The 72089-nt window shown below is 38.9% G+C and overlaps 1 pseudogene; it reads left to right on the forward strand.

Annotated features, from left to right (window-relative positions):
• Nucleotides 1-26047: 26047 nt before the first annotated feature.
• LOC138840848 (U6 spliceosomal RNA) lies at nt 26048-26144 on the forward strand (annotated as a pseudogene).
• Nucleotides 26145-72089: the final 45945 nt, after the last annotated feature.

The following is a 72089-nucleotide window of genomic DNA, read 5'->3' on the forward strand; positions in this document are numbered from 1 at the left end:
GGGGACAGTTTCAGAGCCTAAAGCCAGTATGGAGGACCAAGCCACTGACCCCTCAGAAACTTCATGCCATCCAGGAGCTGTGTGGTCACTGACAATATAGGGAACCAGCCTCAGGTAGAACCTAGGGCTCAGAGTGGGTCACCAGGTTTCAATTATGCCCAGCCTCATTGAGTTTATTTTCTGGTCAGATAAAAAGAAAGTTTTCAAGGGCTAGGGAGGTATTGGAGTGAGAGAGTTTCAAGGGAGGGGGATCAAAGTATAAGTAGGAATTTGAAGAGGGAGAATGATCCTGGGTCACATGTGTCAGGCCTTTGGAGCCATGACCTCGCCTGACAACATAGACTACCAGCCTTTGATCCAGCCACACTGCTATTAAAAGTCCTGGCACCTTGGGTTCATCATTGACAACCTGACTGCCTTTCACTGCAGGATGCCTGTGCAGTACACCCTTAGGGACTAGGACTTTCCAGGGCTCAATCTGACGATACCACTCCCGGTGTTCATTCCTTCACCAAAGACTGAGGTAAGCATGCCACTGACACAGGACAGCCTGGGAATGAGGGCAGGAAGTGTGTCTCTTAGCTGGCTCACTCTTTAGTATAGATGGCAGATCTAGGATTCAGAGAGGGCAGGCTGAAGTTGGGGCAGAGCTGGGTAGAGGCTGGTGGAAAAATCAGAGGCACTGTGGTCTGAGCAGGGTTGTTTCTTTGATAATACTCACAACATAGGAAAATTTCTGGGATAGAGCAGCCCTTTTCACCTCCCAAAGAGGGAACTAGATCCCCCCAGTCTCCGTCCCTTGACCAGGAATCCCTTTGGTTCCCATATCATGTGGTGGATAACTAGATCTTACCTCACTGCCTAGTTTTCAGGCAGGACAGCGAGAGATCCTGAGTGATAAGGTCAGGGGATCTTCAGTATGAGGTTGTACTTGAATGTCCCAACTTGTTTCATGGTCAGTCCCATCTAAGACTGCCATGGTGTAGGACATAGAATCTAGAGAATCAGAGCTGGATGGGGTCTGTTCTGCGAGTCCTGAGTATTATGTGTTAGCTTTGAGCTCCCATGTGCCCACTTGCTTCCCTTTCTTGGGTGGGTCTATGCTAGAAAAAGCTTGAAACTAAGGCATGGATCTTATCTTCTTGGCTCCAAGATAGCACTCTACCATTTGAATCATAGCTCCACTTCCAGCTTTTTTGGGTGTTTAATTGGAGATAAAGAGTTCTCACGGGCCTTGCTGCTAAGTGGCATCCAACTGCAGTCCTCAGATTTCATTCTCCTGGGGGAAGAGGATGACAGGAATGGAAGTTTGTTTGGCTGGGTGCCAGTAGCTCATGGCTGTTATCCTAGGTACTCAGGAAGTGAGATCTGAGGATCACGGGTCAAAGCTAGCCAGATCAGGAAAGACCCTGAGACTCTTATCTAAAAGGAATTGGCAGAAAACCAGAAGTTGTGCTGTGGCTCAAGCAATTGAGTGCTTGCGCTTGCCTTAAGCTGAAATGCTCAGGGACAGCAACCAGGCCCAGAGTTCAAGCCCCACAATATAAAAAAGAAAGAAAGTAAGACATCTTTGCCTGCAAATGATGGTGGAAGTGTGGGGGTGTGGGGAGGGTGCTGTGTTTGGGAGACCAGGTGCTGGACTCACTGTAAAGATATTTGTAAGAACTCCCCAAGTTTGCCCCAGTTTGAAGCCACAGCTTCAAGAGGACGTGTCCTGTGGCAGGCAGGGAGTGGGCGAAGGGGTGCAGATGTGATTGTTTTGTCTTTATTTTCTCCATTGAAGGATAGATTTGGATGCTGGGTATCAAAATCTGAAGTGAAGGGTTGCAAAAAGTTTGTGGACTGACGAGATGGGTTTCCTCTGTGTATATGAAGGTGGCTGAAACCAGAAGCCACCCATGGCTCACAACTCCCATCCTAGCTACTCAGAAGGCTGAGATGTGAGGACCGTGGTTACAAGTCAGCTTGGGCAGAATAGTCTGTGAGACTTGATGATAGACCACTAGAGAACAGGAAGTGTTGCTTTGGCTCAAGTGGGAGAGTGCTCACCTTCAGCTGAATTGCTGAGGGACAGCACCTTGGCCCAGAGTTCAAACACCTTGACCAACAACAAAAAAGAGGTGACTAAGTTTTCCACATAGCAGTGTGCATGATAGGAAATGTCATACTGGTCTATGAGACATTCCAGATACATGTGCGGCTCAATGTTTTGTCTACAGTGGGCCTGATGTTGGTACTGCCACCTTCTAGTGGGTGGGATCTGATCCTAATTGAGGGAGTTCATGTTACTGTTCTCAGGGACTGTAGAATCCTTGGGCTATCTTGTGTGTGTTTGTGTGTGTGTGTGTGTCTGTCTGTCTGTCTGACTGTGTCTGTGATTGTGTGTGTTTGGAGGTAGAAGAACTGGGCCTTGAACTCAAGGCTTAGGTGCTGTCCCTGAGATATCTTGCTCAAAGCTAGAGCTCTGACACTTGAGCCACAGATCCACTTGTGGTTATTTGGTGGTTCAGTGTAGATAGGAGCTTCACAAACTTTCCTGAGTGGCTGGCTTTGAACAGTGGTCCTCAGAACTCAGCCTCCTGAATAACTAGGATGACAGACAGGAGCCACCCATGATGGCTGTGTGTGTGTGTGTGTGTGTGTGTGTGTGTGTGTGTGTGTGTGTGTGTGTGTGTGTGTGTGTGTGTGTAGAAGTTGGTTGTTACAAGGAGTGCTGGACCCTTTGGTAACTTCTAACCGCTGTCTTTAGGGGGGTGCATGGACTTTGTGGCTGAGGTCTGGGGGCTTGGAAGGGTGAGATGTTTGAAGGGGACTCAGCACCTTTAAATTATAAAAACAAGGGAACTTTGTGATCTGGAACTGTCTACTCTCTTGGGCCTGGTTGGTGGCAGAGGGAGCACGGGAGGACCTGGGGGTGGGGCCCTTACGGGTTGGCTCCCCAGGGGGACAGAGAGCATGGTTAGCACTTATTAAGGCTGTGAGCCCTGTTAGTATGGACCTTATTGGCATGGGTCAGACTCTGGGTCATCTCATCATGACGTCTGATGGGCAAGGCCAACCCTACTTTAAATCTTGACCTGTGATCTTCAGATCTCAGCATCCTGAGTAGGTAGCAGTATAGACATGAGCGTCTAGCACCAGGTCTCAGATTTTTTTGGTATATTAAGGTTTGAACTCAAGAGCTTAGGTTTTCCAATCAGGTCTTGTTCCATGGGAGCCAAGCCTTTCTGTCTTGGGCATTTCTGAGATAGAGACTCCATATATGTTCAGGCTTGGCTGGATCATGGTACTCCTGTGACAGGCAGGTGTCACCATGCCTGTCCTCTGTAGTTGGGATGGTAGATATGTAGCGCCATGCTCATTCATCGGTTTAGATTACTGTCCCAAACTCTTAGTCCACAGCAGCCGATTTTTGACCACAGTTGAAGCTCTGCGTTCAGCCTGGAACCATTGGTCCTCAGTCTCCTCACAGGACAGTTGTGAGGAAACAAGGGATCAATACAAGGGGAAATCTAGGGCAGGGCCAGGCATAGAGACAACGGTCATCAGATAAGTTTCTTGGCAATTCTGTGAGCATATAACAAGAAGATACCTGGAAAGGACTCAGAAGGGGCCTGCTATTTATTAGGCTAAAGGTATGGGATTATGAAACAAAACATGGCTCTCTTTCATCCTTACCCTATCCTCATGAGGAAGGGGATCCTTCACTGTTCAGCTTTGCAGCTGGGACAAATGAGGCACGGAAAAGCTGGGTGACCTACTCATGACCCCCAGGAAGCTTGGCCTGACTTCTTGCCCATGCTCCCTAGGACAATGGGTGCTATTCAGTCCATTTCATGTGGTGGGAAGTCCACTTATTGTCAGTCGTGGGGCTTGAACTCTGGGCCTGGGCACTGTCCACAAGCTGCTCAGATCAAGCTTAGGGCTCTACCACTTGAGCCATAACACCACTTCTGGTTTTCTGGTGGTTCTTTGGAGATAAGCATCTTACAGACATTCCTGCCTCGGCTGGCTATGAACCATGATCCTCATATCTCGATGTGTAGTTTCCATTGTAGGCCTGTGCCAACGGCAGCCTGATTAAGTGTAATTCTCTCCCCTCTCTCTCTCTCTCTCTCTCTCTCTCTCTCTCTCTCTCTCTCTCTCTCTCTCTCTCTCTCTCTCTCTCTCTGTCTCTGTCTCTCTCTCAGTAACTTGTTGAATTTGTCCTGGAGGAGTTGGCTCAGTGTTCCCATGTGGCTGGGACCCAAGGTGACCCTCTCATTCTGGAGGTAGGCTGTGTGTCAGGATCATTCCCAATTGGACTGTGGAACTAGCTCCCTTAGGTAAGCCCCTCTGTGCCCGGGGTAGACTGTGATGGTTACTCATTGTCAGTCTGTCTGGTGAGTCTTTCCCCACTACCCTCTGCTAAGACAGTTAAAGCAAAGTGGATGAGGAGGCATCGCATTGTCCAAATGCACAGCACTATCCTGAGCCTCTGATCCTCACTGTCACCTATCTGGCCAGACCCTGATTATAAGAAACTGAATTCACTCTGTCTACTTCATGTTGCTGCAGTGTGTCATTTCAGGGAGTAGAGTCAGTGTGCAGAGGAAAGACCCCAGGTCTGACACCTCCTGGGGGACATTTGTTCTATGACAGCGTGAAGTCATTGCTGTGGATATGGAGGAAGCCGGCATCAGACTGAGCCAGAACAATGCTCAAAGGTAGGTAGGCGGTTGAAGAATCAAACCCACACAGTTCTGCTTCCAACTCACAAAAAGGAGGATGCAGTGCAGGTAACCCAGCACTGGATCTAGGGGACTATGAATGGATGGTGGCAGTCAGGTACTGTGGAGCACATGGGCAGCAAGGATGGCGCTGAGAGGCGGTTGTGTGGGCAGAGCCTAATTTACTGTACAGCACATGGGCAGCCAAGATGGCGCTGGGAGAGAGTAGAGTGGGCAGAGCCCAATTGACCTGCCGATCAGTGCCTAACCAGCCCGTGAAGGATCAGGTGAATGATAGGGTGTGACCTTGACAGTGATTGGTTCCTCTTCCTCCCTTACCATGCCACCAGCCCTTTATGTCTTTAAAAGGGGCTGCTCTCTGTTAATAAACGAGTTTTTTACCTGCTGGATTTGGCTCCCCGCTGTGTCTGATTGTCTCCTGGGCTGAGGGAGGCTGGGGAACAGGTGAGTGCCGCACTTACCTTTCCTTTCCTCGGACCCCGTCCGTCCGTCTTTTGTTCGGACAAAGACCCAACAAGGTGCCAGTGGCTGTCGCCTGTCATCCGGCCTATTCCGGAGGCTGAGTTCTGATGGTTGTGACTCAGAGCCAGCCCAGGCAGGAAGGTCTGCGAGATTCTTATCTCCCATAAACGACCTCCTTCACCCCACCCTGAAAAAAGCCAGTTTTGGTGCTGTGGATCAAGTTATAGAGCCTCAGCCTTGAGTAAAAGAAGCTCAGGGATGAAACCGAGTCCCTGAATCCAAGACCTGGGACTCACAAAAAAAAATGAATAGTGGACATTTGTTTTCTTACTACCAAAAAGGAAGGATACATTTTTTCTCTGGTACTTGTAGCCAAAGGTAAGGGGCTTCCCTTGATGTTCCTCTAAATCTCTCCTTCTCTCTACTATCTCTCCTGGCTTCAGTTGCAGGATAGAATTCAGATCATCCCACTTGATGTGACCTTAAGTACCCTCCCCTACCCACCTTTCTTGGGGTGGGGATCCTGGAGGTACTCACCTCTGGGTGAAAGAAGCACCAGAAAGATGGGGGTAGGTATCCCTGAAACTCATACACACACACACACACACACACACACACACACACACACACACACACTCACTCACCTAGGCCAACTCTGACTAGCCTTTTCCAAAGATATTTTATCTCCTTGGGTTAACTGACCTAGGAGAGGAACATGATCCTCTATAAATGACTATTTTAACTAGGGCTTGTTAGTTGACATGAGATAAACAGAAGCTCAAAGGAAAGGTTCTGGAGCCTGTCTGGCTCAGGCTCACACTTGACATCCTGGCTCCTCAGTAGGCAGAGATCTGAGAATCAAAGATCGAAGCCAGCCATAAGCTGGCAAGGTTATAAGACTTCTATGCATGGTACCACCAAAAATCCAGACGTGGAGCTGTGGTTCAAGTGGTAGAGTAGCAGCCTTGAACATGAAAACTCAGAGAGACAGCTCCCAGATCCTCAGTTCAAACCCACACAAGACTAAGATCTGGAACCAACCCAGATGCCCCTCAGTAGATGAATGGATCAAGAAAATGTGGTATATATACACAATGGAATTCTATGCCTCCATCAGAAAGAATGACATTGCCCCATTTGTTAGGAAATGGAAAAAATTATATTAAGTGAAGTAAGCCAGGCCCAAAGAAACATAGGTCCCATGATTTCCCTTATTTGCAATATCTAGTATATGTATGAGTCAAGCAGAAAAGGTCAGATAATGTGATGTCAGGAAAATGAACCCTTAGATATGTAATTTAATGTTTTATTTCTTTCATGCATGTGTTTCTAACGCATTTATAAGATTATCTCTTTGTTGCTTTGTATGTCCCTCCCCCACAGTATAACCCCTGCTTTCACTATATTTGATGTCAGTATAACTTGTGGAGGAGATGGGGAAAAACCAGTTTTTTAAGGATACAGGCGGACATGTTGCAACAATGAGAAGTACAAGTTGTCATGTCCAAAACGAGCTTTACAACGTCGGTGCAGGGGGGGGAGGGGGGCAGGAGAAGGATTGGGATTGGGGGGGAGGGAGGAGGCTGGGAAGTGATGTGAAGGGTAAATAAAGGAGGAGGCTGCAATGCTTGGTAAGAAATGTACGCATTATCCTTCCCATGCAATTGTAACCCCTCTGTACAGTATGTTCACAAATAAAATTAAATTAAATTTTAAAAAAACCCACACAAGAAATGGCCCCATTTGTTGCCCCTAGACTGCCTGGGCCTCAAGTGCCCTCTCACAGAGTGTGATTCCGCACTGATCCCTGGGTAGTGTATCAGAGCCTTCAGAAATTGGGTGGTGAAAGCAAGGCCTTCGCCTTTGTCCGCTCTCAACCTCACCAGCTTGAGGCAGAGCATGACAAAGCCAAAAGCCTGCAGAGTGGAGAAGATCCCCCTCTGCCAAGGTGATTAGAGAGGGCTTTTTAGAGGCAGCACTTGAAAGGAGGTCTTGCTTAAGAAGGAGGATGGGACAGGAAGCACAGAGAGAAAAGATGCCATAGATAAAGGACAACATAGCAGAGCGTGTTCTTTTCCAGACAAGGCTGCTGGTTAGATACTCGGTAAAGATGTGCCAGACTGTCCCGAGTCAGGCCTAAGGGGTCACAGAAGAACAGCCATCCAATATTGGGATTTTGTCTTAGCAGTAGTGGGCTCACCTAGCACACAGGAAACCCTGGGTTCGATTCCTAGGTCCCACATACACAGAAAAAGCCAGAAGTGGTACTGTGGCTCTGGTGGAAGAGTGCTCACATCAAGCAAAAGAAGCTCAGGGACAGCGCCTGGACCCTGAGTTCAAGCCCCAGCTCTGTCAAGGTAAAACTTCACTCCAAGGGACCTGGGTGACAGGTGGATGGTGTGCACTGTAGCACTTAGTAGATCCATTCATGCTTTGTGTCTCCTTCTTTGACAGAGGGGATCTGGACACTCTTTCTGCCCTGGGCACCCCTGGACCCAGTTATCAGCAACTTTCCAACGTCTTCCACTGGGACATGGAGCAGCTGGCCCCAGAAATTCTCAGATACCGGTTGGGTGTGACGGGGGGGGGGTGTGATACAGGGCAGGCCTAAGAAGTCCTAGTAGGTCTGATCTCGCCAGACATCCAGGCCATCCAGAGGAAGTGGATGGGAGCTTAGAAAGGGTTAGTGATGTGATAGGGCCCCTTTTATGCCCATGGTCCTTCCCAGATTCTGAGCCTCCCTTTGCTGTCCCTGAGGGAGGTAGAGGAGAGTCTAGGTGGTAGTGTCTAGAGGAAGACTAGATGGAAATTGTAAAGAATGAGACATCATAGGCCAAGCACTGATGGCTCATGCCTTTCATCCTGGCTGAGATCCAGAGGGTCTTGTTTCCCCGCACAAGGAGGAAATTCTGATGAGATTCTCATCTCCAATCTCCAACTTGAAATGGTGCCATGACTCAAGTGGTAGAGCACTGGCTTTGAGCAAATTCATCATCTAGGACAGTACCCAAGCCCTGAGTTCAAGCCCCTCATCCAAAAAAACAAGAAAGAAAGACACCCCTTGTTTGCCAGAGATGGTGAAGGAGTGGGGTTGCTGTTGTTGGGACACCAGGTTCTGGCCTCAGTGTACAGCCATTTCTAAGAACTCCCCACGTTTGCCCAAGTGTAAAGTTACAGCAGGCTGGGCGTTGTCTTACCAAGAACTCCAGAGGTTGTGGCCTATCTTAGGCAGGGAGTGGGAGAATGGGAGTAGGGTTGGAGGGCAGTGTCGATTATATTCTCTCCAACAAAGGAAGAATGGCTTTGGATACTAGTTTCAAAGTCTGAAAGTGAAGGTTTGCATGTGCTTTATGGCCTGACATTTTGGATTTCCCCTGGTTGTAAGAAGGTGGCTGAAACCGGGCACTGCCAGTGTCTCACAACTGTCATCCTATATACTCAGGAGGCTGAGATCTGAGGATCACAGTTCAAAGCCAGCTTGGGTAGGAAAGTCTGTGAGATGTTAACTCAAGGGAAGCACTAGAAAACTGGAATTGGTGCTATGGCTATAGTGGTAGAACGCACACCTTCAACTGAAGAGCTGAGGGATAGCACGCAGGCACGCAGTTCAAACCCCATGACTGACAACCAAAATGCTGTGGCTGAGTTTTCTTCATCGTGGGGTGTACAGTAGGAAATGCCATGCTGTTTTATGAGCCATTCCAGATGTGTGAGAGGCTCTGAATTTTGTCAACATTTGGCCTGATGATGGTAGTGCCATCTTCTTGGAGTTTGGGATGTTCAGTTTCTCAGGGACTGCTGAGTCCTGGGGCTACCCATGTGTGTGTTTGTGTGTGTGTGTGTGTGTGTGTGTGTGTGTGTGTGTGTGTGTGTGTGTGTGTGTTTCTATGTGTGTGTATTTTTCCCTGATCATTCTCTACCCACTTCCTGGGTGCTTGTCTGCCTCTTCCTAACCTTGGATGGAGCCCTTCCTCAATAGCAACCTTGTCTTTAGTCCCCTATCATGGTCTACAATGAGTCCCAAATTGCCAGAGACCTGCATATTCCATCTTTTCCTTGGGACACAAGTCTGGCTGTCCATATCTTTGTCCTCATCCAGGGGATTTTGGGTCCTCACGGCTGGCTGGCATATGTTCTCTCCTGCCTCTGGGGGCCAGGGTGACTCATGCTCTGTCCTGTCTTTTTCTCAGCTGGGACCCTGGCTGCATTTCCCACTCCCAGCAGGCTGGCAGTGGTGTGGGGGAAGGGTGGTTGCCAGTGGCTCTGGCCAACTCGACCTTGATAGCAGACTGAAGCCTCCCCAAACAAGGATAATATGGGGCTACATGAGAGGTGAGGCCAAGGTGGCTTGGATGTATTGTTCGATGTCTAGGAAATGTCAACATACCTTATTGTAGGCAAATATATCTTCTGGCAACAGCTGGGCCTCTCAGGTACTTCTAGACAATTCTGGATTCCCAGAATACAGAGGCATATAATTTAGATTCCAGGACCAGGGAATTGGGGGATGAGAGACTGGTATAGCCAGTACCTCAATGTTCTGGGGCATTAGTTTTGCCCTGGATGAGCTGAGCTACAATTGGAGGGCAGTCCTGAGTCATAGTCACAGTAAACTCTCAAGCCAGATCAAGTGGTTTCTCCCTAAGTCCTTCTTGGGCTGAGGGGTTTGGGCCATGGCAGTAAGTTCTATGGAACCTGCCCCTCGATCTCAACATGGGGCTACAGGATCAAGTGAAGGACACTAGGGTTGCTCTTTGGTAGTCAGCCCATGATTCCAGACCTTCATCTGCTCCTCTTCCCCAAGCACTGATAAGGAAAGCAGGGCAATGAGCCCTCGGACTCCTAGGATAGTGACTGCTACAAGCAGCAGCCAGTTGGCTGTGCATTCCTGAGCCTACAAAACTTTCATGATCACAACTCAACACCTGCCCAAGGTCTGAGTGATAAATTAGCACTCTTGTGATACTCATGTGATTGGCATTATCTGGTGTGACATCTTACAGCTCCTGCCCCTCCTGGCCCAGAACTGTGGTCTGAGATAGTGATTTACTGCTCTCATCCACATTGCACCCATGACAGATGCCATTCTGATGATCTTCATGCCCCACGGCTGGATACTTCTCTGCTACTGTGTCATGCTCTGTAGGCAATGTCCTCCAAACAGGCTGCTATCAAGACTTGTAGGACACTTAGACATTAGGAGACCCTCAGGAACCCACTGGAAAGAACTCTGCCTAGAGCTACAGAGTAAGGTCTAAGCAAGCCAGGTGTTGTTCATGGGGCTTGAACTTTGGGCCTGGGTGCTGTCCCCCAGCTCTTCACCTTACCACTTGAGCCACAGAGCAACTTCGGGTTTTCTGTAGGTTCCTTGGATATCTGAGTCTCCCAGACTTTCCTGCCTGGGCTGGCTTTGAAACGTGATCCTCACATCTCAGCCTCCTGAGGAGCTAGGAGGACAGGCTGAGCCACCTGTGCCTGGTGATCTGGCCTTACACCACAGTGGACTAGGAGCTCCTGAAAGCTTTTCTTTAATTTTCCTGTGCTAGTATTGGGGTTTGAACTCAGGGTCTTGGCTCTGGTCTCTTTTTTCCTTCAAGGTTACCACTTTACCATTTGTGCCACATCTCTATTTCTGGATTTTGGTAGTTAATCGGCAAGAAGAGTCTCATTAACTTTCCTCTCCAGAGCTGGCATGACCCTCGATCTTTATCTCAGTCTCCTGAGTAGTTAGGATTTACAGGGGTTGAGCCACTGGTGGCATTGGGCTAGAAGCTTTTCTAAAGCAAGAGTTCTTCCCTGCATTTGCCCTGACTCCTCCATGCAAAGGAGGCCTGAGGGTCAGGAGCTGGGAAAACAGGTTTCCAACCACAGGAAATGGCTTTGGGTCCCTGGCGAAAAGCCAAGCTAAGCTTCCCCCTGGGCACCATTCTAGGACCCCATCTTATGCCCTATGACTCAAGTCAACGTTGACCCAGCCTTGAATTTCCTGCCAGACATTTCTGAAGCCATAAAACCTTCATACCACTCACACCACCTGATCTACAGCACATCTCAGGATCTTTGCCCATGCTATACCTTCTGCCTGAGGCTCTCTGTCTTGTACCCACATATTAGAACTACTGTGGAATTTTGGCACTAGCTATATCACTTCCTGGAGCAAATCTTTCCTTCCCTTCTCCATCTTTTTTTTTTTTAATATTGAGTTGCTAGAGATGGAACTTGTGCAGGCTGACTGGCAAATGCTCTATATTGGTGTGTGTGTGTTTGTTTGTGTGTGTGTGTGTGTTTGTGTTTGCGTGTGTGTGTGTGTGTGTGTGTGTGTGTGCCAGTCCTGGGGTTTGAATTCAGGGCCTGGATGCTATCCTATCCTTGAGGTTTTGTGCTCCATGCTAGCACTCTTCTACTTGAACCACAGCTCTACTTCTGGCTTTTGGGGTGTTTAATTGGAGAAAAGTGTCTCATATTGACTTTCCTGCTTGCAGTTGGAATCTTCGGATCTCATCCTCCTGAGTAGATTACAGGGGTGAGCCTCCAGAAGTTCCAGAATAATATATCTCACCAGGCTCAATTTTTTTGCCAGACTTGGGCTTGAACTCAAAGCTCATACTTGGGATGGACATTAAATATGTGAAGACTGGGACAAATGCTTCCATTCAATTATGTATCATGTTTCAACACTTAATAAAACGTTAATTAAAATGGGTCAATGCCCTAAATTATTATGTATAATTTTATAATAGATGTGCAAAATATAATATTATGTGTATAATAATACTAAATACCATAATGAATAAATGAATCAAAGAAAATACAATATAAAATCAATAATAAAATTCATAATATGAAATTAACATGCATATATATGTATATATCATGTATTACACATGTATAGAAATATTTCTTCCATTGCAGGACCTTCATTCAGGCCCTGAGAACACTAGCCTGAATTTCTTTTCCTCAAGGACAGTGAGCTTCGCATTCACCCATGTTGCAAAAGAGTTACCTGGATGGTGAGCTCAAAAACTAGCAAAGGCAGAAATACTGACCCTAGTTCCAAGAGAGTAACTTAATTTTTTTGATGGAAGCAGTTATGTTTATTCAGTTCCATACTGGACATTTAAAAAAAGCAGTGTAGAGTTTTGTACAGCTATTCAAACGTCCTTCCCTTATCTCCAAAGTGCTTCTCTGAAAACCATATTGTTTCTCTTTTTTGTGTATATTTTTTATTGTAAAAATGCTCTACAGAGGGGTTAGAGTTCCAGGAGCAAGGTAATGAGTACATTTCTTATTGAGCATTGTTTATTCCTCCTGTGTTTTTCCCCTACCATCCCTTCCCTCACATCTCCACAATTACCTCCCCCTGCCGAGGTCAGTGACTTAGTTTTTCATTTTTGGTTGGCACGGGGTTTGAACTCAAGTAATGGCAACTCTTCGCTCACATTGCTACAGATTTACCAAGACCCTGAGTTAAAATCGCAGGCTAGAAAAGAAAACTGGCAGAAATTCCAAACCAGAGAGCTTTATTTTTTTAATTTAGTGAAATAATTAATTTATATATAAATTGGTTTTTTTTGACCAAGCATGGGGTTTGAACTATTTAGTGGAAATTCTACTTCAGGTTGGATCTCCCTTTGCTGGTGTGCAGTCTCTGTTTCCATAGCCCATCCTGGGATCCTGGGCCCAAAGGTCTTTCAGGAAGAAAAAATCATTGGAAAACACAAAAAGTGGTGACCTGCAGAGAGCTGGGGTTTTACGATTTTTTTCTTTGGACAGTGACCATCCTGTGTCTGAATGACAAAGCTGCAATATGGACTTGAGCTGCCATTGCTTGTGGCTGGTGGGCTATCAGTGAAGCCATAGTCTAATTTTTCAACATAGGCCCTGGGTTCAAATCGCATTCCTGACATCAATCACAGGAGAATACAAGGGACTCATTCCTATTCCTATTCATAGGAATACTGATTGAAAGAGTATTTTATACATCGATCTACACTAAAATTGGATGCAATAATCCTAGAATGCTGATTGAGCATAATTAATAGTTTATTAAGCATGAAAAGAATAATATTTCTTCAATTGGGGTATAATAAATACCTAAGAGTTGGTAGGAACATAGTAGGTGTTATTCTATCATAGATGACTATGGAACTCTTTACATATATATATATATATATGTATATATGTATATATGTATATTTGTATACCTCTGTATACCTCTGTCTGCCTATCCATGTATCACTGTTTTGGCCAAACCTGGGGGTCGATCTCAGTGTCTGGGGATCACCTGACATCTTCATTGGCTAGAGGCTGCCATGCTCAAACTCACCCAATCATGAATTGGGCCTGCTAGGCACTAAGTTCAGATCCTGGCACTGCCAGGCATGATGGAGAACACATCTTACATCTGGATGGTATGTGACAGGATGTAAACAATGTAATAAATGGTATAGGTGTCATCAGAGTCAATAAAATAAATTCTAAATAAATGAATGAAACAAGAAATAAAATAAATAACCACACCAAACACAATATAGACTGAACATCTGTATGGAAATATAAATCCTATCTTTAAAATATATATAAAGAGGGCTCGGATGGTGGCTCAATGGTAAGGCGCTTGCCTTGCATGGATGAGGTCCTGGGCTCGATTCTTCAGCACCACATAAGCAGAGAAAAAAAGCCAGCAGTGGCGCCGTGGCTCAAGTGATACAGCGCTAGCCTTGAGGTGTAGAGCTGAAGGTCAGTGCCCAGGCCGAGAGTTCAGGCCCATGAATGGACTAAAATATGTATATATATACATAAGGAATATCTTTTCCAGGCCTGAGGCTTGAATTCAGCCCCTCTATGGAGAAGAAATGGCAGCAGATCCTGAGATACTCATTTCTGGACCTGGGATGAGTCATGGAATGTGATTGATCTCATCCTTGAATGAGTAGTTTGTGCATGATGCAAGTAGGAAATGATAGGCACCACTCATGGGGTATCGATTATTTGTAAAGAACAGTTGATGAAGCATGACAATAATCATCACAGTATGAAATGGAGGCATCAGGAAATATCCAAGAATCGGGAGTCACGCAGATTGGATTCCAACACAGGTTACCATCTCTCCTACTCTATTTTAATGTGTACTTATTTCCATATTACCTTCACCTTATGAATGGATGACTGTTGTGCTCCCCGCTGTCCCCTCGGGGGCGGAGGCTCAATCGCAGGTCCTTGGAACGGCCTAGCTCCTTCGTGGCTCAAAGGCTGGTGTGCTCATATGACCCCATTCACCGCTTGGTCCTGCTAGGTCCAGAATTCAGATTCCCCACCCTGCCAAAAAATTCATCTTGATGTCAGAAGTCAATCGTTGCACCTGTTTTCTGTCCTGTGCAAGTCCTGGATCTCAGTTAGGTCGGAGAAAGCATGGGCCACCCTGTGGCCATGGGAATAAGTTGTTATCCATGTCAGCCCAGTTATTCCTGTCATCATATACTCAGGAAAATACACAATACACCCATGAATAACATACAAAATAAAGAGAATAACTACACTCAATGCACGATGCAGTCCACACACGGATGTGAATATACATCCCATGTTTCAATGATCATTGAGGACTATTTTGGCTTCCCTGGGGCTCGATCTCAGTTCCTGGGAAAGGCCCAGTACCTTAGTGGCTCACAGTCTGGTGTCATCACATGGACCCATTGGGCAGTTGGGCCTCCTAGGCCCAAAGTTCGAATCCCAGCACCGCCAAAAATTCACCTGATGTGAGAAGCCATTCGTTGCACCTGTTTTCCTGTACTGTGCAAGTTCTGGGGCTCAGCCAGGAAGGAGAATGTATATGCAACTCTATACTCATGGGAATAGGTTGTCATCCAGTTCACCGCAGTTATATTTGTCATCCTATACTCAAGGAAATACAAAATACATCAATGAATAACACACAAAACAAAGAGAATGACTACACCAAACGCAAGATGCCACCCACCCATGTTTGGAAATATAGATCCTCTATTTAATTATGAATTTATGACTATATTGGCCCCCACCAGGGCTCCATCTCAGGTCCCAGGAATGGCTTAGTTCCTTAGTGGCTCAAAGCCTGGTGAGCTCACCATGACACATTCACCAATTGGGCCTGCTAGGCTTTGAGTTCAAATTCCTGCACTACCAAAAGATTCATTCTGATGTGAGAAGCCTAATGTGGCACAGGTTTTCCTGTCCTGTGAATGTCCTGGGTCTCATTGAGGATGGAGAATGCTATACAGGCAACTCTTAGCCATGGGAATAGGTTGTCATCCATGTCAGCACAGTTATATCTGTCACCCCATATGCAATAAAATACAAAATACATCCTTGAAAAAGACACAAAATAGAAAGAATAACTACACTGAATGCAAGATGCATACCACACCTGCAGTTAAAGAGAAAGCCTATGTTTTAAAAAGGTGGGCTTGTTATTTTGTCCAGTGCTGGGGCTTCAAATCAGGCCCTGCACCAGACCTGACATTCTACTCTTCAAAGATGGTGAGCTTCCCCTTCTCCCACAGTGCAACAGAGTTACCCAGACTTGAGCTAAAATCCCAGCAGTGACAAAAGATTCATCCTGATGTCAGAAGCCAGTCGTTCTGCCTTTTATCCTCTCCTTTGAAAGTCCTTCGTCACAAATATGATGGAGAATATGATAGACAACCCTGTAACTATCAGAACAGGTTATCATCTATGTCAGCACAGTTATACTTGACACCATATTTATTAAAATACACAATACCTCCATGAATTAGAGACAAAAAAAGGAGAATAATTGCACTGAACACAAGATGCTGTCCAAACATGTATGTCAACATATGTTTAAATTATGAATTTATGACTATAGTGGACCACCCTGGGGATAAATGTCAGATTCTGGGAATGGCCATACTCCTTAGTTGCTCACAGGTTCAGATGATCACCTTGACTGATTGGCTGAGTCCTGAGGAAGAGACTTGAGGTGACTTTGGAGTATAGTAGAAAATTGATGCTCCCACCCCACCTGACCCCTCCCCTCCCTTCACGCAGTGCCAGGTTTCAAACCTCAATCAATGTCTAGCTGCCAGCCGGCCTAAATCCCAGACCTGGTCCCTGCCCCTAGTCTTCTGCTCTGGGCCCATGTGTCCGCGATGCTGCCACCATCTCTGCTGCCCCAATTGGAGCAGTTGCGAACAGCTTCTCCCAGCAGCACAGGTGAGTGGCTGCCCCAACACCAACCTACCTTGGGTCAAACACCCCTCTGGAGGCACCATGACCCCTTTGGGTGTTTCCTCTCCCTGGCTCTGATGAGCCACCTTTCTGTCTTGAGCATTTCTGAGATAGAAACTAAATATGATCAGGCTGGGCTGGATCACGGTCCTCCTGTGAAAGATATGCTCCACCAGGCCTGGTCCTCTCTAATTGGGATGATAGACATGTGGTGTCATGCTCAGTCATAGGTGTAGATGGATTATCCCAAACTCAGTCCACAGCAACAGATTCTTGACCACACGTGATGCTCTTTGTAGGGCCTCAATCATTGGACCTGTCTCCTCACAGGACAGTTGTGAGGCAACAAGGGATTTATACAGAGAGATCTCTGTGGAATGGCTAGGCAGAGAGGGAGCGACCTTTAGATAAGGTTTTGGCAATTCTGTGAGCATATGACAGGAAGATACCAGAAAGGGCTCAGGTGGGGCTTGTTATTAATAGTGCAACAGGTGTGGGATTATGAACCGAAACATGGCTCTTTCATTATTACCCTATCCCAATGAGGAAGGGGATATTTCACTTTGTTCAATTTTGCAGCTGGGGAAACCGAGGCACAGAGAAGCCAGGTGACCTACTTATGACCTCAAATTCACAGGAAGCTCGGCCTGACTTCTCTACCATGCTCCCTAGGACAATGGGTGCTGTTCAGTCCACTTCTTGTGGTGAGAAGTCCACTTCTTTTCAGTCGTTTGAAATCTAGGTTTGGGCACTGTTCCCGAGCTCCTCAGCTCAACGCTAGCGCTCTATCCCTTGAGATCACAGTGCCACTTCCAGTTTTCTGGTGGTTCTTTGGAGATAAGATTCTCACAGATGTTCCTGCCTGGGCTGTCTATGAACCATGATCCTCATATCTCAGCCTCCTGTGTAGTTAGGATTAGAGTTTTATGCCACTGGCACCCGATTTAAGTGTAATTCTGATTTCTCTCTCTCTCTTTCTCTCAGGAACTGGTTGAATGGGTGCTGTAGGAGGTGGCACAACGTCCCCAGGTGGCTGGAACCCAAGATGGCTCACTCATTCTGGAGGTAGGCTGTGGGTCAGGAGCTGTCTCATTCAGCGTGTTGATCTCCATGAGGTAAACCCTCTGTGCCATTGAGAGACTGTGAGGGTTATTCATTGTCCATCTTGCCTTACTGGATTTATTTTATTGTATTCTTTTCTACATTATTTTCTATCACCTGGACAATACTATGGTACATAGTTACTGAATGAAAATGTGATGTCAACTTAAGAAAGTCATTCAGGGCTCTGGGAATGTGGCTTCATGATACGGTGATTGCCTAGCATGCATGAAACCATGAGTTCAATTCCTCAGTACCACATAAACAGAAAAACATTGGAAGTGGTGCTGTGCCTCAAGTGGTACAGTGATAGCCTTGAGCAAAAAAAAACAAAAAAAAATCCCAAAGCAAAACCAAACCAAAAAACATTTAATTAGTAAATGCAAAATAAAGAACCCATACTTGGAATATATTATTGCTCATGCCTACTGACACCTGACAATAGTCCCTAATTCATGAACTTTACTTATATTAGGATATTGTGTTGAAAAAAAAGTTTTGTTCATTAGGTCACAGCAATTAATGTCTTGAATATACTTAGATGTCAGGTGAAGATTAATTCTGGAAATTCAAAGATTCCAGGTTTTTGAATTGTCACTGCTAATCACAATGAGAAGTGTAGTCTAAGTGAGATTTGGAAATATTTTTGGTCATTCATTTCACCAAAACAGCAGAGGCAAATTATCAGTTGTGAAAGAAGAGAAGGAATAATTCCAGAGTTAAGTAATAAGTGGTAATAAGTAAGGTATACCAGAAACTGTTTTAGAGAACCATTTTTGGATATTGAACAAATAGTTATCAACTAGCCTTATTCCTCATTACCTTTAACATTCTAAATCTCTTACGCTACCTCTTAATAAATGTATCTCCTTCTGTGCTATTTTTTCTTACTTTATCTTCTTCGCTTTCTAAAAATCTTAGTCTTTCTATGTTTCTCTATGAACATTTCCTGATACTAAATACCTACACAGATGGAAGAGAATGATCATTTAAGGGTCCCATAACTGATGAGTTATTAATGAAACCACATGGACAAGGAGGACATATTTATTGTTACCTCAAATTTTCTGAAAAGCTGCAATGCCATCATTTGATTCAAATTTCCATTATTTGTTTACATAGTGTCATTCAGCACACATAAACGCAAATATGAGCTGGTCGTTGGTGGTTTATGCCTGTAATCCTAGCTATTCAGGAATCCTGAGGATTGCGGTTCAAAGATAGCCTGGTCAAGAATGTCCATGAGACACTTATCTTCAATTAACCACCAGAAACCCAGAAGTGGTGCTGTAGCTTAAGCGGTAGAGTGCTCAACTTGAGCTGAAGAGGTGAGGGAGTGCACCCAGGATCAGAGTTCAAGCCCCACAACAAACAAAAAGTGCAAATATTACCTTAAGTTTCCCCAAAAGGAAGAACAAGATCAATAATCTTCTCAAGCAGAAAAAGGTAATTTCAAAATGATTCAGTGCACCTACATTTGCTGAATTATTTACGTTATGGCTTCTTTGCTAGACATATTCTCTTCCTTTAAAAATTGTCAAATATTAGCTTTACAATAAAATTCATCTAATATTTCTTGTTTCAAAAGAGAAGTCTATACAGTTGATGTCACTTAGCTTTCTTAGTATCTTAATTCAAACCCAAACCAGGCAGAAGAGTTTGTCAAACTCTTATTGCAAATTGAACACCAAAAAACCAGAAGTGGGGTTTTGGCTCAAGCAGTAGTGTACTAGCTTTGGGGGCAGGTGGGCAGGAAAGACAACTGTTCACGGGCAAGATCCAGCCTCTGGATTCAAGACCCAGAACCAGCACAAACTAAGGAACAAGCAAACAAAAATCCCAGATATTTCTTTGGGACCCTCCTTAAAGGAGTACTGGTCAGAGAAGATGCTCCTTTTGCTGATCAAACTCACTGGATCCTGCTTTTTTGGAATCCTTATTGCTCTGGAGAACTCAGGACCAGACCAAAGGAACTGATAACTGACTCCTGCATCAAGAGAATCATCTCAGGATTGAAATATCCATCCGTAAGGCACTTTAAAACCTCCATGTCTTTGTTCCTTTGCTGGAGAACACTTTTAAAACAATGTTTTTTTTTCTTTTGTTCTATGCTGGCCTTCAAATGGTACATTATTTCTTTTTGTAACACATGAACTAGAAGTTTACAGAAAAATATTATATGAGTAAAGAACACACTCAAAAAAGCCAGGGACAGAGTTTCCTTCAAGCCTTGGGATACTTTTCTTGTACAGTAAAAAGGAAAGCACAAGGTAACTTGAACTTTGTTATTCCTCTATGTTCCATTCCTATCCTGGGGTCAGTTTCCAAATCCAGTAACAGTTACTTCCAGTAACAATCGATGGTGGTGCTTGAGGTATAATGAATGTTTTCTGGCTTCACTGAAATAACACTAGAACACCTATGGACTCAGAGACAACTTAGTAAAAGGAAAATATGAAATTTATATTGCTTATACATACATTATACATGAGTACATTGAGATCAAATTTTGTAAGTTCTCTGTAAATAAAGGTGAATTTTAAATGGGAAGGTTTTCAGAACATTCTTTTTGTGAGTGTATGTGCTGTTCATTGTTTCCCAAGTGTACATGAGCTAACAGTAAGGAAACAATAGCAATAATAGGAGAAAGAGAAGTTCTGTGTTTAAGTATAAGGGTTCAATACAATATAGAAGACTACAAATAAGGCAACATTGAAACAATAAAGCCAAGTCCAGTATGTAGATTTATCGGAGTGTTATACAGAAAGCAAGACTCCTACATGGAACATGAAGTATGAGGCCAACCCCATTGTAAATCATGTTTGGTAATCATGCAACTTTGTAGAAAGTAGAATGGAAGAATGATTATGTTTTCAATGCAAGTCAAATATAACAACATGGAATTAACTGGAAAAAATGTCCATCTTGTGAGAGCAGGGATTATGCTAGCAATGAACTGGTGGCTAAGATCACATTTCTTTTTTTCTTTACACACATGCACACACACATATATTTGTTGGCGGTGGTCTTGGCACTTGAACTGTGGGTCTGCGAGCTGTCTCTCTTCTATTCAGTTCAAGGCTAATGCTCTACAACTTGATCCACAGTGCCATTTCCAGTTTTCTTTCAGTTAATTTGAGAAAAGAGGCTCTGGGACTATCCTACCTGGGCTGGCTTTGAACCTCAATCCTCATATCTCAACATTACCCACCTTACGATCACATTCCTAACAGTGTACACTCAGGGTATGTAATGTGTGGGTTCAACTATCTTTATAAGAATTCTTGAGTTAGGGGCTGGGAAGGTGGCTCAGTGGTAGAGCTCTTGCCTTGACTGCATGAGGCCCTGGGTTCAATTCCTCAGCACCACTTAAGCAAAAAAGAAAAATGCTGAAATTGGCAATGTGACTCAAGTGGTAGAGGGCTAGCCGTGATCTGAAGAGCTGAGGAACAGAGCCCAGGCCCAGAGTTCAGGCCCCATGACTGGACCTCCCACCAAAACAAACAAAAATAATTCTTGAGTTAAAAATCTGGGCTACAGCTTAGACATTACCCTCAAAAAATGTTTGTAGTTTAAAATTTGATAGTCCTGGAGAAATAAAACCTAAGAATGTAAAGGAGTCTTGGAAGTTCAGTTTGCATCCAGCCAGGGCAGAACACTCTTTGCAACTGTATATAAAATTAAGCAGTCAAAAGCTGGATTGGAAGAATGGCTCAGGTGATGGAATACCAGTCATGAGCTGAATAAGAGCTTGAGGCTTTTGCATGCATACATGCAAGCATACACATAGACAAAGAAGCACTTATATATGCACACACAAATACACAAATGAAACAACTCTCAGAATGTGTAGAAAAGTTAGAAAACAATAAATGTATGTCCTGAACAAGACTAGAATCAAGTGATAATTTTTAATATTAGAAGTCCTCAAATGAACTTCCTTCAAAGAAGTTTGAGAATATTTCATTGGTAGGGATCAGAGATAGTAAGAGAGTCAATAATCATTATTAAAGGGATCAGATCCATGGTGGAATGAATCAGAGATCCCGCAGGTGCATCTGAAAATATTCATATCCTGTGTCAAATATTAGAACATCCTTGAAAATAGAAAACAGTCTAAGCAGTCACTCTGGTGTATAATATCACTGGAGAAGTTCAGAATTGGTAGTCTGTATCTAGATTAAATAAACCAAGAAACTATGGCAGGGCAATGTGATACAAGCTTAGAATTCTAGCACTGAGATTAAGACAGGAGATTAGATAATGGAATTACATAGTGATATGTTCCCTGGACCAGGTAATTTTGTCTTAATAAAACAAAACAAACAAGAAAGGAATACATAGTTGGACGTTTGGGCTAATTTTGTCATTATGTTTTGAGAAGTCAAATTTCCTGTTGAAATGCAACTCATACTTAATCCTCACTTGTGTTTTAAATTCTCTCTTCATTACAGAACATTCCTAGATGTTAAATGACTTATGATTCCCATCCAAAATTTGATAAATAAGTTATCATCATTCTGTTGTATCCCAAAGAAATGATGCAGGATTACAAAAGATTAGGCCTGGAAAAATAGCAAAGTTCGTCTAATATAGGATTTTGAAGATCTGGCTAAATTAGAATTTAGATTTAAAATAATTTGTTTTTGCTTGAAATTTTATATTCTATAGGATTCTACGAAATTCTTTTTAAGTAGAGAGTTAATGACAAATTCACAAATGATTTTGCATTCTATTTCCCTAGAATATTCTTTCAAGAGAGTTATAATTAGAACTTAATGTGAATGTTGTAGACAGAGTTGCCAAAAAATTGATGATATTAATTTATAAATTGAGAATAAGAGCAATTTTTGGAATCTTTGGTATAACATGGTATGAAGAGAATAATCGTGTGACATCTTCTTTCTTCTACCTGTATGTAACACAGGAAGCAATTTCCTTAATTATTTGCTACTGTATACACTGAGAAAAATGTTAGGTTTGGATTTGTTTTTGTTTTATTGGTTTGTCCTAGGGCTTGAACTCTGGGCCTGGACACTGTCTCTGAGCTTGTTTATGCTCAAGACTCGTGCCCTACCACTTCAACCTCAGTGCCACTTGCATCTGGCTTTTGCTGAGATGTTTATTAGAGATAAGAATCTAGGGAATCTTTCTGCCTGGGTGTGCTTTCAACTGTAATCTTCCAATCTTAGCATCCAGAATTTAGAAGATAGTTTAAAAAGTATAAATATAAATAATATTTACAAGTGTTCCGATCTCAAGAATCCCAGTGGCGGGGTGGGGGGTGGGATGATGCAACCCAGTTTATTATGGTATTCTTTCCAGAACATGTATGTCATCACATTAGTAGAGTTCTATTTTTTCACAATAGAGATAAGCTATTCATGATGTGAATGAAGGGAAGTTTGAGGTGCACCCTAAAAGTTGGAAACTGTTGGGCTAGGATGACTCTATATCATAAATATTGGGATTGATGGTCATAAAAAACTAGCTTATTGAGATAAACAATTGCTTACTCTTGAAGAATTAATTATTACCAATGCTACATAGTTTTATCCTCTACCAGAATGTGGTTTTTTTCTGTTGAACCTCAATCTGTAACATCCCTTTGGAAAATGCATCTATTGCAGAATTGCATAACATGCAAGCCGGTACTTTTTTGAATCTCTCAGGTATGGAATCTTCTGAATTTGAAAATGAGTAGTTACTAGTCATTGGAATGTTGAAGAACACATACATTCTGTCTTCTTAACAACTTATTTACTTTTAAAAGTTATAAATTTCCATAGAATTAAACTGTTTTCCCTTTTAGTATGAGAATGGACTATATTTATTCTTTTTTCAAAATATTGGTAAGTATATTGTGAAAATATTGTCTAGTCGGATAGCATTCAATTTGATGGTCCTCTGATTAAAAATGGATAATTAATTCAAATTAGACGCCAAACAGTATTGTTTTTTTGACTAATCTGTAGTCAACAAGAAAGTTTAAAAATGCCTTAGAATGTGTTCCTAACCACCAGTTTTATAAATGGCTTTGTACAGTGGTTTGTGATTACTTTATTTTACATGGGATAATATTTTCTACTACTATAAGTTTTGGCAAAAGAAGAAAACTAAAAATTTACTACTGTAGAGGAATATGATAGAAATAGAAGACAGTTTTATGTTTGTCAAATCTGATGAGTACCCATATTCAAGACTTAAAATCATATTTCTTACTATGCTAGACAGATAGGGAAAACATAAAACACCATATGATAAGGCAACAATTCATGACTTTTTAAAATGTACTTATTATGTGATTAAATTTACTTTATTAGCTAATATTTTGGTTTGAAATATGGGAGGCTGATCTAGTTAACAAATTTTCGAAGGCACCTACTGAAAAGCACAAATGGAGGAGGGTACTATTTCTACACATTAATGAATGGTTGAACCTGTTTGGCATTAGTGCAGAGTAAATAAATCAACTCTATTGTAACTTGCTCCTTACACATGAAAAACCTGTAACATCACTAAATATCATCTACTTGTAAAGTGTTATTTTGGCAAATGTGATTTTAAAAAGTTTATTTGAAAAGGAATATACTTTCAGGAGATTCAATGTAGGTTATCATTTGCTTGAGAATGACAACATTTTTATACTACAGAACCAAGTTTTAATGAAGTACCAGTGTTTTGAAGCACTAAGGATCTTCTCAATTAATGTTTTCCTGAATTATATTTGACCTCTATGTCAAGTATTCCTAGCATTGGTAGACAATTATGAATCTATCGTTCCAGGAACTATTTTTTGGCCTGATGATGTTGGACTGAAATCATTTATTAATCATTAGGAGAGGGGTATTACAAATAATCTTGTGACATTTGTGATCTTTTTCACTCATATTGGATGGTCATCTGAAAATTGAAAGTTTGAATTACTGTACTTTCACATTTTGTGATTTCATCTTGCATTTTAGGTTGCCTTGCATTTCCCAAATTGCTTACTGCTAATTCCTGCATTTCAAGGAATTGGGGCCCTGAAATATAGGAAATGAGAAATTGAGATGGGTCTTCAATTACTTTCTGCTGGCATGTTGCATGGGCCTAGGTGAGAACTCTTGCCCTAGTTATGTGATGATGCGGATAACTGGGACCTGGGATCCTAGGACCCATGGATCCTGTAGAAGAATAATAGCTTTTATATATCATATCAATAAAATTTGAGTATAATCAGTAGGAATGCTTCAGAAATATGGAGAAAAACAGTTTGGGACAAGCGAGTTAAAACAATAAACATCTGCAGAGTAAAATCCCTTATAGATTAGAGGAAAACAACATTGTTTTTGTTTTTTTTTTTTACCATGTGAATTCAGAAACCAAGAACACTTAGAAGGTATCACAAGTTTATACCGAAAACATTGCATTGATACTTTTTATATTCTAATATATATTCTAATCCTGATTATTTATATTCCAATCTATTTATTGGAATAAATATCAATTAATTTGTCAAATTATAATTAATTCTAGTAAAATTCACTGTGTGAAATATAAAATCAGCATATATAAATATAAAATATATAATTATATATAATATATGAAAATGTTTTGCATTGTTCTGTTGTGGTTATGGTATCAAAGGCAACTGTTTGAAAGTATTATTCCATTACCTCTACCTCAGTGTTTGGTAGAATTAGAACTAAAGCATTACCATTCGGAGATGTACAGCCTAGAGACAAGAAGAAACACTGTGATTAAAACATTACCAAATTAAGGCCTAATAACAAGAAGAAACATATGGACTTCTCCTGGCACTATGGAATATATTTGGTGATAGAAAATCAGTGGTGTAAGTTTCTGCCTGGTTGGATGGTAGACAGGCCAGGGCATTAGGGAATCATGCATATGAATAATTTTTCACCTTCTAGGCTTTAGCTACTTTTGAAATAGTAGGGTGTAATAAACAATTATATTTTGAAAAAAGACCTTCTAGTCTGAACATTTCTGTCTGAACTGTTCGTCTCTCTATGATCCCTTGTAACTAAGATTAGTTTTGCTCCAGTAAGACAATCTATGCTATCAGGGTAAGATATTCTGGTTGGTCTGTTCCTACATGGAGCAAGGGTATAGGGTCAGGGAGACATTTGTGCCAGTAAGCCTTTATTTGGGAAATTTTATGCTACTGAAGTTTAGAAGTAGCTCTTAAGTAAGGCTTACTTTGAATGCATTAGCTCCACAAAGCTCAATCAGTTGAGAAACAAGTATTTGAAAAGCCATCACCTTTGGACCTAGCTATAAAGGCTTCAAAGTATGATCAAATTTCAAACGAAAAAGACTTAAAATAATCATTGACAAAAATTACAAATGTGAGCAATCGAAGAAAAAATATGTTTTTTCCACCATACACAGAATTTTACAGAAATAATATGAATAGAAATTTTGGGAACAATAAGGTTTCCTTGTTACAAATAGGCAACCAAGGATATATGCCTGTCTTAAGATTGCATTATTAACTATTTAAATTTACAGGATACTACATGCTTCAGCAGCACGTCTACCCAAATTACAATACAGAGTTTTACATGGTTCTTGTACAAGGATGATATGAAAATTTGTGAAGTATTCCATATTTTTCATTCTTCAGATGCAAGAAATTAAACAGTAATTTAAAAATTGAGTACAAATATACAAGTGTAATAATACATGTAATTAATAGAAATAAATGTTAGTTTGACATCAATGTATTCAATCTTCACCTTTTTAGAAAGGCCTTTACATAGCATAACTTTTATAAAATTTGAAATATGATAACATTGTCATTTTATCCCAAAGAAATAAAATTCTATAAGGACCTAGGAATTAAAGGAATCTTAAACTGTTTCTATATGGAATGCAATCTGAAAGGTCACATTTATTAATTAATTTATTATTATTGTAAAACAATGTTGAATTCAAAGTATTGTATCTAGGAGAGAATGAAATAGATTATGGACATTATACAAACAGAATACTAAATATTTTAAAATACACTGCTTCAGAAAAGCACCAGAATTATCTTTAGTTTCTGTACTACTCATTTCAACAGATAACTTAAAATTATTTCTGATTAAAAAATCACAAAAATCATTATAGGTGTATAAAAACAACTCAAATATATTTTTATATCAAAGTCAGGCAGTTCACTTGGAAGAATACCATGGAATCCATGAATTTTTAAAGTAAGATATTGCTGCTGTATTGTAAAAATATTTTGTATGGACACCTAGGATGGACTGGCAATTTTGAAATTTAAGAAACTTACCCAAACCATTAGGATTTAGGAGAACAATTTCTACAGCCTTCTACAACTTCAAAGAGGTAGTGATACATAATTATTATTTTGGCAATATCAAATGCAGTTTCTTCCAAGTTGTGCTTCAGACCTGGTTTTATATAATGGTTCAACAGAAGGAGATCTAGCATAACTTTGCTATTTCTATTCTCAGCAGAAAGATGCAAGGGGCTCAAGAAGCCTTTAGTTTGGTCATTTGTATCAGCATCATGATGAAATAAAGAAGCCACTCTGGTATTATTCCATGTATAAGTACTGTGCAGGGTTGTCCAGACATTCATGATTATTGCATGAATATCTACCTTGAGCCACCAACTCATGGACAATATCTAAGTGCCCACTGTAGGCTTCTCGATGAAGAGGGGTATATTCATCGTTATCCCTAGCATTCACATGAGTGGCCTTTTTGGAAAGTAGTCTCTACACTGTAGTAAGGCGATTATTTTCGGCAGACCAAAGAAGAAATTTACATGAATCCTTCTCCATTTTTCTTTTGCAATTGATACCATTTCTTACTTTTTCATCTTGTTCCTCATCTTCATCAGAATTGCCTAGCCAGAGATTTTGAGTGCCAGTGAGAATGAGGTGTCCATGTATTTCTCCAATAGTTCACATTGGATGAACTGGTCAGAAAAATCCAGTAAATTTTCTGCATCTGTTTTTTTCACTATTATTTATTTTCTCCTTTTTAATTTTTACTATTCTAAATTATTCTAACTGGAGAGTAGGGAATTGGTAGAGAGCAGAGGAAAGATTTTCCTCCGTATTCAAAGGTACAGACTGAAAATGAGGACCAGTGGTGTCTTCATGTACAGCTTATTCTAGGAATGAGAAAATAGGAAATAATGCCTTCTATATAAATGAATTGGGAAATGGCAGAGCAGAAAGTGAAATGATGCAACCAAAAATATAAAAGCAAAATAAATTAGGATAATTATGGAACAATCATATTACCTATGAGAACCATGAAAGGGAGAGAGGAAGAGAGAGACAGATGTGAAATGATCTAGCTAACTACAAAATCCATCCCTCTGATCAATTTATAAAGAAAATAATTAAATTTTTTAAAAGAGATGGAAATAGAATTTAAGATCAGATGTCTCCATTGTTTTTAATTATATTTTTATTATCTTAAATACTTGGAAAATGGAATTTCCATTCAACAAATCAGTATTTTTTTAAGTATAATGGATCTTTATATAACTTTTCCACACCCTTCCAAACCTCACCCCACTTTAATTTTTTCTAGTTTCATACTATCTGCATTGAATATTATACCTTCACTCTCTTCCTCCATAACTCTCTTTATTCCTTCCTTTTGACTTCCCCTCACATCTTCCAAGTGATAGTTTCCTGATATATATTTTGTTGGATTAAAACTTCAATTTTATAAGAAATTACACCTTTGAAATACTCCTCTGCAAATAGCACGCTTTGGTTAATATATTTGTGTAAACCTGTATAAAGTTCTAGCTTCCAAATATGAGACAAAACATGGGTCCTTTGTGCATCTGGCTTAGTTCACTTAGTGACTTAGTTCACTTAATATATTTTTAGATCTATCCATTTCGTTGCAAATAATGTAACAGGCTTCAGAATGGATGGGTGCAATCAATTGTGTATATGTGCCAAACTTTTTCTAACCATCACTCGGCCAAAGGGTATCTGGGTTGTTTCCGTAACTTGGCTATGGTGAATAATGCAGCAGTGAACATGGTTGTGAAAGTGATTTTATTGTAATCTTTTGGTAGAATTCATCACTACCTTTATGGGAGCAATCCTCTAGCCAGTTTTCCAGAATAAGAACATCCCTCCCTTCATCTTCATCACAATGTATTGCAAGTCCTCAAAAACACACTTCCCCCTACAGGTCTAAATAAGCTAAAACCACATTGTTCCCATATTTTTTCAATACATTATTTCATAATTGTACATATAATTTAGTGAGAACCATCTATGTACTTTCCTAATGTGGGAATGAGGGACATCACAGAGTAAAAGTAAGAAGTATGCAATTGAATTAGCTATTATCACATTTAATATAATTTTCAGCTCCAATTCATAGCCTCACATAATATTATTTTAATCTTTATTTGATTACTTCATCTAACCTGTAAATTATAACAGGTGAGTTAAAAGCAAAGGCAAAAATTGTGGTTTGATTTTGACACTCATGTGTGAGGTTGCACAACATGGGCAAACAGATGGATTGGAATTAATAGCTCTTATCTATTTTGTTAACGTACAGATAATTTTCCCAAACTGATTTTTGCAATTCGTATTCCATTCAACAACAAGAAACATGTGGTCATTTCCTTTGTTTTGCTCCTTATTAACTTTTGTCTCCATTTTATTTTATAATGGATGATTTCATAAACCTACTGTAGATACAAAAATATGTTAAGATATTTCTATCTGTATGCATTGTTATATACATACACACATATATTACACAGGTTATAATGATAATGAATAACTTCAGTAACTGTACAGTTTACTAAATTATTAAAACTATCGACGGCTCATGCCTGGCATCCTGGTTACTCGGGAGGCTGAGATCTGATGATCATGGTTTGAAGTCATCCTGGGCAGTAATGTCCAGGAGCCTCTTATCACCAAACAATCAATAGAAAATCAGAATTGGAACTGTGGCTCAAAGTAGTAGAGTGGTAGCCTTGAGAGAAAATTTTCAGGGACATCATCAAGGCTCTTAGTTCAAGAAGTACAAACTACCCAAATAAAATCTATTTAATTTACACCTGTGTAAGTAAAGTATGTCCATCACCCAAATGTACAACCATGCTCATTTGCCAGGTAACTGTTTTTTCTGAAGTACCAGAAAATATTTTCACTTAAGTTAAAAGCATTGCACCATGGGTTCATTCTATCTCGCTCATGCATTTTCCACTCAAATATTCAAATCTTACAATTATTCCAATTATTTAAAATCATAGTTTTTTACTTTAATGCCCATAATATTAGAGTTTGAATTGAGTGTCTTGTGCCCCATAAGTGGGTGTTCTTACCACTTTGTCATGTCTCCAGCCCTAAATTATCTTGATTATTTTTCAGATACTTGTATATGATCTTGAGCTCAGTCCACATTATGTTATTCTTCCTGGAATTTAGAATATCAGGTGCATGGCATTGTGTACACATCTTTGTCCAGTCTGGGCTTTAACCTCTATCCTCACAAGAGTAGACTCCCATGTAGTCAGGATTTTCATAAGCTTGTCATACCTGATTTTTTTAAGTCTTTGCATTTCCTGCAGGTTCTTCAGTACTTAATTAATTTGTTTTCTTGGGTTGTTTTGTTTCATTTGAATGTATGTGTCGAGTTGTTCCTCACTTTTCCTTTTGTTTCTTTCAATCAAGTTCATTCCTAAAGTTCTGAGAAACCAATTCTTCTTTTTCACGATAGTCAAGGTGAACATGATTCATTCCAAAGCAATTTCAGTAATATTTAAACACCTTCATATCTATGAATGGTATATAAATGATAAGTGCTGCAAAGGGTCTTTTTATTTGCACAGCAGTCTTTGTCATACACAGACAGATCATGAAATATAAGAAGATATTAAAACTACAGATGCTAGCAAGGAGAAGAAAACCTATTATTAATTGTTTGAAAGAGGCTTCCCGTCTAGTGAAAGAAATACGTTGCTTGATGCAGGATTTCACAAAATTATATTGGTTGGACCAAGCTAAACAATCATCTAATTCTACAGAATTGAGGGAGATAAATCGAACTTCTGAATAATTTACATTTGGTTCAAATAAAAGCATGCTTCCAAAAAGAGAGTTCACTTTAGAGAAACATGATGAGTTGTATGTAAGTAGGTGCTTAGCTGATTTTGTTAATTTGTAAACTAATACAGGGAAATAGATTACAACACCGTAAAAAAAGAACTTTGCATTGAAATACTCATTTGTGTGTGTGTGTGTGTGTGTGTGTGTGTACACATGCACGCGTATACATGCACGTGCATTTGCAAGTGCTCATTCATTCATTCATCATTCCTGAGGCTTGAAAGTGACTGGGCACTCTCCCTAATCTTCTGTGACCAAGGATAGTGGTTTACCACTAGAGCCATTGTTCCACTTCTGTTTTTTTTTTTTTTTTGGAGATAATCACATTTATTTTCATGATTGGACTGGCTTTGAATAGTGGTCTTCATATCTCAGCCTCCTGAGTAGCTAGCTAAGCTTATTCAGCCTCTAAGTAGCTAGTTAAAATTGGGCCTGTCCTTTATGTTTCACTGATCTTTTATTCTTGTCCTGAGGTTTTCACATGACTAAGTCATATATATGTGTAGTTGCTTTAAAAAAAAATAGTCTTACTGCGTGGCACCAGGGGCTCCCATCTGAACTCTTAATTATTGAGGAGGCTTGAGAACAGAACCCAGGCCAAAAGTTTAGTGGACTTCCTTCTCTATTTATTGCTGGGTGCATTGGATTATTTCCACCATCCTGCACTATCTACAGAATAAAATTGGAAGGACTACAGAATCCAGGCCAACCAAGGTAGGAATCTAGACAAGTTGGTGTGCAACTCTTATGCCATTGATAATGGGAAGGCTAAAAAGACAGATCAGGAGCATGTTCTTGTGGAAAGGGAACCCTTATCCTAAAATTAACCACTGATATGACACCAATTTAACAAAAATAATACCCCAAGTTGAACACAATTTCCAACAACCAAAATAGGTATAAACATTAACATCCAAAACTTAGTAGAATCTACTCTTTGTTCTAATATCAGCTTCATCCCAGTTTCATATGATGTGACAGAATAGTTTCTTCATTAAACTTACTATATATTTTAAAAGACCTAGAAAATTCCTTCTCACTTATAAAGTGCAAACGAATGGCAAATTGCCTCATTTCTTACATATTTGATTACCACTATAAATTCATCTTTTGATTATTATTAATAGTAATATATTCTGATTTATTACTTTACTTTGTAACATTTTTAAACTTTTGGCTTCTCTGCTGAAGTTGAAGTATTTAAATAGTATCATCAAATTATATTACTTGGGTAATTAGGGAAGTTTTCTAAAAAGTTTTTAACCAATGGCTTCTAGTAATTCTGGTGGGGTTTTTTTGTTTTTGTTTTTTTTTTTGGGGGGGGTCCAGTCGTGGAACCTGAACTCTGGGACTTCGCCCTGTCCCTCAAGGCTAGCTCAAGGCTAGCATTTGACCACTTGAGCCACAGCGGCACTTCCAGCTTTTTTTCTGTTTATGTGATGCTGAGGAATCAAACCCAGGGCCTCAAGCATGCAAGGCAAGCACACAACCACTGAGCCAACTTCCTAGCTCCCTACGAATTCTTAATTGGTATATTGATTAGTTCATTTTTAATTTCAATTTAATTCTACTGTAAAGGTAATGTAGAGAGGGGATACAGTAACATAAGTAAGATAATGAGTACATTTATGATGGAAGGAACATTGTTATCTCTTCCATTGAATTTTTGCACACTCAAAAAAAACTACTGATGTTTTTCCTGTCGCTATTGACCAATGGGTATATTTCTTTCTTTGTTCATGCATTTTTTATTAAAAAATTGATATACAAAGGGTTTACAGTTAATTAAGTCAACTAAAGAGAACACTTCATTTTATTTTCTAAATTTCAAATTTTGAACTTATTTTGTTTGGTTTCTTTAGGGTAATTCTTTTTTCAGAGTTGGAGGATTTGTTAATTTAGTTTTGTATAATATTAACACATGTAAATTATTCAGATATATATTTTGCTTTCAAAATAGTTAACATGTGAATATGTAAAAATTATTTTCTTAAATTTTATATGGTTTGTGAATTTAAATAAATGTGTTTTCTTATAGTTCTAAACATATTTGTCCATGTAACAAATACTGTATTTTCAAGAAGCACATACTTTATTTAAAAAGGCTTTATTACCTGGTCACATTTTGGAAATATTTGTACGAGAATTAAAAAAAAAATGTTTGAGCTAGGCATAGTGATTTGTGGTTTCCATTTTCTAACTATTGTGGGAAGTGTAAATAGGGTTTGTAATTCGGAGAGACTGAGAAACTATGAGACCTTATCATAAAATTTCCAGAGTGAAATGATTAGAGATATAGCCATCCCTAGCAAGATATAGAGCACCTGGTTATCATATTCTAAATCTTGAGTTAAAACACTAGTAACATCAATCTTTTGTCAAAATAAAAGGACACATATTTCAAAATGTTTATTACTTAAAACTTTTTTTTTTACAAATTTCTCATTTCTTTTATTTCTTAATTTTCAATTTACTTAATATATAAGAATCCACTCCCAAATTACTCAAGCTAATTCAAAACTTTGGCAAATTACCAGAGTATAAAATTAACCCCCCAAAATCAATGGCTTTTCTGTATCCCAACAATGAGAAAAGTGTGGCTGAAATTAGGAAAGCAACTCCATTTGTGATAGCCCCACAAAAACTAAAATACCTAGGAATTACCTTAACCAAAGAAGTGAAGGACCTCTATGATGAAAACTTTAAAAACTTGAAAAAGGAAATCAAAACAGAACTTAGAAAGTTGCAAAAACTTCCATGCTCCTGGATTGGAAAGATTAACATCGTGAAAATGGCAATACTTCCCAAAGTTATCTACAAATTCAATGTGATACGTATCAAAATTCCAACCTCATTCTTCAAGGAAATAGAAGAGGCAATCAAAAAATTCATATGGAACAATAAAAGACCCCTAATTACATAAACGCTCCGCAACGGAAAGAACACACCTGGAGGAATAACAATACCAAATTTCAAACACTACTATAAAGACATAGAAATAAAAACAGTTCTTTACTGGCACAAGAACAGACCTCAGGACCAATGGAATAGCATTGAAAACCTAGTAATGAAACTTCAGACCTATAGCCATCTAATCTTAAATAAGGGAGCTTATAAAATAGAATGGAAGAAAGAGAGCCTCTTCAGTAAATGTTGCTGGAAAAAATAGGTTAAGTACTTGTAGAAAACTAAAGCTAGATCCATATATATCACCTTGAAGCAGAATCAACTCCAAATGGATCAAAGACATGGAGTCAAAGCAGACACTCTGAAAACATTACAGGATGGAATAGGAGAAACTCTAGGTCTCCTTGGCGCAGGCCAAAATTTTCTTAATAGAGACCCGGAAACACAACAAATCAAAGGAAGGTTGGACAAATGAGATTGCATGAAGTTGCAGACCTTCTGCATGGCAAAGGAAGTAGCTAGCAAGATCAATAGAAAGCCCACGGATTGGGAGAAGATCTTCAATAGCCATAAAACGGACAAGGGTCTCATATCTAAAATATACTTGGAACTCAAAAAATTAAACCCCCAACAACAAATCCTCAAACAAATAACTGCCCAATAATGAAGTGGGCTAAAGACTTAAAGAGAAACTTCTCTGAAGAAGAAAGAATGATGGCCAATAGACACATGAAGAAATGCTCAACCTCCCTAGCCATAAAAGAAATGCAAATCAAAACAACACTGAGATACCACCTCACCCCAGTTAGAATGGCAGACATCAAGAACTCTAATAAGAACAGATGCTGGAGGGGATGTGGACAGAAGAGAACCTTACTTCATTGGTGGTGGGAGTGTAAACTTGTTCAACCACTTTGGAAATTAATATGGAGGTTCCTCAAAAGACTTCACATAGAGCTCCCCTATGACCCAGCAATCCCACTTTTGGGCATTTACCCAAATATTTACAAACAAGACCACACTAAAGCTACCAGCACAACTATTTTACTGTAGCATTATTTACCATTGCTAAGATATGAAACCAACGCAGTTGCCCCTCAGTACATGAATGGATCAAGAAAATGTGGTATATATAAACAACGAAATTCTATGCCTCCATCAGAAAGAATGATATTGCCCCATTTGTTAGGAAATGGAAAGACTTGGAAAAAATTATATTATGTGAAGTAAGCCAAGCCCAAAAAACATAGGTTCCATTGTTTCCCTTATTTGCAATATCTCATATATATATGAGTCAAGCAGAAAAGGTCAGGTAAGGTGATGTTAGGAAAATGAACCCTTAGATATGTATTTAATTACTTTTTCTCTCATGCATTGCTTTCTAACGCATTTATAAGATTATTTCTTTGTTTCTTTGTATGTCCCTCCCCCACAGTGTAACCCCTGCTTTCACTGTATTTGATGTCCGTATAATTTGTGTGTGTGTGTGTGGGGGGAAACAAGTGGTTTAAATAAGGATACAGGTGGACCCATTGCAACAATGAGAAGTACAAGTTGTCATGTCGAAAACGAACTTTACAACTTTGGTGCAGCTGGGCTGGGGGAGGCTGGGAAGGGATGTGAAGGTAAAACAAAGGAGGAAGCTACAATGCTTGATAAGAAATGTACTCATTATCTTGCCCATGAAATTGTAGCCCTTCTTTACAATATGTTCACAATAAAAATAAAAATTTAAAAAAAAAGAATCCAAGAATCTTGTGACTATTTTATTTCTACTAAACTTTTAAATAGTATGAGCAATATTATGATTTCATATTTTAAAATACTTTTACTATTTGTGGTAATTTCCTCTGTTTAATATGATAATAACAAATGTGTGTATGTGGTGTGTGTGTGTGTGTGTTTATTTGTTATTTTGTGTGTGTGCTTTGGGTGTACTTTGTAATGCTTGGGAGATCACACAATTGCTTCACATATGTTAGGCCAATGTTTTACCTCTGAGCTATACTATCTAGTTATAATACAAATTGTATTTTAAATTATGACTTTGATTTTTTGGGGGGGTCCGGTCATGGGGCCTGAACTCTGGGCCTGGGCACTGTCCCTCAGCTCTTCAGCTCAAGGCTAGCGCTCTACCACTTGAGCCACAGCGCCACTTCCGGCTTTTTTTCTTTTTACTTATGTGGTGCTGAGAATCGAACCCATGGTCTCAGGCATGCAAGGCAAGTGCTCTACCACTGAGCCACCTTCCCATCCCCGAATTTCAAATTTTCATACCTAGTATGGTTTTTCAAAATTATGTATGATAAAATGTGATCCATCTTCTATCCACGTTAGCAATTGTTATTGTTATTCTTTCTCTTATTTATTTGGAAATTAATTAGATTCCTAGTACAGCTTCTTTACATTGTAACAGCTCTATACAATGCTTTATTTTCTATTTTATTTTTCCCATGTTATCTGACTTTCAGTCCAATCTATCAGGTGGATTAAAAAGAAACTAGATTCAGGACACTTTATTTTTCTCCTTCTCTTCTCTGAAGTCTTTCTGTTTTTTGAAACAATACCAATGACATACAGCTCCTCTGTGGTCCACCATTCTTCTCCCTCTCACTCTCTTCTGCAGTGAAGCTCAAGTAGTTATCATTCAGCTTTATTATGCTGTACTGCTATCTAAATCTTAACTCATTCCTAAATGAGACTGCATTGAGCAGTCTCTAAGACATTTTCTATATATAATATCAGGGGTTTGTATTTTCACAAGGTGTGAAATATGAATGACTATCAAATACTTAGTTATCTCTGTAGAACATTGGTCCACCTGCTCAATAATCTCATATGTAAATTCAAGGAATACAGGTCAGTCAGAGAAATCTTGTAAAATGGTGTAGCTTGAGCCTTCATACTAGTTTTGAATAGTATTACCATGTTTAGTAGTGAAGACAACATAGTTCTACTATAAGAACAGACACATAGAAGAAGGTAACAGATATTTCAAAAATAAATTCTTAGTTTTATGATCCACAGATTTTGAAAAGGATGCTATGACTTTATGAAATAAAAACAGAAACTTAAATGGTTGTATTGGCACTATTGCCTCTCTAGATTTAAAGAATGATCTTAGACTACTACCTCAATCCATTGTTTGTTTGTATGTCTGCTGGTCATGGGGTTTGAACTCTGGGCTTGGGCGCTGTCCATGTGCTCTTCAGCTCAAGGTGAGCACTCTACCACTTGAGCAACAGCAAAAACTTCCAGTTTTCTAGTGGTTTATTGGAGATAACAGTCTCATGGCCTTTCTTGCCAAGGCTGCCTTTAAACCACGATCCTCAGATCTCAGCCTCCTGAGTAGCTAGGATTACAGGAATGAGCCACCGGTACATGGCCTACCTCAAACCTTATAAAGAATGATTATCAAACTAAATGTGAATTGTAAAAACCTATAAAAATTAAATGTAAAAATTCATGACATTGATCAGTAAAGGTTTCTAAAAATTTGACATGGAAAACATTAGGGGCTAAAGAAAAGAAAGAAGTGGATTATATCAAGTGATAACGTTTCATAAATCAAGGGACAGTCTAACAGAAATGAAAACATATCCAACAGAGGGCACAGATTTGTTAATGCTACAATGTTAATGCTACAGTGATTCTGAAACTTTATTTTTCTATCTTCTAATTCTATATAAATTTTTTCCTGAATATTTCTTTAAATAACATATGTAATTTAATAGTCAATAGGAGGAACATATGAAATAAGCTCCTCTTTAGTGTCTAAGAAATAATAAAAAGAAAACTCACTAGTATGACCATAATATAAAAAGAGGACCCAAAATATAGTAATGCATTTGTGGATAAATTGATATACTTCTCATAGTGATCGATATGTTTAATAATGCAATTATTTTAGCAAACAAGTTTTCAAGTCTTCAAAAGGTGAAAGAATTGTACAGGATCCAGGTATTACACTTCTATGAATGTATTAAACAGAAGTAAAAAACTTTTTTGGACAGAGAATGTAGTTAATTGACAGTGAACTTGAATAGTATGTGTGAGACCCTGGAAATGATCCCCAAAAACAAATTTTGAAAAGACACACTATAGAGAATGTATGCTGGGCAAATTCCAGTAACTGAATTTTATATCTATTTTAATGTCTGTTCTAAAATTTACAGCATTTCTATTTGAAGAAATGCAAGTTTGTGAAAATTAGGCTTTTAAAACCTATGAAGGTACAATTCACTTCCAAAGCACTAAAATGTATACAATAAAAGGAGATATTGTATTGTAAGTGAATTGCATGTCATTAAAAAAACTATTGTTAAAACTTCTTCACACAAACTGCAGAATTGCTAAAAAGATATTTTTGGTAAACTGCTGCATTTAAAACAAAGATGTGATTTCTGTTTATTTTGAGGGTATTTTGTCCGTTTGAGTTTATACAGAGATAACTCAATCCAAAAGTATATGTGATAAGTAATTTTTATTATTTTTATTTTTTTATTGTGAAAAAAACTGTACAGAGGGGTTACAATTACATGGGCAAGATAATGAGTACATTTCTTATCAAGCATTGTAGCCTCCTCCTTTGTTTGCCCTTCCCATCCCTTCCCATCCTCCCCTGCCGCCCCACCCAATCCTCCCCGCTACCCCCCCCCCCCACTGTTGTAAAGTTCATTTTTCGACTTGTACTTCTCACTGTTGCAATGGGTTCATCTGTATCCCTATTTTTCCCCCACGGTTTCCCTTATTTGCAATATCTAGTATATGTCTGAGTCAAGCAGAAAAGGTCAGATAAGGTGATGTTAGGGAAATGAACCCTAAGATATGTATTCAAATGCATTTTTTGTTTCATGCGATTGTTTCTAACACATTTATAAGATTATTTCTTTGTTCCTTTGTATGTCCCTCCACCACATTATAACCCCTGCTTTCACTGTATTTGATGTCGGTATAATTTGTGGAGGGGAAGGGAAAAAATTTCTAAGTAATTGAGAAACTTTTCTGGAAGAAACTTTAGCAAATGACAGTAGACACAAATCTATGCATCTGCATTTTATGAAAGTCATATGTTACTTGTACAATCCAATTGCTTATCTCTACCTTGCTAGGAAAAACGTATTCTCAAGATAAGAGCCAAAAGCAATGAAAAGAACAAAATACACAATCATCTTGATTTATTGGTGAAAGTAACAAATGAAATAAAGCAATTCCACTTAAGGGAATCCAATATTACTGTATGTGAAGATGTTCCTGAATACCAATATCCATTAAATGTTTGGAATTTTAATTTCTACAAACATATGAAAACTAGAACAAGAAAACAAATATAGACTTAGAGTGAACCAACCTTGAAATCATTTTCTTAATTGTTTTGAAATCACAAAAGAATTGATACTCCTTTGCTTTGGAAATCATTTAAAAATATTTATCACTTATGATAAGTCAAATACCAAGCAAGAGTAATTTTATATAATCATTATAAATATCATTTTATTACTATTGTAAAATAGAATAAAAATAGAATAAAAAAACCACTCCCAGTATATGACCTACCTATCATTATTCTTAACTTCTAATCATTACCTAAATATCTTAAACAGTATAAATAGTCATGTCTTTAAAACAGACGTAAATATTCTATACTTTTTTACTTAACATTTTACAGAGGTATGTATTCATGTTTCTAAGAAATGTTCACAGCAGTTAAAAGATGCCTTTGTGAAATTAATGTGATAAAATTTGTTATTGGTGGTGTTGTTTGCAAGGCCTGGGAATTGTCCCTAAGCATTTTTATGCTCAAAGACAGCACTCCAGAAATTGAGGAAAAGAGCTAATTCCTGTTTTCAGTGGTTAATTGGAGATAAGAATTTAATAAGTACTTTTCTGTCTGGGCTGGTTTTGAAAAAATTCTAAGATCTCAGCACCCAGAATAGCTCGTATTATAAGGGTGAGTTGCCAGCACTTGGTTTCATGAAGTATTTTTTTTATTTTAATTATGTTTTAAGATGTTTGTTTCACTATGATGTATATCACTTTGCAAATAAATTTAGATATATGTATATATTTCTGATGACAAATAGTCTCTAAAATGTACTTTTTTACACATAACATATATATATATATATATATATATATATGACAGACACCCTCTAAAATTTTCATGTTACTATTCTTGACCTTTTTCATTTCAAAGATATACACTCTAGTTTTCTAAAAGTTTCCTAGAATAAAATAACTAATATTTCAATAGAAAGTAGAGTTCATTACTTTCAAGGGAATTTTAGATATACATATGATATTGTAGTAACATTTACAGTATATTACTTGAAAAGGTTCTGCCCAAACTCTTAAATATTTGTTTGTAGTTAAGGAGAGGGAGGAAGTTAATTCATACTGATTAGGAATTTTCAATGCTTCAAAGAAATCTATTCCATAATTTGTTATAAGCACATAGTGAAGCAACCTGATATGGTTTAGTTTTTTGTTTTGTTTATTTGTTCAAAATTTCAATATGGATGCATGCAGAGTGGTAACATTAAAATTATTAATCAAAAGACAAATAATAATAAAATCATAGACAAATATCCAACGTTCAATAATTAGCACTTATGATACTAATAATAATTTTGATGGAGAGGATGATGACGACAGTGTAGCCTGATAATGACGATGTTGTGATTGAAAAGGAATAAAAAAATCTTTAGATATCTATGAAGCTAAATTTCCCATATTGAATGCATAGTTATAAACAGAGTTGGATTACATATAATAACAATAACAAGAGGAAGGCTGGGAAGGTGGCTCAGAGGCAGAGTGCTGGCTTTGCCTACATGAGGCTCTGGGTTTGATTCCTCAGCACCACATAAGCAGAAAAAGTGGGAAGTGACACTGTGGCTCAAGTAGTAGAGTGCATTGAGCTGAAGAGCTGAGGGACAATGCCAGGCCCAGAGTCCAGGCCCCATGACGAACCAAAAAGAAAAAAAAAAAAAAGAACCAGAATAACAAGAGGAGAGTTTGAATATCAAGAAATACAATCACATAAACAGGTAGAGACAGTAAAAACAGTAATGTTATTCCAGCGGTCTTTCTAATGTATACTCACTGTTCTTGGTGGTATTATTTTCTTATAAATAAAATCATTTATTTCCATATTTTGATGTACTAAGATGTAGGTTTCAACTTAGTGTGATTAGTTCAAATAACATTCTCATATAGATACTATTCAATAACCAATGTTTACCAATGATATATTAAGAACATGTTCTTCATTACAGCTGTAAATACATGATACAATTTACATAATACCACTTACATAACTGCAGTTACCATAAAAGGACACAAGCTACAGAGCCAGGAGTTAAAATTTATTTTTATTTCTGCATGAAACTATTTCTGACTTTATACCAACAAACTGAATTTGACTCTTTCCTTATTTGTAAGCTAAGGTAGAAAATGTAAGGACTGTTTACTTTCTTTTTCCTTGCTCTAGAATAAAACAAATATAGTCTTCAATATTTCTAGTAGATTACATCCATTTACAGATGAAAAATATAACACCAACAGTCAATGTTGTGAGTAAATAATGGTACTAGAATTTTTCTCTGAGTTCTTTACTCTGTGTGCTTACAAGGAGAGTCATTTGGTGAAGGAGAGGACCAATATGAAAATACTATGGGGAAAAATGCATACTTTGTAAACAGTTGTTTTAGGACTGAGTGACTGGTGATGAGTATTTGCAATAGGCTGGTGTCAGGGGCATAAAAAGGAGTACATAGAAATTACATTATGACAGAAACTGAAAAAATCTTGATCATTCATCTTATCTATGGATGGAGGTAGGGTAAGAAGAAATATAAAGTGTTTTCACATCTCTGTCTCCTAACTGTGTTAGTTACATTCTTGGTGATAAGGACTACAGGAGGAAAAGATGGATTTAGAGGAAAATAAACTCTCTGATAGTTCTAAGGTTTATGTTAAACAGATGCCAAGATAGGTCTGTTTGAACAACATCAAAATATCCACGAACATGAATATGAAATGTAATGATAAAATCAGGGTCATAATTAAAGGGAAGAAGAAAAGGAAAGTTCTGACGAAAGTGTGAACAATGTGAGTACCAGTGTGGACAAGATTGGAGGAAAGAGATAAATAAGGAAAGAAAAAGGTAATAAACACAGATTAACAGAAGAAAAGGAAGGAAAGAAATTTCAGTAAGGAAATCTACTATTTGGATTTGAAAAGTAAAAGGACATAGACTAGATCAATAAGAACAGTGTTTTGGTGAAAGTCATATTGATAAAATGTTGAGCTATGAATGTGAAGACATAAAATTCTGGACCAATAAATTCAACAGGTCCTGTTGATTCTAAATGTTGGGAACAAATGCTTTAATCCTGACCTTAGAAATATTATACAGATATAACTGTCATGAACTTTTCTTAGAGGTATTCTGTGAACATTTTTGAAAACTTTATTTAGCCAGGAGATTATAGATTGAACTAAAGCACAGACAAGCCTACTTTGTCCTACAGTTCCAATTAGTGACTCTTCTATCCATATCAGTTCGGGATTTTATTGAAATATATTTAGATATGTTTGGATATCTTATCAGCCTACTCATTATAAATGTAGGACAAGTAACACCAAGTATTAAGTTGAACATACAGCTTTACTGATGTGACTGAAGACTCCTCAAATTGATTCTTCTTTAAAATAGAAAATGCTTCAATAGCTATTGACACATCATAACTGCCAAATACTCTATTGAAATGTAATTCTTGTTAGGTATATCTCCATGCTGAAATAACCCTGTCTATCAACCTGACACAAATTCATATATGTAGGAAAGTGTTCTTATAAATTTCAAGCTTTTTTTGAATGGAAGAGTTCAGACATTACCCTCACCACTAGGATTAAATGCCTAAAAAATAAGACATTTTGCTTTAATGCCTTTCTTTCATTTTCTCATACACATTGCCAAGTTGTGAAGGTTTCTGTTGTAACAATAATACAATCATGACTTGTATTAACACAACATCTAGGATCTAATGTTAATTCGGATACTTAGTAATTAGCTCCAAATTTTGTGGATATTTTTATTTCTTTAGGGTAAACTAATGAGCTCCAGGAAAATTTCCCTAAGGAGCCTTTCAATTCTAATATCACTGTCTCAAAATGCTTTAAATTCTACATCCTCTAATGTGGGCATAGGATTATATTGTGGAACTTTTCTCCTCAGAGAGTAAGTATTACTCTATTGCTTAACATGGACAAAGTACTTTCATACATAGACTGGGCGTGTGCAAACAAGAAGTGGTAGTTGAACAATGTTCTTAGCAGTTTGTACAGATGAAATGGAAATAGAGCAACTATGAACTCAAAAGGAATGTGCAAAAAAGACAAAGGCACAAATAGAATGTGCCAAGAAAAACTGAAGTATAATTTCAAATAATGTGCTCAGGTGTGAGGGTGTGTTCAAAGTACAGCTTCAGACAATGTAGTTGGATGTCTTGGGGAAAAACGGCTTTAAACTATTCTGGGATAATTGTACAAATAGAAGCCCCTAACTCTGACTCTAAACAGCCACAACATCATCAACTTAGGGACTATTTTCCAAGTGCAAAAATGAGAAAAAGAGGGCTTATCACAGTTACTGTTCAAGTTGAAGCAATGGCAATCACATAACTTTTCTTAGAAGTATTCATTTATTTTGGAGCATTAGAGTAGGAAAAAGCCAAGTAAAAATTCTGCATGTACCTAAATTAAGTGGGACATATTATATTGGGATCTCTTTAATTTGGTAGTTATAGATTATATTTTTTGTACTGTAACGGGAAAATTTTCTGCTGTCAGTTATTTTCTTCTCTTACCCTTATTTTGCCCTTCCACTTACATGATTATTATGTAAAGAGACATAATTGAGGTTGCATTTCTAAATTATTCAAATTATCTGAACTAATTCATACTTCTGGCAGCCTCCTATATCTTTCTCAAGGGAAATATTTTGTCACTACCATTTTTATCCTATATGATATTGGATATCTTCCTGCCTAATTCAGTGCAAGATATGCACTCGACTCATTCAGATATCTCAACACTTGTACCACCATAAAATACTATCTTATTTTAAATCATGACATTAGTATATCTGCTGAGTTGCCATCTGTCATTTTGAATGGCCTTAAGTGATACTTACATGCAATCATGTTTTAAACCGATATACCACTCAGTAGATGAGGGAATTGAAAAAAGATGTGTTTTATATATGTACGGAGGAATTCTATGCTTCCAATTCATAAGGAAATGGAAAGAGCTGGAAAAATCCTACTAAGAAAAATAAGCAAGACACAAAAAAACAGATTCCATGGTTTCCCTCATTTGTAATAACTAGGAAGTATCTAGGATAGTCCTAGCAGATGAGTAGAATGGCTCAATAGCTATGTATAAATGACCACATAAAATGATGCTGAGCAAAATAAACTCCTAGATATGGAAAGAGAGGTTTTACTTTTTGGTTGTTGTTTTTAATGTACTATGTGATTTTTTTTTCTTTTGTGTTTTCCTCTATGGTTTGTCCACTGTTGTATTTGATTTCAGTATCCTGTGTATGGTATATACATTTATCTTCATTTGGCAAGGGAAACGGAGCAATAAAATGGCCCAACAAAGGACAAAAGGAAAACCAATGCAATAGCAACACTCACAAGACAACATGTTAGAAATTTACTTTACAACTTGTGAGGAGTATTGGGTTGAAGGAAAAGTGGGAGAAAAATAAGGGAGGGGGGAAAATTTTTGAGATGTTATATATTCACTACCTTACAATTACTGCAACCCCTTCTATATATCACCTTGACAATAAAATTAACTTAAAAATGAGCTGCATAATATATAATTTCACTGTATTGGTATAGTAAATATTATTCTCTGTGTATTATCTTTTATAAAAATGAACATTTTGCCTGCTAATTTGAATTACCTCTTTATTTATCGGAGGGACATCAACATGAATGTTATAAAACTATACATTATTGTCAGAATACACTTGCCATTATTTTTTTAAAAAACAGTATTTTAGTATTGTCTCATACTAAAACAGAAAATAGTTCAATTCTATGGAAACTCCTAACTTTGAAAACTCACTAATTGTTAAGAGGACAGAATATATCTTTTCCTCAACATTCCTATGACTACTAACTACTCATTTTCAAATCCTGAACATGCCATACAAGAGACATTCAAAACAGTTTGCATTTTAATTAATTCAGCAATAGATTCAGTTTCCAATGAGGAATTACATATTTAAAAGTCAATAGGAAAAATAGACATGTTCTGGTAGAGGATAACACTATGAAGTATCTATAATAATTGATTCCTTAAGAGTAAACATTTCTTCATCAGAGTAAGCTATTATTTCTATGACAATCAATCCCAAGTTTTTATCCCATAAAGTCATTCTAGCCCAACAATTTCCAGCTTGTAAGGTGCACCTTAAAATTCCCTAAATTCACATCATGACTACTTTATCACTATTGTGAAAAAATACTACACTACACTTATCCTAATGTGATGCCCTTCCTATTATGGCAAGAATACTACACTAAACTTTGCTACATCATTTTCACCGCAGTGGTATTCCTGAGATCAGAACACTTGCAAATATTATTTATTTTCATTTTATTTTATATTTATCATATATACATATATATTATCTATCATAGATATTCAGGAGATCTGTATATATTAATATTAAGATTTGAAGGTTATGGTTGAAAGCCCACCCAGGCAGGAAGGTTCTTTAGATTTTTACCTCCAATAAACTCATAAGGAAAAGCCAGACCCAAGAGGCACTGAGGTTCAAGTGGTAGAGCAGTAGCCTGGAGCAAAAACAGGCTCAGGGACAGTGCCCAAGCCCTGAGGTTAAGCCCTAGGACAAACCAAGCAACAAAAACAAAATAAAAAGAAACCTCAAACCTAGCATTTTTCTCATTGTTTACAGAGGTACATAAGTAATAAAATTTCTTCCTGTGTTATGTATAGGTAGAAAAAAAGATGTCACACAATTACTCTCTTCATACCACGTTACACCAAAGTCTCAAAAGATTGCTCCTTTTCTACATAAATCAATATAATCAATTTGTTGACAGTTTGTCTAGATTATTCACATTATCTTCTTACACATGAACTGTTGGAATTATCTATTAACTAATTCTTATTATACTTGCCTTGAAAGAATATTATATTTTTTTTTGTGAGGGTCCGGTTGTGGGGCCTGAAGTCTGGGCCTGGGCACTGTCCCTCAGCTCTTCAGCTCATGGCTAGTGCTCCACCACTTGAGCCACAGCGCCACTTCTGGCTTTTTTCTTTTTGCTTATGTGGTGCTGAGGAATCAAACCCAGGGCCTCAGACATGCAAGGCAAACGCTCAACCACTGAGCCACCTTCCCAGCTGAAAGAATATTCTAGTCAATTAGAATGCCAGACTAATTAGTGAATTTGTAAATTAAATCTTTTACTTGAAAAGAATTTTGTAGTATTCTATAGAATATTAAATCACAAACAAAAAATATCTATTTTGACTCTAAATTCTAATTTAGCCAGGTGTACAAAGTCCTACATTAAATGAACTTTCTTATTTCTTCAGGCTTAAACTTTTGTAATCTTTCATCATTTCTTGGGACTCTAACAGAATGATACTTACTTTTTCAAATTTTTGGTTGGGAATCATGAGCTCTCTTGCATCTAGAAATGTTCTGTAATTAAGACAACATTTAAAACTCAACTGAGGATTATATATGAGTTGCATTTCAATAGGAAACTTGACTTCTCAAAGCATAATGACAAAATTAGCCCAAATTTCCAACTGTGTATTCCTTTCTGGTTTATTTTTTATTCCTTTCTTGTTTGGTTTTATTGAGACAAAATTATAGTCTTCAAGTTGGCCAAGGTTCTGATCAGCTCACATAACTTGGGAATGGAATACATGGGGTTCATTAAATACAAGATCATGTCATTTTCATATTTTTTTCTTTTTTGCTATTTTTAAATTTATTATTTTTTTATTGGGAAAAAATTGTACAGAGGGATTAAAATTTCCTGGGCAGGATAATGAGTACATTTCTTCTGAAGCGTTGTATCCTCCTACTTTGTTTCCCCTTCCATCCCTTCCCACCCTCCTCCCTTGTCCCCACCCAATCCTCCTCCCCACCACCAAAGTTGTAAAGTTCGTTTTCGATATAATGACTTGTATATCTCATTGTTGCAATGGGTCCACCTGTATCCCTATTTAAACTATTTGATTTTTTCCCTTCCCCTCCACAAATTATACTAACATCAAATACAGTGAAAGCAGGGGTTATGCCGTGGGGGAGGGAATACAAAGCAACAAAGAAATCATCTTATAAATGTGTTAGAAACAATCCCATGAAACAAAAAAAAAAACATTTGAATACATGTCTTAGGGTTCATTTCCCTAATATCAACTTATCTGACCTATTCTGCTTGACTCAGACATATACTAGTTACTGTAAATAAGGGAGACTATGGGACCTATGTTTCTTTGGGCCTAGCTTACTTCACTTAATATAATTTTTTCCAAGTCTTTCCATTTCCTAACAAATGGGGCAATGCCATTCTTTCTGATGGAGCCATAGAATTCCATTGTGTATATTTACCACTTTTTCTTGATGCATTCATCTACTGAGGGGCATCTCGGTTGGTTCCATATCTTAGCTATGGTAAATAATGATGCAATAAACATAGTCGTGCTGGAAGCTTTAGTGTGGTCTTGTTTGTGAACATTTAGGGAAATGCCAAAAAGTGGAAATGCTGGGTCATAGTGGAGGTCTATGTGGAGTCTTTTGAGGAACCTCCATATTGCTTTCCAATGTCGTTGAAAAAGTTTACACTGCCACCGACATTGCAGTAAGCTTTCCATCTGTCCACATCCCCTCCAGCATCTGTTATTAGAGTTCTTGATTATAGCCATTCTAGCTGACGTGAGGTGGTATTTCAATGCTGTTTTGATTTGCATTTCTTTCATGGTTTGAGAGTTTGAGCATTTCTTCATGTGTTTATTGGCCATCCTTCTTTCCTCTTCAGAGAAATTTCTCTTTAAGTCTTTAGGACACTTATGTATTGGGAAGTTGATTCTTTGAATATTTGTTGTTGGGGGATTTAATTTTTTAAGTTCCAGGTATATTTTAGATATGAGGCCCTTGTATGTTGTATGACTAGTGAAGATCTTCTTGCAATCCGTGAGCTTTCTAGTGATCTTGCAAGCCATGTCCTTTGCTGGGCAGAAGCTCTGCAATTGCATGCAATCCCATTTGTCCAAGCTTTTATTTTATTTTTTTTTTGTGTTTCTGGGTCTCTATTAAGAAAATTTCGGCCTGTGCCAAGGAGACCTAGGGTTTCTCCTATTCCACTCTGTAATGTTTTCAGAGTGTCTGCTTTGACTCCGAGGTCTTTAATTCATTTGAGTTCATTTTGGTGCAGGGTGATAAGGATCTAGCTTTAGTTTTCTACAAGTAGTTAACCAATTTTTCCATCACCATTTACTGAAGAGACTGTCTTTCTTCCACTCTATTTTTTAGTTCCCTTATCAAAAATTAGATGCCTATGGTACTGTAGGTTCACTTCTGGTTTTCAATTCTATTCCATTGGTCATCTTGGATGTTTTACATCATATTTCCCTATTTGGATTCCCTTTAAGTTTGCATCTAGTCTTATTGCCCCAGCTAGCATTCTAATACTAACTTGAAGAGGATTGGAGAGAGCAGACATACTTATCTCTTTCCTGAATTAATAAGAAATGGCTTTAACTTTTCACCATTAAGTATAATGCTAGCTGTAGGTTCGTCAATTCTTAGCAGAAAGAACAGCACTGCAGCAATATCAGTTCCAAATTTCAAACTATACTAAAAAGCCATAGTAATACAAACAGCTTGGTACTGGCACAAGAACAGTCCTGAGGACCAATGGAATAGGACTGAAGACTCAGAAATAAACCCACTGACCTATAGCCACCTAATCTTTGACAGGGGAGCTAAAAAAATTGAATAGAAGAAAGACAGCCTTTTCAGTAAATGGTGCTGACAAAATTGGTTCAACACCTGTAGAAAATTAAAGATATATCCATATATATAAAACACTCTGCATGATAATCAAATCAAAATGGATCAAAGACCTCAAAATAAAAGCAGACACTGTGAAAACATTACATGAAGGATAAGAGAAACTCTAGGGCTCTTTAGCACAGGCCAAAAATTTCTTAATAGAGAACCAGAAACAAAACAAATCAAAGAAAGGTTGGAGAAACGGGATTGCATGAAACAGCAGAGCTTCTGCATGGTAAAGTTCATAGATAGCAAGATCAATAAAAAGCCCACTTACTGGGAGAAGTTCTTCATGAGTCATAAAACAGACAAAGTCTTATACATAAAATATACTTAGGACTCAAAATCATAAATCCCACAACAACAAATCCTCAAAGGAACAACTGCCCAATAACTAAGTGGGCTGAAGACTTAAAGAGAGACTTCTTTGAAGAGGAAATAAAAAATGTCCATTAGACAAATGAAGAAATACTCAAATTTTCAAGTCATAAATGAAATGCAAATCAAAACATTGAGATTACACCTCACTCCAGTTAGAATGGCTGTAATCAAGAAATGTAATAATGACAGATGCTGGTGGGGATGTATCTAAAAGGGAACCCTACTGCATTACTTGTAGCTGTTTAAACTTGTTTAACCACTTTGGAAAGCAGTATGAAATTTCTTCAAAAGACTCCACCTAGAGCTCCCCAATGACCCAGCAACCCCACTTTTGCACACTTACCCAAATGATCACAAAACTACCAGCACAACCATGTTTATTGCAGTATTAGTCACAATAGCTATGTTATGGAACCAACCCATATGCCTCTCAGTAGACGAATGGTTCAAGAAAATGTGGTACACACACACACAAACACACACACACACACACACAGACACACACAGACACACACACACACACACACACACAGACACACTGGAATTCTATGCTTCCATCAGAAAGAATGGAATTGCCCCATTTGTTAGGAAACGGAAAGACTTGGTAAAAATTATATTAAGTGAAGTAAGCCAGACCCAAAGAAACATAGGACCCATGGTTTACCTTGTCTTACCTTTGTTGGCAAGGATTAGTACATGTCTAGGACAAGTAGAGAAGATCAAAGCTAGGTACATATGACAATACAAGATGATGTTAAGCAAAATGTACTCCAAGTCAGAGACACAATTGGTTTTTCCTTTCTTTCTTTTGTTTTTATTATGATTATAATGTACTCTATGATCATTTTGTAAGTTATTCCCCCACGGTAAACCCTGGTTTTCACTTTATTTGATTCCAGTGTTCTGCATCATATATATATATATATATATATATATATATATATATATATATATATATATATATATATATAATTGTAATTTGGGGAGTGGAAGGAATATAGCAGAAAGCTTAAATGGGCATGCAGGTTGACCATTGTGACAATGAGATGTACAGGACACTGTGTCGAAAATGAGTTTACAATGTCAGGCAGGGTTGAGGAGGGAGGAGTTGGAGATGTGGGGAGGGAAAAGATGGCAGGGGAAAAACAAAGGAGGAGGTAACAATGCTGTATAGGAAATGTACTCATTATCTAGTTCTGTAACTCTGAGCCCTCTGTACAGTTATTTTTACAATAAAAATATATTTAAAAATCTCTACCCGATGTTAATTTCCAGTGCTGCCCTCAGAATTGCATTTTCTGCTTATTCTGGCTGTGGTTAGGTCCACCTGCCCAATGGATCAGTAGTCTTCAAGGCATCTTGGTCCTGCAGTGGGACTTGGATTATCCAGTGCTGGTTGGAACCAGTCCAAGGACAGGACAAAACCACTTCCAGGACATGACTTCGTTATTGCCCAGGCAACTAGGATTGCAAGCAGAATTTCTCTGAATTTGACTACAGAAAACAATCAGTGAAACAAAAGGCAAGTCCACCAAACACCTCCTCCCTCCCCCCAACATTTCCTCCTTTCTCCCTCCCTGGGAAAGTAGAAAATAATTTTGCAAGTTTTGACACACACACAAAATGCCCACCATCTCCCCTGGTAAACTTGGTTTCAAGTCACTAAGTCATGTCAACGGATAATGCTGCATTCATTATTCTGGACAACATCTTCAGGTTGTTTGATGCTTTAATTTTTTGTTGCTGTTGTTGGTAGGGGGGCCTGAACTCTGGGTCTGGGTGCTGTCCCTGAGCTGATCAGCTCAAGGCTAGTGCACTACCACTTTAGCCACAGTGCCACTTCCAGTTTTTTCTGCTTATGTGGTGTTGAGGAATTGAACCAGGACCTCATGCATGCAAGACAAGCACTCTACCACAAGTCTTCTTCCAACCATAATGCTTTCATTCTTTAAAATTTCTTTTTGTCAGTCATGGGTCTTGAACTCAGGGCTTGGGTATTAACATATCCCAGAGTGCTTCAGCTCAAGGGGAGCCCTCTCCCAATTGAGCCACAGTGCCACTTCCTGTTTGGAGATAACTGACTCACAGACTTTCATGCCAGGATTTGCTTTGAACAGGTAAATTTTTAAATTATATTTCTTCTAGGTGTTTATTGGTACATTACAGTTTTTCTGGAATTTAAAGTTTTCTGTAAACCTTTGCCTTCAAGTAATGCAACAGCATTAAATATTACATTTTGAAGCTATCCTTTATCACATCCATTTTGAAATTATTATCTTAAGATGAAATTCTAATTCTTTGTAGTAGCAACCCATAAAGTCCAAATGGGAAATATTCTAATTTCAGCAGCCTTGACTCTCCTTCTTCCTTTTTTTTCTCTCTAGTATCTTTTCTTGTTTTGGAACAAGTGTCATGGACTGTCCAACCATTCAAAAGGAAGATTATTCCATTAATTTAATAGAAAAGGAATCCAGCCTGCCTGCATCTCAAGGCAAATTTGAGAATAATGTTAATCTAATAATTCATGTCAGTGGATTTTCAGTCATTTCAATAATTTTTTGTTTAACCACTCATTAAAGAGGTCCCAAAAAGCTAGAATCCAAAAGCATGTTCTGCTTTCTAAGAATGTTTAAAAAGCTATTGATTCAACAAGACACATTCTATTCTTTCAAGATTCCTATGTGAAGAATTTCTGTTTTAACATAGCCCTTACCACTGACCCCTTCCCTTCAAACTTGTAGCTTTGTTCAATTTTCTTGTTTCAGCTTTCATTTTGGTATTAGCCTCAGTAATATCCTTGTAGTATTTGACAATGAAATCCCATTAATTGTTAGAGAGCTCAATTCATATTGCCAAAGGCAGACTCATGAGCATATCATAAAGCATAAACTATTGAGTATCACTAACATGATCATATGCAAATATTCCATAAATTAATACAAGTACCACATAAATGTGCAACTTCATAAACTTTTAAAACTGCAAAGTAGTTACATATCTATGTCATAAAATAATTCAGATCACTGGTAGAAGAGATTAAGCTAAAACTTTTGTTTATATCATTCCCAATATTTTTGTCAAATTTTCTTTTCTCATTAACTTTCACCTTAGGGCCTGCTTTTCCTAGCAACAAGTTATAAGTTGATATCCTTGGATTTTAGTCCCCTCTGAGTAACCTCTTTTCTTTCCACTACTAGTTAGTTCCTCATGTTAAATCCCTGAGGAATAACGTCCAATTGTGCCTGCAAGAGGAGTACCCAATTCGACTGTCTGTGCCTACTCTGGCCTTGCTTTGTTTGGGAATGTGGTACCATAGACAGGGGTATCAGGGATCAGGTGGCTGGAACCATGGTGTTAAGAATTATGGGTAGCAAAATGAGTAGCAGAGCATAGGATAACACGGAAAGGGTAATTGTGACTGTAATTGCTGAGTTGCATTGGCAGGAAATTGGGTAGCAGCAACAGCTTTGCAGGGGTTTGGGTAGTTAATACATGCATCCAGAACAATTTAGCATTGACAAGGAAGCATAGACAAAGTGAAAGATAAAAGTTGTGAGACATTGTGGGAATTCTTTTCTACCCATGCTAAAAACATGGAGGAGGGTTATTTTAAACTAAACTACAAAAGATAATTTAAGGTCTTGGTGCTAACAAATCTGTCCAGGTATTATTACTTTAAACAGAGAATTCAAAGTTGTTTTTCTTCATGAATACAGAGATCAAAGGTATTATAATTCTTATTTCAAAATGCAAATTAAAGGGAAAATTAGTCAGGAGGTAAATTTCATATTGAATGTTAATATTTAAGAGGAAAAGAAGATCCTAGATGGCAGACTAAAGACAAAGCAATATCAGAGCATTATATGTTCAATAATAATTAAGTAACTTTAATTGAAAAATTGAGTTGGAATGTACACATCAGGCAAAGGCAAGCAATCAGCCTAACACTAACAAAGAAACACCATAATGTATATCTCACAAAAAGGAACCAAGTTCCTTATCCTTGATTTCAATGATACACACACGCGCGCGCGCGCACACACACACACACACACACACACACACACACACACACACACACAAATGTATGCAACAGATCAATCTACTCACATCCATTCAACATGAATCAAAGATCTTCAAACTTTAAAAGTTTGAAGTCTTACTCTGAAAACATTACAGGATGGAATAGGAGAAACCCTAGGTCTCCTTGGCACAGGCCGAAATTTTCTTAATAGAGACTCAGAAATACAAAATAAAATCCAAGACAAATGGGACAAATGGTATTGCATGCAATTGCAGAGCTTCTGCATGGCAAAGGACACAGCTAGCCAGATCACTAGAAAGCCCATGGATTGGGAGAAGAACTGCACTAGCCAAACAAGATACAAGGGTCTCATATCTAAAATATACCTGGAACTCAAAAAATTAAATCCCTCAACAACAAATCTTCAAAGGAACAACTGCACATTAAATAAGTGGGCTAAAGACTAAAAGAGAAACTTCTCTGAAAAGGAAAGAAGGATGGGCAATAAACACATGAAGAAATGCTCAACCTCTCTAGTCATAAAAGAATTGCAAATAAAAGCAACATTGAGGTACCACCTCACCATAGTTAGAATGGCAAAATCAAGAACTCAGATAACAACAGATGCTGGAGGGGATTTGGACAGATGGGAACCTTACTACATTGTTGGTGGGAGTGTAAACTTGTTCAACCACTGTGAAAAGCAGTACAGAGGTTCCTCAAAAGACTCCACATAGAGCTCTCCTCTGACCCAGCAATCCAAATTTTTGGGCATTTAACCACATGATCACAAACAAGACCATACTAAAGCTACCGGCACACCTATTTTTTATTGTAGAATTATTTACCATAGCTATGATATGGAATCAAACGAGATGCCCCTCAGTAGATGAATGGATCAAGAAAATGTGGTATATATACACAATGCAATTCTATGCATCCATCAGGAAGAATAACATTGCTCCAATTGTTAGGAAATGGAAAGACTTGGAAAAAATTATATTAAGTGAAGTAAGCCAGACCCAAAGCATCATAGGTCCCATGGCTTCCCTTATTTGAAATAAGTAGTATATGCTGAGTCAAGCAGAAAAGGTCAGATAAATTGATGCTAGAGGAATGAACACTAAGATAAGTATTCAATTTTTTTCTTTCATGCAGTTGTTTCTAACATATTTATAAGATGATTTCTATACTGCTTTTCCGGTCTCTCCCCCTGCTTTCACTGTATTTGATGTTGGTACAATTTGTGAAGGGGAAGGGCAAAAACAAATCGTTTAACTAGGGATACAGGTGGACACATTGCAACAATGAGATATACAAGTAATTATGTCGAAAAATTAACTTTACAACTTTGGTGAGGGGAGGAGGGTTTTGGCTATCTACTTTCCAGTTGAATTATAGGTGTAGAAGCAAAACGTAATACAAAGCAATACAAACCAGTTCTTACTATAAATCATTTTTCTCTGAACATCTTAAAAATAAATTAAGACATCATAAAATAAAAAATCCCTTGATACCTATCAAAATCCCAACCTCATTCTTCAAGGAAATAGAAGAGGCAATCCAAAAATTCATATGGAACAGTAAAAAACCCTGAATAGCAAAAACTCTCCTTAATGGAAAGAACACTGCTGGTGGAATATCAATACCAAATTTCTAACTCTACTATAAAGCCATAGTAATCAAAACAGCTTGGTAATGGCATAAGAACAGACCTCAGGACCAATTGAATAGAATCGAAAACCCAGAAATGAACCTACAGACCTATAGCCAACTAATCTTTGATAAGGGAGCTAAAATAATAGAATGGAAGAAAGACAGCTTCTTCAGTAAATGGTGCTGGCAAAATTGGTTAACTGCTTGTAGAAAACTAAAACTAGATCCTTATATGTCAACCTGCACCAGAATCAACTGCAAATGGAACAAAGACCTTGGAGTCAAAGCAGACACTCTGAAAATATTACAGATGGAATAGGAGAAACCCTAGGTCTCCTTGGCACAGGCTGAAATTTTCTTAATAGAGACCCGGAAACACAAAAAATCAAAGAAAGTTTGGACAAATGGGATTGCATGAAGTTGCAGAGCTTCTGCATGGCAAAGGACATAGCTTGCAAGACCAATAGAAAGCCCACAGATTGAGAGAAGATCTTCACTAGCCATACAATGGACATTGGTCTCATATCTAAAATATACTTGGAACTCAAACAATTAAATCCCCCAACAACAAATCCTCAAACAACTGCCAAATAAATAAGTGGAATAAAGACTTGAAGAGAAACTTCTCTGAAGAAGAAAGAAGGATGGCCAATAGACACATGAAGAAATGCTCAACCTCCATAGCCATAAAAGAAATGCAAATCAAAACAACATTGAGATACCACCTCACCACAGTAAGAATGGCTATAATCAAGAACTCTAACAATAACAGATGCTGGAGAGGATGTGGACAGAAGGGAACCTTACTTCATTGTTGGTGGGAATGTAAACTTGTTCAACCACTTTGGAAACTAGTATGGAGGTTCCACAAAATACTTCACTTAGAGCTCCCCTATGACCCAGCAATCCCACTTTTGGGCATTTACCCAAATGTTTACAAACAAGACCACACTAAAGCTACCAGAACAACTATGTATATTGCAACATTGTTTACCATAGCTAAGATATGGAACCAACCCAGATGCCCCTCAGTAGATGAATGGATCAAGTAAAAGTTGTATATATACACAGTGGAATTCTATGCCTCCATCAGAAAGAATGATATTGCCCCATTTGTTAGGAAATGGAAAGGCTTGGAAAAAATTATATAAAGTGAAGTAAGCCAAGCCCAAAGAAACATAGGTCCCATGGTTTCCCTTATTTGCAATATCTCGTATATGTATGAGTCAAGCAGAAAAGGTCAGATAATGTGATGTTAGGAAAATGAACCCTTAGATATGTATTTTAATGTTTTTTTTCTTTCATGCATTTGTTTCTAACTCATTTATAAGATTATTTCTTTGTTGCTTTGTATGTCCCTCCCCCACAGTATAATCCCTGCTTTCACTATATTTGATGTTGGTATAATTTTTGGAGGAGATGAGAAAAACAAGTCATTTAAGGATACAGGTGGACCAGTAGCAACTATGAGAAGTACTAGTTGTCATGTCGAAACCGAACTTTACAACTTTGGTTAGGGGAGGGGGGAGATTGGGTGGGGGAGAAGAGGGAGGCTGGGAAGGGATGTAAAGGGTAAACAAAGGAGGAGGCGGCAATCTTGATAAGAAATGTACTTATTATCTTGCTTATGTAATTGTAACCCCTCTTTACAGTATGTTCACAAAAAAATTAAAATTAAAAAAGAAAAAAAAAACTAAGTTTAAAACATCCTTCTAGACAAGTTAAAGAAATAATGAGACCAAGTATTTTTAGAATAATTTCAGAGAGCTTGAACTGAGGGCCTGGATTCAGTCTCTAGATTTTTTACTCAAGACTAGTGCTGCCACTTTGAGCCACAGTGAGACAGAAAAGTCTCACCAATTTTCCTCTCCAGACTGCCTTTGAACTAGGATCTAGAGGTTTCAGCTCTCTGAGTAGCTAGGATTATAGGCATGAGCCCCTTGCACCTGGCTAGAATAATTGCTTACCTGAGACAGAGGCCAGTTATTATTAAATGTCAATCATGTTTAACTTTGTAAAATAAAGTTAACTGAAATGTCTTCCACTAGAAAAAAGGAATTAAATGTGCAGATGGGTTACAAAGTTCTTACCAAAAGCTACATATTTTCCTTTTTTTTCTTCCAAAATTGTTTGCTTTCCAGAATCATACCTTATCTTTCCTTGATGGTTTCTTTAGTTTATTTCATACATGCCCACAGCTGCTTCAACTATCAATTCTTATGTTAAGACCTTGCTAATATCTATTTTCAGTCGAAACGACCTGTATGCACCTCTCATCCATCTATTCAACTGACATAAAAACTTGTGAAACAGTAATCATCTCTTATCATTTCTGGATATTAAAGTGTAAGTAAAATTTAAGAAAATAAAAAATACCATAAATAAACATAACATGATTTTAATAGTAATGCTAAACATAAATACAACGTTGATTATTTTCCCGAGCAATTTAATAAAAACCTCAAGGAAAAGAAATCAATTTTTTTGAGGGCTGATATTATGGTTTAAAATTAGGACCTAACCTTGTCACTTAGACTTTTTCCCTTAATAGTGGTGCTCTGTATTTGAACGACATCTCCCCTTCCAGTTTTATTTGGGGGATCAGAGAGAGAAAAGAATCTCATGGAATACAAATTATTTGTGTCCCTATCTTGGGGTTCATTTCACATAACATCCTCTTATATGGTTATATGTTACCATGTACTAGTTACTCCAAGTAAGATTGACCATGGGGCCTATGGTTATTTGAGCCTGGCTTATTTCACTTAATATAATTGTTTCTGTGTCTTTCCATTTCCTAGCAAATGGGGCGATGTCATTCTCTCTGATGGAGGAATAGAATTCCAGTGTGTGTGTGTGTGTGTGTGTGTGTGTGTGTGTGTGTGTGTGTGTGTGTGTATCACATTTTCTTGATCCATTTATCTACTGAGGGGCATATGGGTTGGTTCCATATCTTAGCTATGGTAAATAATGCTGCAATAAACATAGATGTACCAGTAGCTTAGTATGGTCTTCTTTGTGATCATTTGGGTAAATACCCAAAAATGTGGACTGCTGGATCATAGGGGAGCTCTAAGTGAGGACTTAGAAAACATTATATCAAGTGAAGTAAGCCAAAACCAAAGAAACATTGGTCCTATGTTTTCCCTTATTTGCAATAACTATTACATGTCTGGGATAAGCATAAAAGTTCAAAAGCTATGTACATACGACCAGATAAGATGATGTTAAGTGAAATGAACCCCAAGATAGGGTTTATAATCTACCATGTGTGTGTTTTTTTTATGTTCCTCCCCCATGGTTTAACCCTTGTTTTCACTATATTTAGTGTTGGTGCCCTGTATCTTGTATACACCCTTCTCTAGCTTGGGGAGGGGAAGGGAAAAAACAAAATAGATAAATAGTGATACAGGCTGACCCATTTTAACAATGAGATGCACAAGACACAATGTTAAAAAAAAGATCTTCACAATATAGGCGGGGAAGAAGGGAAGGGAGTACAGGGGAGTGTATTTGTGGAGGTGGGAGGGGAGGGTAGGGGAAAAACAAAGAAGGAGGTAACAATGCTTGATAGAAAATGTACTCATTAACTTGCTCATGTAACTATAACCCCTCTACACAGCATTTTTTACAATTAAAACCTCTTTTAAAAAATAGAAGGTGTGTCGGACACCTGTGGCTGACCCCTGTAATCCTAGCTACTCAGGATGCTGAGATCTGAGGATCACGGTTCAAAGACAGCCCTAGAAAGAAAGTCTGAGAGACTCTTATCTCCAATAAAACCACTAGAAAACAGATACTGGTGCTGTGGCTCAAGCGGTAGAGCACTCCCCTTGAGCTGAAGAGTGCAGGAACATCGCCCAACAACAGAGTTCAAGCCCCACGACCGACAAAAAAAAAAAAAAAAAGGTGTCATGTACACCAAGTATAGTAGCTCCATCTGTAATCCCAGCTGATTGGGAAGCAGAAATGACAAGGATCTTGGTCTGAGGCAGGCCAAAGAAATAATTGTCAAGACAGCCATCTCAACAAATGAGGTGGTCATAGTGGTTCACATCTGTAATCCTAGCTAATTATGTGGGAGGCATAGGTAGCAAAGTCTCAGTCAATCTAAGATCTGACCAGGGTAAAAGTTCAAGACCTCAAGTAAATAAAATGGACTAGAAGTATGGCAAAAGTAGTTGAGATGCTTGGTGCTATACAAAGTCCTGTCTAGCAAGCAGAGAACCCCTGAATAGAACCCTACTAATATTCCTTTCTTCCACCAAAAACCTAAATAACTTTGTCCTATTTGAACATCTAATTTCAAGGCCACTGACAGATCAGAGATGGTGAAATTATCTTAAAAATTAGGTTTGCAAAAGAGACAAAATTCTTTAGGTTTTGAAAAAATTGAAAACGTAGGAAAATGCATGTGATTTTTGTTAGCTCCATAATTCTTGAAAACATAAAATGTACTCAAGTATTTAATATATATCCACATGTGTGCATATATCCATGTATGTATACATATATGTGTGTGAGTGTATAATCATATATATATATGTACATACATATATATGTATGATTCATCACTTTTCCGTGTAGCAAATGGTACAAATGAATCTGTACTATCACTACTCAAAGGCATGCATAGACAAAGAGAATGAGCAGAGAACTGATACTCAGGAATCTATGGTTAGCACTTAACCTGAAAATCTTTTACATCAGTTTGCATGTGTCAGTTACTGCAGTACAGGGACAATACGATGGCAATGAGATACCAGGCAGATGAAATGATAAATGAGAGATACAAAAGGTACAATATTCTATCTGATGAGTAAGAAGAATTTCCAGTGTGTGTGTGTGTGTGTGTGTGTGTGTGTGTGTGTGTGTGTGTGTGTGTATGTGTGTGTGTGTGTTACATTTACTTGATTCATTTCTCTTTTGAGAAGTATCTGGGCTGATTCAGTAAGCATGGTTGTGCTGAAATCGTTATGTCCTGGTTTGTATTCTTTCGGGTAAATACCCAGGAGTAGAGTTGCTGGATCATATGAAATTGGGTAGTCAAAAGAGGAGTGAAGTGGGAAAAGGCAGAAGATTGAATAGGAGAAAAGGGGGAAAATGCAGAGAGGAATCCAGTAAATATCCTATAAAATTAAGAAGAGTGAAGGAAGAGCTGTATATGGGAGGGATGGATGAGAATGTTGAAAGGGTTGGCATTGATCAATGTGTATTGTACACATAAACTGCTTGTTTAATGATAACTGCTTTGCTACTTAAAATACTAATTAAAAAATCATGTCCCTAAAATGTTATGCAATTAGAAGCAAAGCATGAGAATCTGTTCGGAAAATCTCTAGGGTCAATAAATCTTTTTTGGTTAGGATAAGTTTTTTTTTTTTTTTTTTTTTTTGCCGGTCATGAGGCCTGAACTCTGGGTCTGGGCATTGTCCCTGAGCTCTTCAGCTCAAGGCTAGCGCTCTACCACTGGAACCACAGCACCACTTCCGGCTTTTTCTGTTTATGTGGTGCTGAGGAATCAAACCCAGGGCCTCATGCTTACAAGGCAAGCGCTCTACCACTGAGCAACCCTAATGATATATATCATTTGAAGAAAATTTAATGATTTCCAGCTATTTAAAATAATCACTTTTGAAGATATGGCTCAAGTGGCAGAGTGCTACTTAGTGAGCAAAGCTGTCAGATAATGAATTCAAGTCTCAATCTCGAACAAAATTAAAAACATTCAGTATAATTCAGGCACTTTCCAGGACACTAGTAGCTCATGCATTAATCCTACTTTAAATCAGAAAGCAGAGATCTGGGGATCTCAGTTCAATGTCAGCGTAGATAGGAACGTCTGTGAGACTCTCATCTCCAATTCACTGTCAAAGAGAGCTGGAAGTGGACTCATGGCTCAAGTGGTAGAATGCTAGTCTACGGCAAAAAGCTCAGGGGCAGAACCCAATCCTTGAGTTCAAGCCTTAGAATAGTGTATATACATCACAAACAAAGAAAGTCACTCAATTTCTCAACTTTCCATTTCCCTAATCCTAACTCTAATTTTGGACAGAACCCTAAGAGTAATCTTGATGATAATAGCAACCCAATCCTAAAATTAATGGAAAATACTCGAGTTTAGACACATTCTAACAGATACTCATTGCCTTTGAAATGATTTGCAGTTTGCTCCAAATCCTAGATTCCCTAACTTGGACTCTGAAATCGTTCCCTGTTATGAATCATTAACCTCATATCTTCATATCATGAAAACTATCTCAGTTTCCACTGATCTTAACATTTACTGAACTCCTATATCTCCAAAAAGAAGTTGCAGGTTTATTTAAAATCTACTTTAGTACCTAACCCTAACTATATATAAACCTTACTAGAAACCTAACTCTAAATTTAACCCTATTCAACCTTGAATAGGAAACTTAGGAAAACTCTGTAGTTTTTGTTAAATTTCAAACTTATTATACTTGAAAATGTTAGCAGAAAACTCAGTTTTACTGTAAAGCTTACCCTTCCCTAAGCCTAAGTCTAACCTGAACTAGAAGAGTAACCCTAACCCTAGAACTAATAGCCTTTGGATTCTAAAAGCCATACAAATACATTAGTTTTTATTCATCTTAACTTTGATTCAACTCATCTTTCTTAAATAGTTTGTAGTTTTACTCAGTATCTTGCCATTTTTGTAAACCGAACCCTAACTGGAATATTGAGACTAACCCTCACACTAATCATACCCTAATCTTAATATTATTAGCACTTTCTTATTTTACATTCATCCTAATTCTAACTAGACTTGTTATTTGAAGATTTACTTTCAGTTTGGCCCTAAACTTTCCATTTCCCTAAGGCTAACTCTAACTCCAGCTGGAACTGAAATCTAACTTTCACTCTAATGATAGTCCAATTCTAATGTTTAAGAAAAAACTCTAGTTTATAATCATTCTAATGGATACTCCCATTTGCACTCTGGAAATGCATTTCAATTTGCCCTAATTCCCAAAAATTTTCTGACTTTACCTCTGAAGTTATCTTGTTCACTAACATGAAGTATTATATTATTTGTCCTCAAATTCACTTATCAGGAAAAATACTGTAGTTTCCAATGATCCTACCTTTCCCTGAATGCCTGTACCCTAAATCAATTTCAAATTTACTTGCCATCTAATCCATTACTTAACACTAACTCTCAAGCTAAACCTGGCTGGAAAAGTCTCATTAATCATTACAAGAATGATCACTGAGAAATAAATATAATGATAATGCTCTAGTTACTATTCAATCTCACGTTTTTGCTCCTACTTGTTAGTGAAAACTGAATTTTTTTTTGGTCAGTCAGGGGGCTTGAACTCTGGGCTTGAGCGCTATCCCTCAGCTCTTCAGCTCAAGGCGAGCCCTCTACTGCTTGAGCCACAGCTCCACTTCCAGGCTTTTGGGTGTTTAATTGGAGATAAAGAGTTCTCATGCACTTTGCTGCCAAGGGTGGCATCCAACTGCAGTCCTCAGATCTCAGTCTCCTGAGAGGATAGGATGACAGGCATTGAAAAGTATGTTTTGCTGGGTGCCAGTAGCTCATGGATGTCATCCCAGGTACTCAGGAAGTGAGATAAGAGGATCATAGTTCAAAGCCAGACTGGACAGGAAATACCTTGACACTCTTATCTCCAACAAACCACCAGAAAACTGGAATGGGTGCTGTGGCTCAAGTAGTAGAGTGCTTGCCTTGAGCTGAAGAGCTCAGGGACAGCACCCAGGCCCAGTATTCAAGCTCACAATCGAAAAAATGAAAGAAAGTAAAACATTTTCGCTGCAAAGATGTGCAGGTGTGTGTGGGAGGGTGTAGTGATTGAGAGACCAGGTGCTGGCCTCAATTTACAGACATTTCTAAGAACTCCCCAAATTTGCACCAGTTTGAAGCCACAGTAGAATGGATGGTGTCTTACCAAGGACTCAAGTGGTCGAGGCCTATGGCAGGCAGGGAGTGGGCAAATGGGTGCAGGGGTGGGATTGTTGTCTGTATTCTCCCTAATGAAGGATGGATTTGGATGCTGGGTGTCAAAGTCTGAAGTAAAGGGTTGCAAGAAATTTTGTGTCCTGATGAAATGGGTTTTCTCTGGGTATATGAAGATGGATGATGTCTGGCACCTCTGGTGGCTCACAACTGTTATCCTAGCTACTCATAAAGTGGAAATGTAAAGACCACGGTTCAAAGCAGCTTGGGCAGGAAAGTCTGTGGGTCTTGATATCCAATGAGCCACCAGAAAACAACAAACGTCACTGTGGCTCAAATTATAGAGTGTTCATCTTCTGCTGAAGAGCTGAAGGACAGCTCCCTGACCCAGAGTTCAAACCCCATGACCAACAATAAACAAAGGGGTTGGCTGAGTTTTCTACATTGCAGTGTGTACGGTAGGAAATCCCATGCTGGGTTCTGAGACATTCCAGATATCACAGGCTCAATGATGTGTCTACAGTTAGTCTGAGGATGATAGTGCCATCTTCTCACGGGTTGGATGTGATCCTAATAGAGGGAGTTTATGGTTTTGTTCTCAGGAACTTCTAAGGGCTTGAAATATCTGTGTGTATGTGTGTGTGTGTGTGTGTGTGTGTGTGTGTGTGTGTGTGTGTGTGTAATTTTCCCTTGTCTTTTTCTGTCCCTTTCTTGGTGGCTGGGCTGCCTCTTCTGATCTCAGATGGTGCCCCTCCTTCACTCCGACCTTGCTTTAGCCCCCTATTAGTGTCTACAATGAGTCCTAAATTGCCACAGACCTGTGTTCCAACTTTTCTCTGGCACACAAGACTGGCTGTAACAATATTTGGTCACCTCCAGGGGATTCTGGGTCAGTGATGCCAGCTGGCATAGGGTCTCCTCTGCCTGAAAGGGAGGGCCTCAGTCATGTGATGTCCTATCATTTTCCTCAACGGGGACTCTGACATCATATCCCTCTCATCAGGCTGGCAGTGGAGTGGGGAATGGGGGATTGCTGGTGGTTCTGGCCAAGTCGAGCTTGACAGCTGACTGAAGACTGCCCAAGAAAGGAGGATCTAGGGCTACATGGGAGGTAAGGCCAAGGTGGCTTGGAAGTATAGGTCAGTTTCTAGGAAATGTAAATGTACTTTATCACAGGACAGTCTATCTTCTGGCCCCAGCTGGGCCTCTCAGGTCCTTCTAGACAATTCCAGATGCTCCGAATACAGAGGCACAGACTTTAGATTCCAGGGCCAGGGTCTGGGGGAATGAGAGGCTGGTATGGCCAATACCTCATTGTTTTGGGGTATTAGTGTTGACCTGGCTATGCACCCCCTTGTGTACTTTCACTTCTTAACCCAGTGTTGGCCACACACCGGCCCCTAGTGGCAGTACTGTGGAAGTGGCAGGAGTGGAAGTGGAGTCTAGGATGACCAAAATCAGGATTTATGGCCTTTGGGGGTGGCAAAGGATGTCTTTTAAAAAACTCTTAGAGCTGGAACTCAGGGCCTAGGCAATGTCCCTGAGCTTCCTTTGCTCAAAGCTAACATTCTACCACTTTAACCAGAACTTAACTTTCATCTTTTTTTTAGTAGTTTAGTGGAGATAAGAATCTCATGGACTCTCCTGCCTGTTCTGGTTTCAAGCTGCCATCCTAAGATCTCAGTCTTTTGAGTAGCTTGTATTGCTTCTATAAGCCACAGGCACCTGTTAAGGATGTTAGTGTGTGTGTGTGTGTGTGTGTGTGTGTGTGTGTGTGTGTGTGTGTGTGTGTGAGAGAGAGAGAGAGAGAGTGTGTGTGTGTGTGTGTGTGTGTGTGTGTGTGTGTGTTTAGCGGGACTTGAACTCATACCATAGATGCTATCCTTTAGCTTGTTTTCACAAGGTTGGTGCTGTACAACTTGAACTACAGTAGCTCTGCTTCCCAGCTTTTTGGTGATTTATTGGACATAAGAGTCTGCCCAGGCTAGCTTTTAATTTTTATTGATGCTCAGGTCTCAGGCTTGAGTTGCTAGGATGACAGGCATGAGACACCAGCGCCCAGCTGATAATGGCCTTTCTCCACAGTGGATTGGGATCTCCTGAAAACTTTATTTTTTTTCTGTGCCAGTACTGGGGCTTGAACTCAGGGTCTGGGCTCTGATCTCTTAACTTTTTCCCTCAAGTCTCTTACTCTACCACTTGAGCCACAGCCCATTTCTGGATTTTGGTGGTTCATTGACCAGAAGAGTGTCACTAAATTTCCTCTGCTAAGCTGGCTTTGACCAACAATTTCTGATCACAGACTTCTTAATAACTAGGATTTACAGGGTTTGAGCCACTGGAGGCATTGGGTAGAAGTTTTTATTAAGCAAGAGTTCTTCCCTGCATTTGCCCTGACTCCTCCATGCAAAGGGGGCCTGAGAGTCAGGATCTGTGAAAAATAGGCTTCCAGGCACAAAATTGGCTGGGGTCTTTGGTAAAAAGTCAAGCTAATCTTCCCCTGAGCCCCATTCTGGGACCCCCACCCTCTGCCCTACCTTTGACTCAAGTACAAACCTTGACCCAGCCTTCATTGTTCTGCCAGACTTATCTGAGGCTACAGAACCTTCATTCCACCCACACCACCTTCTCGACACCACCCCTCAGGACTTTTGTGCATGCTCTGTACCTTCTGCCCGAGGCCCTCTGTCCTGTTCCACATCTTAGAACTCCTGTGGAATTTTGGCACTGGTCATATCATCTCCTGGAGGAAGCCTTTCCTTCCCTTCTCTCACTTGTTGTTTAATACTGAGTTGCTAGAGATCGAACTTGTGCAGGCTGTCAAATGCTCTATCTTTGTGTGTGTGTGTGTGTGTGTGTGTGTGTGTGCGTGTGTGTATGTGCGTGTGCGTGTGCGTGTGTGTGTGTGTGTGTGTGTGTGTGTGTGTGTGTGTGTGTGTGTGTGTATGTGTGTGCCAGTCCTGGGATTTGAATTCATGGCCTGGATGTTATCCCTGAGTTTTTATGCTTAAGGCTAGCATTCTACTACTTGTACCACAGCTCTGGTTTTTTTGGTGCTTAATTGGAGAAAAGAGTCTCATATAGACTTTCCTGCCTGCACAGGCTTGCAGTTATAATCTTCAGATCTCAACTTCCTGAGTGCTATTATTACAGGGTTGAGCCACCACCACCTGCCCTCTACTCTTGCCTATAACCTTGGCCCTCTTCTGAATCCCAGAAGAGTATGTCTCACCAAGCTCACATTTTTTTTGCCAGTGTTATGGCGTGACTCAGGGTCTAGGCATGTTCTTGAGCTGCTTTTGCTCAAGGCTACATTCTATCACTTAAGCCACAGTGACACTTTTGGATTTTTCTGTTTATGTGGTACTGAGCAATCCAACCCAGGGCTTCATGCTTGCTTGGTAAGCACTCTATCACTTAGCCACATTCACAGCCCAAGGATTATTTCTACAAGGAACTATGAGGGTGGAATTTACTGGCATACTCTTTTCAGCACAGAAATCGCTGGCCATTTCAAATCTTTGCCAAGATTTGGGACCAGTGTAAGACTCAGCAATGAGGAATGATGAATGAGTGATAGCCACCAGGCCCCAGAGATCTATGCTCATGTCCTAAAGAGGGATAGGGAATATGGAGCCAGAAACTTCCACAACTCCTACAGCCTAGGAACAGTGATCTCCGTAGAGGCAGAGGCTGGCTGCTAAATATCCCAATGGCACACCTCAGCCAGAACATAATGAACCCATTGCATACACCAGCCAAGGCAAGCCTTCAGTTATTAAATGGCAGAGAAGGATACTTTGTTCAAGCTACTGACTCAGACTTAGTACCTTCTGAGGGCTTGTCCCAGCTTGCCCAGGTTGGGGGTCTGTTCATGGGCAACCTGCTGAATGCCTATCATCCATACATCATCCATAAATACACAGAGACATGGAGTTACTGCCTTCTTTTTTTTCTATGGCAGGTCTCAGGCTGAAATATGAGCCTAGGCCCTATCCCTGATCACCTCTTTCTCAAGAGTAGCGCCCTGCCCTTGAGCCACAGACCCAACCCATGGGGATATTTTCCTGTGATCTCTTAGAAATAAGAGTGTTGCGGAGTTTCCTGCCCTGGCTGAATTCAAATTGGCAATCTCTACATCTCACCCCCCTGAGGAGCTAGGATTACATACAGGAGCCACTGACACCTGGCTTTGTTTTCTTCTTGTTGTTCTTTTTTTAATCGTGACAATCTGAAATCTTCAGTGTCATTCCAATGGTTTGCATTCAAAGTAAACTTCCCAGGCGTGGAGTTCAAATCCCAGGACTGCCACACACAAATGGAGGGAGATCCTGACAAACTCATTCCTATTTACGTGAATGTTAATGGAATGTTATAAAAGTAATTAAATTTGCAGTTAATTCATGATTCTATTTTAGAAAGCCACACAACAATCATTGGATTTATATCTTCCATTCTTGCAACAAGTTGTGATTCCCCTAATGGAAGGATATTGATTAATTTTAATTAATGATTTTATAAGTATTCAACCATGATACTTCATTAAATGGAGACATAACTTAATAACTAAATATTGGTAACTATATATATAAAATTTAATAATATCATCACATTCTCTCTCTACATATATACATATATATATATATATATACAGCAATCTACACACACACACATACACATATATATATATACATACATATAGATAGATAGATATAGATATAGATATAGATTGGGCACTAGTGTGGCTTGATAATAGGTCATCAGAATTTTCTGGCATCTCAGTTTGCCAGAGGTTAGTGTGCTAAGACTTTGACTCCATTTATGGATTTGACATTGTAGGCCATGAGTTGAAATCCCAGCATTGCCAAAAATTTATTCATTTTTTCCCTGACAAAATGTCCTGGGTCTCAGTATGATGTATAATTCATATGCAAATATATCCTGAATGATAGGATGTAATAAATGAAATTGAATAAGGGTAATAAACGTCATAGTCACTAAACTCATGTGTGTATTTTTCCAGTGCTGGGGCTTCAATTCAGGCCCTGGGAACTGGTCTGAATTTCTTGTCTTCAAGGACGGTGATCTTCTCCTTCACCCACAGTGCCACAGAGATCCCCAGATGCTGAGTTCAAATCCCAGGTCTGCCAGAAAAATGGTGCAAATTCCAAGCCAGGGCCTTATTTTATTTTATTATTATATTTTTTGCCAAGCACGAGGCTTGAACTCAGGTCTTGGTATGTCTGCTACAGCTGGCCCTGGGATACTAGGACACAAGTTCAAATCTCGGGGTTGGCAAGAAATAAAATAAAAAGGAAAAGGATAAAATGGAGAAATTCAAGAAGGTGGTTTTACATTTTTTTCCCTTTGCATTATTACCATCCTGAGTGTAAATGACAAAGCCCAGAAAGTGTTTGTGACATTGCATGCTGATGTTTAGCTGGCTATTAGGGAAGTCATAACCAAAACGAAAACTTAAGACTGGAGGTCGAATCACAGGGCTGCCACTAAGTATTGGCGGGAGATTCTAAGAAACCCATTTACATGTACATCCATTCGAATGGAATTCTATAAAAGCAACAAATTAGTAGTTAGTGTATGAGTATACTATAAAATTATACACATCAATTTTATTGCATTGACGAATTTTCAATTAATACTTTATTATGTATTCAATCATGATACTTAAAAGTGGAAGGAATAATTTGAATATCAATAATGGGTTGTAATATAATATATGTAATTTCGTAATATACAGACACATTTCTCTTGTTTTTTACATATATATAGGTATATATATATGTATATATATATACATATATATATACCTATATATATGTATATACATATACATATATGCCAATCTACACATTTATCTGTTCATACACTTGTCACTCCTGGGGCTCAGTGGTATAATGATGACTAGTACATACAAAGCCCTAGATTCGATTCCTCACTATCACATGCACATAAAAATCTAGAAGTTGTGCTCTTGCTCAAGCAGTTGAGCATTAGCTTTGAGCATAAAAGCTAAGGGACTGTGTCTAGACTCTTACTCAAGGTCCAGAATGGGCATGAAAAAAGATTGAATGTTGTGACTGCAACTCTATAAGGACAGGACTTCAAATACCTCCTCACAGAGCAAGCCGGGAATCTGGTGCTGACAGCTGCCATCTAACCTGACTTAGTCAGAGGTATACAACTGCAACTCAGCCCCACAGAACCAGATGCTGCTGGCTTGCTCACCCCTGTCATCCAAGATACTCGGGAGCTGAGATCTGACACTGGTGGGTTTAAAAACCAGCCCTGGCAGGATGTCTGTGAAACTCTGAGCTGTGGATCAAAGTGATAGATCTCTACCCTTGAGCAAAAGATCTTACCGCAACATTTTAGTGTAATCGCTGTGGCTGACTCCACCCACCCCCAAAAATACCCCCTCTGAATCATTAGATGTGAACTTTGTGCAGTTTGTAATGTGTTTCTGAAAGAATGGTGATATTGATGAAAGCACCTTAATACTAATGACAGCTTGTGTGATACATCTACATGATGAGTCCTTTCTGGGGTGCTGGGGCCCTCACAGGGTGCTGTGTGCTGAGTCCTGCACAGGATGCTATGTGCTGATTTCTTCACAGGTGCAGTAGGCTGAGTTCTGCATTTGGTGCCGGATGCTGAGTCTTTCACAAGATGCTGTGTGCTGAGTCCTGTAAAGAGGGTTATTTGGAGCTGGGCACCAGTGGTTCACGCCTGTAATCCTAACTACACTGGAGGCTGAGATTTGAGGATAGTGGTTCAAAGCCAGCCCAGGCAAGAAAGTCTCTGAAACTCTGATCTCCAATTAACCAACAGACAACTGGAAGTGTCACTGTAGCTCAAGTGGTAGAGCACTAGCCTTGAGCTGAAGAGCTGAAGGACAGAGTGCAGGCCCAGATTTCAAGCCCCATGACAGACAAAAAAAAAGTTTTCTGTATTTTGTCCTTCAAAGGGTGCATTCTTTCATCTTGTTCTTGTAAGAACTCCACAACTCACATGAATATGCAGAAAATAATATTGAGGTTTGGATCTGTCCCAATGGCAGGGACAAAATTATGTATTACTGAAGACTAGTTAGTTGTCTACAGGAGATAAATGATTTGTCTTGTTTTTCAAAGTCATGAACGTTGAACTCGGGGCCTAGGCACTGACCCTTACCTCTTGGGCTCATTGCTAGCACTCCTCCACACGGAGCCAAGGACCCCCTTGCAGCAGAGTGCCACGACTTAGGGTTCTATAACTGAGGTCTTTCATCCTATCTTCTCAAGTAGCTGAGATCTGGGTTCCAAACAATCCCTGACACAAAAGATACCATGAGACTATTATCTCCAAATCATCACTAAGAAACCTGAAGTAGAAGCTGGGTGCTTGTGGCTCATGCCAGTCTCTCTAGCTATTCAGGAGGATGAGATCTGTGGATTATGGTTCAAAGCTAGCCTCAGCAGGGAAGTCCTTGAGACAGCTCCAATGAACCACCAGAAAACCGGAAGTTGCTTTATGGCTCAAGTGGTAGAACACAAGATTTGAGCTGAAGAGCTCAGGGACATCACCCAGGCCCAGATTTCCACTCCTACGATGAGAACAACAACAAAAAAGACATAAACAAACTAACAAACTTGAAGTAGAGGACTGGGAATGTGCCTTAGGGGTAGAGTGCTTGGCATATATGAAACCCTGGGCTTGATTTCTCAGAACCACATTACTAGGAAAAAGCCTGAAGGGGCTCTGTGGTTCAAGTGGAAGAGGGCAAACCTTATACAAGAGAAACTAGGAACAGTGCTCATGTCTTGATTTCAAGCTCCAGGACTAGTGTATGCAAATGTACATGCACATACACACACTCACACACAGAGGGCAAGCAGAAGTGAAGCTTGACAATGTGGTAAAGTAATAGACTTTGGCTCTGAGCTCATAATCAGCACCCAGGCCCTATGTTCAACCCCAAAACCTAGTCACCCAGGGCCCAACTAGGAGAGGTAAAAGGTTTCAAAACCTGATGTGCTTCACCAGTACTAGATGACAGGAAGCTTTGCGATGTTCAACATTTGCTTGGATTTCCTAAGCTTCTGGAAACCTAGGAGTGGCATTATAAGCCCATCATTGCCGGCACTGAAACGTTTCATTATGCTCAGTGCCTTAATTGTCTGCCTGAAGGATTCCTGAATTATATTGAGCACTGTATCTGAACACCAGAATATAGTCTCATAAAGGCAGGATAAGAGCACAGAACCTGGCCTGCCATGGGAGGTGGCAAAAATTAAGGTCTCCTGTTAAAACAAAGCACTGGGGAGAGAGATAGCTAAGGGTAAAAAGAGGCCTTTTTCTCCTGACTTTCAGAGCCCGCGCACACATCCTCACTAATTGGCCCAGATGGAGTTATTTGGTACACAGCTGTACAGGAGTGAGGGCTTTTGTGTGCCTGTCCAGAAAATGAAAGAGTCTTCCTCCAGCAGGCCTGTGATGAAGAGAAACCCTTAGGTTACAATGTGAACAGTGAAGGGAGGCCTGGAACATGCAATATCATAAAAGCAGTCTCTGTGTTCTGAACTCATTGTATTGAATACAATTTTTCTTGCTTGGTGCCATTCATCATAGCTACTCAGGAGTTTCACCTAGAGGAATACATCCATACATACACAAAGAAATTGAGATACAGGATTTCTTTTGAGGGGGCAGGTCCTGGGGTTGAACTATGAGCCTAGGCCTGGACCAAAAGCTCCTTTTGCTCAAGGGTACTGCATTAAGCTTGCGTAACAGCCCCACTTTTGGGTTTTTCTGTGATCTCTTACAAATAACATTGTCAAAGACTTTATTCCACTGGCTGGTTTCAAACTCCAATTCTCTACATCTCAGCCTCCTGAGAGCAGGGATTACAGTCAGCAGGCACTTTCACCTTCATTCTTTTCTTCTTTGTCTATATTCTGGACTGACTTCTTAATAGGGTCATTACGATGGTTAGGACTTATAAGTAAACTACACAATGTTCTTTATAGCTGCTTTCTCTGAGAGTATTTTCTCTCTTCATCTTACCCTCTGGTCACAGGGTTGAAGCCAAAAGTGAGAAATGAGTGTTACAGGATTTAGGAGCAAATGTCAACAGGACATGTCAGTTCTGTCACTTAGCATTGAGCTGCAGTGAATTTACTGTCTCAGGATATGAGGACCGAAAGCTGGAGTGATCCTCATACAGTCTGCAATGCTCGATTTGCCTATAAAATGATCTAATAATTATGAGTGTTTTTATCTCCAACCTTAAGTATCTGGGACACACTAGAAGCATGTTACTGTTTCCGTTTTTTTCTAGTACCTCTTAAAATTTAGACTAAAGGTTTGGGTGGAGTGGCTTCTAGGTGAATCGCTGAGGAAATCCACTT

Source organism: Dipodomys merriami, unplaced genomic scaffold, assembly GCF_024711535.1.
Source record: "Dipodomys merriami isolate MVZ:Mamm:240054 unplaced genomic scaffold, mDipMer1.0.p SCAF_302, whole genome shotgun sequence".
In the NCBI taxonomy this organism is placed as follows: Eukaryota; Metazoa; Chordata; class Mammalia; order Rodentia; family Heteromyidae; genus Dipodomys; species Dipodomys merriami.